The sequence below is a fragment of the Dysidea avara genome, chromosome 6 (genome assembly GCF_963678975.1).
Source record: "Dysidea avara chromosome 6, odDysAvar1.4, whole genome shotgun sequence".
Taxonomy (NCBI): Eukaryota; Metazoa; Porifera; class Demospongiae; order Dictyoceratida; family Dysideidae; genus Dysidea; species Dysidea avara.
This window is the reverse complement of record NC_089277.1, coordinates 26,800,996-26,873,084: the sequence shown is the minus strand read 5'-3', so window position 1 is coordinate 26,873,084 and position 72,089 is coordinate 26,800,996. Positions and strand designations below refer to the sequence as shown.

The window sequence follows — 72,089 nt, the reverse complement described above, 5'->3', positions numbered from 1 at the left end:
ATATCCCGAGTAATTGCGTCTACTCATTTCAATCTTCAACAGGTGCTGTTTCACTATAAATTACCATCTATAATCATTTCATCTACTGGGTGTAGAATATAACAGTTATAACACCTAGACATTCTTGATGGATCAGACGTTTTAAATTCTTTAGCAGTGCCACGCCTATCCACTTGCAATTAGTGAAGGAGACAAGAGTTCATCAAAAATCCTCCTTGCTCAGGTGAATGATTCTACATGCTTGTCAGTATTAGAGACTTGAAATCCTTGATGGATCAGACATTTTATACTTTTTAGCAGTGTCACACCCATGTACTTGCGATTATTGAAGGAGACAGGAGTGAAAAGAGTTAGTGAAGAGACAAGAGTTCATCAAAAATTGCTCAAGTGAATAATTGTTGGTATGTTTAGGTACTTGTTATTAGAGACTTGTTTACCGTTTAAATAAGGATTTTGTGAAATGTGTGAAGTTACACCATATAATAATGGTAAGCGTACCCACAAAGCGTGGTATATCAGTTATATACCACAGAGTGGCGCTTTTGATCTCAACCACAGTTGTAGTATATATATATTACTTGTATTACTCATCATAATCATTTATAAATGCCAAGTTGTTGATGACTGTTATTATGCATTAGTATTTAGTTGTTTGAGGAGGTGGTCTTTTGAAGCTTCTGCATCTGTTCATGTTACATTGTTTACAGTTGCATCATTATTCAGTTGCTTTTATAAATACTTTTCAGCACAAGTGCTGCACTACAAATATGCACCTAGATATGCCATGAACGTGCCCTGCCTTCTACATTATAATGGTACAAAGATCGGAATAGCTACAAATCAATCAATCTCTGTTTGACTCTGATATTAGGATGGTTCTTCTTAAATCTTGAGCCTATTACTTTTGAACAAAAAAGTGCTATGATGTCAGTTGATATAACCATAAATATGCGAAATTGGATTATATGAACTGATGTCAGGCTGAATCTGTCTGTGCGATCACTTCATTACCTTGACAGAGTGAGCAGTTCTTTCATCAAAGTGAGCAAATTTTTTCTCCATGCCAGGCATGCTTTGTTGTAAAGCTGGATATCAAAATTAATGTACAGTGTACTATAAAAAATACTTGCCCTAACATTGGAGTTGTGTCTTAATGGATGGCCTAATAAAGGCACAATAGCTTTGGAAGAAACAACTATTGCCTGATAGTTGATTAAAAACATTAAACGAATGTCTGTCAGTTACAGCCAAGGTGTGATTCTATACTTGAAGCATTATACCAGTATGCATGTGTGTACTATTCAATTAATATGCACACCTTTGTGATATACTTAGACATATCAAGGTGCATATTAATGCACACTCTAGTAGTGATGTGGTAATTATACTGCTGAAATCTGTACAAGCTGATAGCTCCCGGCACAAACCTTTACATATAGTTGCTTATGTAATGGAAATACAAAACTTTCTAACGTATATACACTAGCTAGTCATGCACTAACAATAGTATAGTCCCATGCTAATGGTGTGAGGTTACTTGGTACACACTACACAAGTGAGTTCTTTATCACTACAAGGAATGAAATGGTTGCAATGTGCTTCAACTGTGTAGAAGAATTTCCCATGAGTATTAGATCCACTACCTGGTATCATCTCTAAACTTTTGTTAATGCAGGTAAATTGTGTGGCTGCTTTGTGACCGTGGTATCCAGCCATAAGATACCCATAGTACTCAGTATTCCATCCTGGAGGACACGCATAATGAGAAGGGATCATTATCTTGTTAGTACGTCCATAAGCCTGGCAGAGTGCACAAGGAACATTTTGATCTAAGCTGTAGTCAAGTGCAGGATTGTGTGTCTGATACTCAGTTCCAACTAGTTGCACCCAATTCTGATAACCTGATTAGGACTTCAAATATTGCGGGTTGGGAGGTAAACATAGTGGATCAACTGCAGCCCCATAGTGGTCAAACCATGATCCAGCTGCAACTCCAGAATAGATGGTATCTACTCCATAGGGACAAGTATAATTACCCCATCTAACATAGGTGACTACACCAGGTTGACAGTTACACTGTTTGTTATCAGCAACAACAGGTGGTTTAGTAGGCTTTTGTGTAGTCCGTCTAATGGTCCTGATATTTGATCTAACCATGATCTTTGATTCCAACTGTTGTAGTTTAGCAAGTAGGTAAGAAACTAGTAGAGAATTCATATCTTCATCAGTAACCTCCACAGCATCAGTGAGGAAGATGACAGCAAGTGACATCAGAAGAAAGACTGTAATTCTCATAGTTCACGTAGTTTTGACTATATAAAGAAATGAGTATGATTATTTTGCAAGCATAGATTCAGCTATTTCTATATCTATAACTGTTACATATACATACATACATAGATGTGCCCACTTGTATCAAACTTTTCAAGATACATGCACATACCTTTTTCTCACTCTCTTTAAAGTGCACCTGCTGGTAGCAGAGTCTCTGTCAGTAGAACTGTTTAGTAGTCAACTGTGTATACAAAGCTCACTACCTCCTTTTATATTAGTTTTCAGGTGGTTTAAACACAGTTATGGTTTCTTATCTGATGTGTTGTACAGGTATATGGTTTGAGATCATAACTTGTGACTTCATGATTGACTATAAGTTTGGCTTCATCGTGGTGGTATACTTGTGTAGTGGCCGGTAGTCTACACCACAATCGAAGCCATCTGCACGTTAGTGTCGATACACTTACGTTCAGCCTCTCAGTAGCACCTTGTCATTGCTCTTACGACGTTATCCACAATTGAAATTCACATGGTCTCATATAAATACACTCGCGAAACATTCCTGCAGTTTCCCACACTTGCAGGTGATTTCCCCAAGTGGAATACATTAGTTGTAACATGGGCACTTGTGATTTGCCTGAAATATACGCACTCTCATGGGGGTGCAGCCTGAGTGCGAGTGCATATATTTCAGACAAATCATTTATACCCATGTTACAACTACTACATACGTATAAACAATAATAGTTGGCTTTATAAAGTACACAAGTAGAAGGAAAATTTAGGAATTTTAAGTTGGATTAGGTAAAGTAGTGAAGCAAGGGAATAGCTTAAAAGTAGTGGAACAAAGAAATTACCTGCATGTACCTGCAGATATACTATTTAATCCTAATTCAGTCATAGTTATAGACTCAGTTATCCTTAGTGGCAAGCCGGACGTGTGAGTGGTTTTGATTGAGCTCTGGCTAACCTGCAAATAGCTGGATGGGGCTGTACGGTTCTGTACTGTTGGACAAAGATCTGTACTGTAAGTCCTGGTTCTGAGTGGTGAATAACCCTTAATTCAGCCTAATCGTTTTGTACACATATCTCTTTCCTACGAAAATTCCCTGTTGAGATACAGTACAAATCTCCTAATATCTGATACCAAGAGTAAATAATAAAATTAAGAGAGAGTGTCTAGCTTCAGTACCACAGGTCTTTCTGGATATTATAGTAAATTCACGCTTTAAGTGCTGATTGAGTGAGCTAACACCTTAGGAGGTGGTGACCTAGAATAGCCTCTTGAAAGAAGCCAAAGCATATTAACATCCTTCCTTAGAGGCCTGTGAACTTGTGGCTCTCATTTTTGATGAACCATGCTAGAGTTAGACACTCTCCTCTTTTATCATTCACTCTTGCTGATACCTTTTCTACTTATCTTATTCTATCACTGACTTCTGTTGCCCATGTATTCACTAAGTGCCTCAGTGAATTTAGCAAGGGATTCAATTCATGACATCTCCAGCTTGGTACAAAAATATGGCGACTGATTCATCTCCATGGTTTTGAACAGATTGCCACTACTGTGCTATTTGGTTCAGACTTGCTTTTAGCAATCTGTATGACACTTGAAGCAATTACGTGTATGTGGTCGAGAACAAAAATCTTCAAAGCGAGCAACTAGTAAGATGGAGTATTTGCTCTTCTATCGCTGAAAAATATCATCTTCATTGAGAGTATAGATAAGGCTGTGTAGGTACATATGTAGGCTGTGTAACAGGAAGGACAAGATAAAGACAAAGAAAAGCAACTTGGTTTTTTTGCTTGCAAGAGAATGATGGATATACATGCAAAGGCTAACACCTTGTTTTTCATGCTGCTGTATTGTTGCTGGAAGTATCACTATACTGCATGTATCTTCAAATTCATCACACAGAAATTTTGTACATGTGACTACTTTCAAAAACCTTAGGAATTTATTTATTATTTTATACATTTGTTATTACTGAGCAGTCAGCACAACTATAGTTAACCCAATGTGTTGCTATGTGCCGTGAGTTAGACTTCAGTCATATTTGCTCTTAGGAGCAGCTCTACGCTGTACAGACTCCAGTAAGTTGATATTCTTGCTGATATGTGGGGACCACATGGAGAGTTGTATGTCAATAGCGTCAGTGTAGCCATACATAGCACGACACTAGCATAGTGAGGCTTTCTGAACAATTTTCTCTGACAATGATCTGTCCAGTTTAATTAAGAGTGTGAATGGTGTATTTTACTATCCATCCTTATCAAAGGCGATCTGGCAAGTTTGTTTTGTGTGGTGTATGTATACAGTAATAGTTCATTCTAAAGATTTACTGTACTAGTGCTATTATGTCATCACTAGTTCAACTGCTCATCAACTAAATGTTATTTTACATATTTGGTTATTATACGTATTTATAATGTCATTGTGTATCATGATCGTGTATCATGATGTCATTCCAGCATTTGCTAGTCCCTTCAACTATTCTACTTATGCTACTATTAATTGAAATGCAAGATTTTAAATGACAAATCATTAAAACATTAAAAAAAGAAAAGAAAACTGATCAATGATGATGATACATACATAGTTATAATAATGACTCAATACTACAGTGAGATACACGCTGATATAGTCCCATACTGATGGTGTGAGTTACTTGGTACACACTACACAAGTGAGTTCTTTATCACTACAAGGAATGAAATGGTTGCAATGTGCTTCAACTGTGTAGAAGAGAGAACCATCAGTATTAGCTCCACTACCTGGTATCATCTCTAAACTTTTGTCTATGCAGGTAAATTGTGTAGCTGCTTTGTGGTCATAATATCCAGCCATAAGATAGCCATAGTACTCAGTATTCCATCCTGGAGGACACTCAAAACGAGAAGGGATCATTATCTTGTTAGTACGTCCGTAAGCCTGGCAGAGTGCACAAGGAACATTACGATCATGACCATGGTCAAGCGGTGTGCCTCCTGTTTGATATTCAGCTCCATATAGTTGTACCCAATTCTGATACCCAGACTGTGACTTCAGATATTGTGGATTAGGAGGTAAACACAGTGGATCAACTGCAGCTCCTTCATGTCCATAAGCTGATCCAGCTACAACTCCAGAATAGATGGTATCTGCTCCAAAGGGACAAGTTGAATTACCCCATCTAACATAGGTGACTACACCAGGTTGACAGTTACACTGTTTGTTATCAGCAACAACAGGTGGTTTAGTAGGCTTTTGTGTAGTCTGTCTAGTGGTCCTGATATTTGGTCTAACCATGATCTTTGATTCCAATTGTTGTAGTTTAGCAAGTAGGTAAGAGACTAGTGGAGAATTGATATCTTCATCAGTGACCTCTGCAGCATCAGTGAGGAAGATGACAGCAAGTGACATCAGAAGAAAGACTACAATTCTCATAGTTCACGTAGTTTTGACTGTATAAAGAAACGAGTATGAGTAAGGAACAAGAATAGATTCAGCTAACTATTTCTGTATCTATAACTGTTACATATACATGCATACATAGATGTGTCCACTTGTATCAAACTTTTCAAGATACATACACATACCTTTTTCTTGCTCCCTTTAAACTGCACCTGCTGGCAGCAGAATCTCTGTCAGTAGAACGTAGTCAACTGTGTATACAAGGCTCACTGCCTCCTTTTATACTACTAGAACTGAGGTGGTTTAACACAGTTATGGTTTCTGACTGACATATTGTACACAAGTGAAATTTGCTGAGATAAGGTTTACTGGATAATGACATTACAACTTGTGACTTAATGATTGACTTTGTTGACACAATTGTTTGGCCTCATCATAATGTATGTGGTATACTTGTTTAGTAACTAGTATTACAGTTTTAATTGATACATGTAATTTGAATTCCATGTCTACCTGCATAATGCATGTGTTTGAATTCAAACCGCCAGTGTTCCTTTCTCAGCCAATGCATGTGTAGAGTATGCTTGATACATTATTAATTAACTGAATTGATTCTAAATAGAGTTGTACCGATAATGGGATTGGTGATCGGTAACAGCTGATAAATTGGCTATTTTCCTAGAATTGGTAATCAGTGTTTCTGCACACAAAACAACCGATAGTAATTAATGTGCGCATGTGCATTACAAATTATCCATGTTTGACACATTGTTCAATATGGCCAACAAATTGTCAAGAAAGCGGTCTCCTATTTGGGATTATTTTACCGTAGCAGAGGACACAAAGTTTGTGGTTTGTAACAAATGTGATAAATCTGTGTCTCGTGGTGGAAATTCTACAAAAGTGACACTACATCAAATCTTGTGAACCACCTCAAGTCTCTACATAAAGAATTATACAAGGAATACAAGATAAGCACAAGAAATATCTTGAAGAGGAACGAGCAAAGAAGCCTACTATTTGAGATAGAAGATAAACTGCATCAACGATGTTCGAGCTCAGCGAATTCATCTATTTATTGTTAAGATGATAGCTCCTGACGTGCAACCCTTTTCTGTGGTTGGAGATACAGGATTTATTCGGCTGGTTAAGCACTGGAGCCTAGATGTACTGTCCCTAATAGGAAATACCTCATCGAGAAAGTCTTCCCTACGGTTCATTATGATGTGATGTCTAAAGTGAGGGAAAAATAGAAAATGTGGACTACTTTAGTTTCACAACAGATGCATGTGCTGGTACTGCATCATTGCTTAGTCTTACTGCCCACTGGCTAATGGATGATTTTACTAGAATATCTGCTGTTTTACATGTACAACCATTAGAGGATTCCCACACTGGTGAGTATTTGGGTGGGCTATATAAGAAAATATTAGAAGGGCGGGGCACTAGTGATGAAAAGGTTCATTTAGTGCGTTGAGATAATGCAGCTAATATGGCTAAAGCAATGCGAGAAGCTTCACTTTGTTCTTTTGGGTGCTTTGCACACTCACTGCAATTAGTTGTGGAGAATGGCAATTTATCACAGCAGTCTGTAACTGATTTTCTTGCTATATTACGTATGTAGAAAAATAATTGGACATTTTAAGCACTCAGTAGTCGCTTATGATCGATTGAGGTCCATACAAGAGCGTCTAGGTGTTCCTCAGCACCGTTAACAACAGGATGTACGGACTAGATAGAACTCGTCATTACACATGGTAAAATCTATTTCTGAACAAAAAATGGCTTTGGCAGCATACTAAACTGAATCAGACTTGCCTGCTTTGAATACTTGACAGCTTGAGCTTGCAGAGAAGATGATAGCTGCCCTGTCACCTATTGATCAAATAACTAACTCGATTTCCTCCTCTAGTGCTTCTGTATCTGTTATCATACCATTTGTAAGAATGTTGGACAAAATCCTGAAAAAGCACTGTGATGATTTAGGCATTAGAATAATGAAGAATACAGTGCTGGCATCATTGACCCATAGATTTAAAGATGTAGAGCTGAACATTCCTTTGGTGATAGCATGTTTACTTGACCCTTGTTTTAAAGATAGATATTTCAGCAGCGTAAGTCAACAGGCTGGAGCTAGAAAGATGCTAATAGAAAAGATGGAAGAAGAGAAGGCTAGGTCAGATACTGAAACAATACATGAACCGCCATCAAAGCGTGCAAATAGAGAGACCACCGAACTTTGGCAAAGCTTTAATGAAATATTAGAAGAGAGTGGAGCATCATGCAGCTGTAGGTCTGAGCAATGATAACAGTGTCGTAGAGCAATACTTGTCAGAGCCCTTGCTTGATTTTTGTTCAAACAACTGCCTTACCTGGTGGAGTAGTAATAAATCTAGATTCCCACTACTGGCCAAGATGGCTCGACGCTTCCTAACACCACCACCTACCTCAGTACCATCAGAATGAGTTTTTTCTGGGGCTAGTAACATTTATGATGAAAAACGTAGTCGTCTAAACCCTGAAAAGGCCAAAATATGTTTGTTCATCAAAAACAACTTTAACTTGTAAGCAGTAGGTATTTGTGTATTTTTTGTAATTACTGTTGCTTATTGCTTACAAGTCACAGAGTAACTCTTATCACTTAATCATGACCATGTACAAGAGTTGACACATTTTTTATAACTTTGTACAATGTTAATTATAAACAACTCACTGTCATCATTGTGTGTCTTCAGAGTATCTGTAGAGATTTTATAACTTGACAGTCGGTATCGGCTTGCCATATCGGCTTGTAAGGTGATTAAATACATCGGGTATCAGTAGAAGCCAAAAAGTCTGTATCGGTACAACTCTAGTTTTAAATAGTATACACATCGGTGTGATTATAATAGGCTTAAGGAAATCAGTAATTTTACAAGCTACGCACATATTACTATTAGAATAAGAATCTAAAAAGATTGTCATCACCTGAAGTGCAATTTAATCCTTTCTTTAGCCATTCTGGACCATGTTTATTACTAATTATACAGATTTTTCGGTACTTTTGGTGGCATCTGATCCAGTGGAACTTTCTACTAACTGACAGTCACAAAAAAGATCATCACCATTTAATTCCTACTTTAACAATAGTTATAAAACTTAGGCTTTTTAAATTACACAAATAGAAGGAAAACTTAGTTGGAGTAGGGATCGAAGAAAAAAGTAGTGAGTTGCCTGGACCTGCAGAAATACTAGTAAACATTTAATCCCTAATTTAGTCATGGTTATACATAGACTGATCATGAGCACTAGTGTAGTCGCAGATATAGACAACCTTTCTTGTTTCATTGCTTTTTAGCTATTCCTTGTTTCACTACTGTTTTTTCTTTGATCGCTAATCCAACTCAAAATTCCAATTTTTCCTTCCACTTATTTGTTATATTTACAACATAATTATGACCAATGAACCCAAGCATACCACATCAAAAAAAAAGAATGGCACCAGGTATGCTTAAATTAATTTTGCACCTGAATGGGCACCCCAACAATTAATAAGTGAAATGGTTTGTTTTCAGCTATGTTCTACCCATTACACATTATTGCAAATGAAGAATAGCACGTGAAGTGTCTCTGCAATCAATCCAGTTGCTATGGCATATGGAAAGTACAGGCAGTACCACCCACAGGGAAACGGTGTCATGTAACACAAATCAACACCTTGCATGTCAGTGAAAACTGAAAAGTACTGGGACACAAAGGTGGACAAATCTAGGTATGATGTGTGAATTGTCATACTGTGGTATGCCAAAAGGCACCTGTCAAGCCAAAGCGACATCTATCAGTGAAAAAATCGGACCCGTAGCCTTAGCCATTATCAATTTATGTTTGTCCGAAGGCATTAGTAAGTCAGTCAGTCAGTTAGCAGAAAATTCCACTATATTGTTTTTGTTTTGTAACAACTTATTGGAAGTATTTTGACAATATTATGTAATTATATTATCCCTAAACATGCCTTCAGCGCAATCCAAAAAGTTTCTGATAAGCTGCTATGAATTTTTATTTTTTTGGCTAAGCAAGTCTCATCCTCTTCATAGAATATCCAGGTCTAATCCAGTTTGGATTGCATGTTTTGTATTGATTGTGCTCAATTGTGTTTGACATTGTACGATGGTGTACAAGTGTAATAGGCTCCTTGTAGTCATTTGTTGGAGGTTTGATTTCGAAAAGGATGCAACAAGCCACAATGTAGCCCTTTCCTTGGATGGAACTTATCAGCTATGCTTTGTTGTAAAAGGAAAGCTTATGTGGTCAGCACTAGTCGAAAGAATGTAACTAGAAGACCTAAAGTATACGGGAAGGTTCCTATAATTTCTCGAACAGTGAAAAGTATTTGGCATTGTCTTTTACATGCTGTCTAAAAATGTAGTTTAAAATCTAATGCAACAAATCTTAGTACGTATTTAGTTTCACCTCATAGATGGCCTTTGATATAATGTAGGGCTAACTGCTGCCACCATAATGTTGTGCTTAATGTAAGCCTCTGTTTTATTTTAAATGGGTCACATACAGATCCCATCAGGATTACTACTCTGGGTCACAGTGTTATCAGCGGTTTAGCTCTGGTACGTATTTACCTATGAGGTAAAAATATATAGTTATTCTACCACTGGAACCATTAAAAGTTTTTCAGATAGATGGTATGTCAGTGCGGAGTTAGTATACTGTTAATCGACAATACAGTATGATATGTTTGATGTCAGTAAAACACCTGATGTACTGTATGTATGTAACTGTTGTCCACTTCAAGTTTACAGCTTCCAAATCAGTTGTCAACCCATACAACTAAGAAATAAATACACGTTAAGTTTACACAACTACAGACATGAACATGTGCAAGTGCACATGTACATAGGATATGTCCGAACATTGTTTTGTGCATAACCTTGCACAAGCTTACATCCTTTTCACCATTCATGACATAGTATGTTTGTATGTATATACTGTAGATCTACAGCATATGAATAAGTTGAATATGTAATAAAAAACATGCAGTATATGTACACACTGCAATGATATGAACTACAAGTGTACAGCATGAAAAATGCCTTGTCAAATGTGTACCCTATAGCTATGCTTTGTATGTTATTTAGTACACACTACACATGTTAGTTCTTTATCACTACAAGGATGATAATAATTACAACCAGCTTCAACTGTATAAAACTGATGACCTCCATTATTAGTTGCTCCACTTCCTGGTATCACTCCTAAACTCTTATCTATACAAGTGAATTGTGTAGCACCTTTGAAACTAGTTTGATGTCCAGCCATAAGATAACCGTAGTACTCACGAGTCCAGTTAGGAGGACACTCATAACGAGAAGGGATCATTATCTTGTCAGTACGTCCATAAGCCTGGCAGAGTGCACAAGGAACATTAATTACGATCATTAATGTGGTTGAGTGGGCTACTAGCATGTGTTTTATATTCTGCTCCATATAGTACATGGAAACTCTGATGACCAGCTTGGAATTGTAAGTATTGGGGAGTTGGTGGTAAACACAGTGGATTAACTGCAGCTCCTTGATAGTCATACCATGATCCAGCTACAACCCCAGAGTAGATGGTATCTGCTCCATAGGGACAAGTAGAATTACCCCATCTAACATAGGTGACTACACCAGGTTGACAGTTGCATTGCTTGTTGTTGTCAGCAACAACAGGTGGTTTAGTAGGCTTTTGTGTAGTCTGTCTAGCGGTCCTGATATTTGGTCTAACCATGATATTTGATTCCAATTGTTGTAGTTTAGCAAGTAGGTAAGAGACTAGTGGAGAATTGATATCTTCATCAGTCACCTCCACAGCATTAGTGAAGAAGATGACAGCAAATACGAAAATAACAGGTATTATTCTCATGCTATTATCTGTCAGTAAAACATGTTTATAGTAAGGATGTACTGGTATATTGTCTGAATTTTACATAATATGAACCACATATACATACATATATACAAACTATCAAGCATCTACAAGCTACATATATAGATGAACACCTGCTCTACTAACATACATACATGTACCTTATCAAAACTGAAATATGTATGTATCAATATGTCTAAACTGCAGTATAATATATAGCTAACTCTGACTGCACTGCACAGTACTGGTACATGTACTGCTGTTTTTATACCTAAGATTCAACACAATTGAGGTTTTGAATGATTGTTTTGTTTTGTATGTGGTGTGGGTATCCTAAAACTAGATCAACATACTCTGACCATTAATGTGATCAAAAGTTTTTGGTTGCAACAATAGTAATATAATTTGATGTGGCTGTGGTGTGCATATGGTCTTTAATTTTATTGTGTAGTATGAATATGTAAATGTAATTACTAAGGGGAATACCAGACTGTATGATGGACTTATATGCTACAACAATAGTATAGAATTGTTTGACTTTATTACATTGCCATTTTTTTCTTGAGCTAAAGAGAGACTTTATACTGTATAGCCAGAAATTTTTAAGGGAAAAAAACTTGTGTGAATTTTGCGAGTAATGACAGCTTTGTGGAAATATAATTGTGAAATGTTTGAGGATGTATGTACACATAGCTATTACCTAAGACATTTTCTAGGCTTTCATAAATTTAAAAAAATACCAAAATAATATTTTACATAATTTCGCAAAAGTTTCATCCCTTGAAAATTTCCGACTATAGAGTACTAAAACATATCTATGCACAAATCTATGAGCTACCAATCTTGTGGTGGTCAACTATCATGATCATAGAAAGAAGCTTTCTGGTTATTAAGTCATCCCCCAACAATGTTATACACACATGTATGTGTATGGTAGATGTTTACAGTAATATTGAATCAGATGCAAGACATGGCAGATGTCAACCACTCATGGTTTTATTTAGTTATCTATGTACAATAAAGTCTTTCCAGGCCATCCTGAATGTTTTTCTTTTGTCATTTGGACACTTTTTCAGAGAAAATACATGCTGGCCTGCTATATATGTATGCTGACATAGACTTTTTTAGTGTAATTAATTTCAAATACAGCACCTGTAACACATCATTAGGAAATAAAGGGTGCACTTCTTTCTTGGAGTGTTGCTATAGTAACGGTGATTTACCTACTGTTACATATTGTGATGTAACCACATTGGATAATACTGGATGTCAATGTTACATTTGTGCCAAGCAGTCTTTTATCTGGCTTCTGTATGGGTAACTATGCTATTGTAAGTAGCTAGTGTCTTCTCATGTATTCCCAATCAATGCAACTGAAAAAAATTCTAATAAACATATGTTGTTTTCACACGTGACGACAGTGAACGTAGGAATACAGTACTTAGAAAGTGTGAACTGCAGAAAATATACCGCTTGCAAGAACTTCTCCAGAGCATTACCTGTATAGCAGAGTAACTGGAAAGAGGAGCCCCATCTGATAGTTCAGGTGGCGAGTTATATCCAAGCTACATTTTCTACCCGTACTTTTGTATGGGATTTTACAATAGTCTCATTCACCATCACAAATTCTCAGACACGCTGCTAATCCACCTACATTGATCATTTTTTGTTCAGATAATAAAATGCACATATCCTCTATTCCTCTATGTGTGTTCTGGGGTATTATTACATGTTCTGTGAGCATAAGACTGTATAGTATATGTGTAGTTCACACTTTCTCTGCTATGTTTCTTAATCACTGTATGGTAATGAATGCTCATTATGACTTTAATATTCTATTCACCTAAGCAATTATTGAACTACCTCCAAACCAACACTATGAGTTTATTACAGAATACCTTCTCTTATGTACCCACCTGCCTTCATGACCACTACTGTGTATAAACAAGTACACGAAAAAATTTGGAATTTTCAACTAGAGTAGGGACCATAGCACATCGATAAAAAGTACTGAAACAAGTCCATGATATTAAATCACAGTAAAACAATAAGAAGTGTTATATCCCTAATGTGCTCAAGATACCATAACAGAAATGCACAGTAGGGATATAATACTTCTTATTGTTTTACTGTGATTTAATATCATGGACTACTCCAACTTGTTTCAGTACTTTCTATCGATGTGCTATGGTCCCTACTCTAGTTGAAAATTCCAAATTTTTTTGTGTACTTGTTTGTTAACTTTTTTTGTAAATAATTTTATCCACGCATACCGCATCTGAAATGGCGCCACGCGCCCCAGCTATATCAATTATCGTCTGAAAAGTGAAGTATCCATTACGCTTCGCTGTTGGCTATGTTCAGCCCATTACACAGCAATACGAATCAAGAACTGCTTGAAAAGTGCCTTTGCAATCAAAATAGCCAGTATGAAAAATACGGACGATTTCTGTTTTGAAGGGAAGCCATCACGTGCTCGTGCCAAATCGACACCTTTCCCTGTCAGCAAAGATGAATGGAACGCAAAGGAGGACACTGGTAAGTCCATGAAGAATGCGTTGTACGTACTGCGGTATGCCAAAAGGCACCTGTCGGGCCGAAGCAACGTCGAACAGTGAAAAAATCTAGCCCGTAGCCTTACCCGTTATCGAGTTACGCTTGTCTGAAGGCATCAGTCAGTTACTTACTTACTTACTCAGTCGGTAGAAAATTCCGTCGAATAAAATTTTTTTTTTAATTCCGTAGCAACTTGTTGAAAGCAGTTCGAGTCAATCTGAAAGCTTGTTTGGGCTTAATTTTACCTCACCAATACTGCCTCATCGTCGTCAGGGAAAACTAAGGCTGGTTTTTGGGTGATTTTATTTCGTGGGCCACGCCTACTACTTTGTGGTCCCTACTATACAGTTACTATCGTACTGTATGATAATAGTTTCACTTTACACAGTAATAATTTACACACACAATGGGTTATCTGCCTAATTTTCTGGAATTAAATTTACAATTCAAGTAACACTTTTTAATAAAATATACATACATCTGTAGTATAGTGATGATTAAAGTTGCTTTGTACTGTGTTTAGTGTATACACATAATATGATAATGTGCATTATCACAATGACACAATGACAATGATTGTAGCACAAGTAGCTACAGTACAATGCTTGTTTACTGTTAGAAGTACTGTTGAACAATATTCATAGCTATTTGGGAAATGGTTTTGATTTGTCCTTGTTGGTCACGTTGTTGGTGAGAAAGCTAACTCAGTTAGCTTGTGTACTCTATTTGTAACAGCTGGCACTGGCCATAAATACCTCCTCTGAATATCCCCAGCTTTGTTCAAAACAGATGTGTGTCTCATTTCTTCATACTTCTATGTATTCCACACCATTGGAACAATACAGCTTGTATGTGACTGATGTCTCTTTACAGATATTGATCCTAAAATAAAGGACACTACACTGGAACATGTTCACATTGGTAAGTAGCAGCATTCACACTAGAGGTACGTAAGTATGTGAATATTTCTTGGAAATGAGTACACATTATTTCATAATGTTGTCAAAGGCTCACCTATGAACTAGTGTATTTAAGACACACAGCTTTTACAATATCTATTACTATTGTTTGTACACTACACTGTAGATGCTGTACCAGTACAGCTGGCTAAACAGCCAACCAATGGGATTACCTACTTCAGAGCCGTAGCAAGTATCACTTCACTACCTGATGAACTGAAGATTTATGTGCCGCTTTTCTGTAATGTCTTAACACAGTAAGTCTAGATATGTAGTAACACCAGATTATTATAGTTCTTAGCATTGACAGTTAAGACCATTGAAAGTGTTTGTGTTTAGTAATATCTCTATCTTCAGGGCACAATAATTATATGTAATGGAATGCTGTTGAGGTTAAGCACACAACTGACCTGATCATCAAGGTGTCCATTTTTCAAAAGTACCCTGTTTTAGTTCTGAAAGTAGTAGCCTTCAACTAGAGTCTTTATGATCAATGGTCTATACAGATGATTATGTTTATCATTTCAACACTTGGGGGATTTTAACTTGATTATTACAGAGACAGCCTCTGTACATGTGTCTGTGTAAACATCATACAGACTTCACAGAGTGGCATGATTTAGACACTTGTGTGGTATCACATGTTTACCAGTATGTGTACACTATAGGATGGGAGCAGGTGATCTAGATCACAGGCAGTTTGCCCAGCAGGTTGATCTGTACACTGGAGGTCTCAACCTGTCCCCACACATTTGTTCCCACCACTCCAATGAACTGGGCTATGAACAGGTATTACTAATGTACAATATCTGTTGGATTTTCTGTTGTTTGTGTCACACCAAAATACTATCACCTCTTAACTATCAGTCATAGAGTAAAGAGCCTGTATTTTGAGATCTGTTACATTTTGTGACCAACAAGTTTAGTACAATGAAAACTTTACAAGCTACAGTGTACATATTTTATACCATTGTATGCAGTGGAATCCCTTTCATGGCTCTAAGGTCTTCTCAATAGAAAAGTGTTCTGATTTCAGGTGTTAAATGTAGATTATGTACATATGCTAATATTAATGAACCATAGTGAAGTGCCCTGGTGATCAAAATGTCCACCTTTCCAAGGTGTCATCCACTGTTTTAAAACAAGCTACATGGCTGAATTAGGAGTACCAAATGTCTGAACAATCAAGTACCAATGCTATTAGTGTTGCATAGCTAGTTGCATCATACAAGGTTTCACTACGCATGTTTTGTTACAGGGTATTATATTCAGCTCTTACTGTCTGGACAGACACATTTCTCACATGTTCTCACTGTGGCATGATGTGTTTCTGAAGTATGTATAGTAGTATTCAGCCTATACATGAGTGTATTTGAATGTTGCTGTGTTTGTATATCCACACAGAAACAGCCAAGCTGTGAAAATAAATGGTGCGAAAGCCTGAGTGAAAAAATCAAAGGTGGCGGCCAAGAAACAGCTGCGATGATGGAAGTTGTGAAATCAAATTATCTTTGATTTCACAACTTTTTTCACCCAGGCTCACATCATGTTGCATAGCTTAGCTGTTTTTGTGTGTATTTCACTTCCTTTTTGTACTTTATAAGGCCCCAAAGCCAGCCTGTGACTGACTTTGAGGTTTGGTTTTACTCACATTTCTTCTTATCTATACAGACACAATGATGATTAGTAAAGGCAGAATTAAATGTGTTTTGGTGCAAATTTTAGTGCAATGTTAATATTATTGTAATACTCTAATAGAGTTCACATGTTTAAAGGACTTCTAGTAGAATATACATAGAACGTTTTAGTACTATTGGTAGATCTATGAAGTTATTATTTAAATTAGAATTTTCATTTATAAAGCAGAACAATTAAGTGAGGTAATCAGCCAAAATATAAGCGGTTCAGTGGTCACGGATGTGGGTGTTAGGTATGGAGGTCCCTCCCTGGTTCAAATCAATGTATGCAAAAATATAACAAAGCTCCCCCTGCCCACTCTCCATGACTTAGAAAAGCAAAGAAATTAAATCGAAACTTTGAACACCCACATCTCACAAATAGCTGGTGCAAATTTAATCAAATATGCTGTGTGGCCTACCAAACAGCTATAATACAAAAAAAAAAATGATGTGCTTTGATAAAGGGACCATGGAGCTATTCATACATGAAAATGCTGTTGTCTTTGTTCCTGTTGTTATACTCACAGTGTTGCACGCCGGCTTTCTTGGCTGCATAACACACTACTGTGTGCCTTTGTGTATTCTGTTTCATAGTGTTAATTTAAGAACAATAGTAGTATTGTAAACTCTTGGTGTTCACACACACACGCACGCACGCACGCACGCACACACACACACACGTCCACACTCACGCGCATGCATGCACGCACACGCACACACGGACGCACATACATTTAACAAATCACATATGCACCAACTACTTATCTATGTTATAGTCCAGACCTACAAGACTTGGAGAGACTACAAACACTTGTTAAGATGACAGCCAACAACATGGCTCTTAGTGTGGCTGATAATGGTCACAGATTTGCAATAAGTTCATCATCTAGTCCCCTAACACCTACCAGTGTGTTGGGTGAAATGTTCAGTGGAATGCAACAGGTATCATATAGTAACACTTTGAGTGTAAGATTAATTTACAGATTGTAAATACATACATTCAGTGCATACATTGATTGCAGGGCTCGCCTAATGCACAACATTTTATAGAATGTGTGTTTTTGTTCTCATTAGTATAAAGGATAAATTTAATTGTATTCTCCTCCATTTGGCTTGTACCATACATCACATCTACATGTATACATCTTAACAATTGTGATAGACACTCTCCTGGCACTCACACAAACAATACATTTGTAACACAGGCTAGCACTAAAGGATTAATACAGTTATATCTGTTTTCAGTGGTCCAGTTGAGTGCATGTAATTTAGTGGTACATTACTGACAGTATAGCATGTGTTTAACTTGATGTACTCTTTCGTGTAAATGACTGTCTGTTCAGGTGAAATTTTTGAAAGATCTTTCAGAGAAAGAAGACTGGAGTGATGTCTGTGCTAAAATGACATCAATTGCAGCTCATGTACTTGTGGACACTCAGTTCAGGTACTAATACTGTACTAAAGGGAATTTCTTTTATGTAAAGAAATTTGTATGTTATATGGCTGTTGCCTTACTCAGTAGGCCATAGCCATTGTCTAGAACAAGCAAAATTTACTTACATCCATCCACTTTATAAAATATTTTTATTCGGTATTCTTCATGAGCTACACACATCTGTTGTAAACATTTAGTTAGTATGACAAAATTCACAAACACAACTGTCATTCTTCTAGATGTGCTCTCAATGCTACTGCTGATGGTATTGAGGTAGCCACAAATGCAATGGATGGCTTCCTGTCCTCTGTCACTGGTGGGATGGACTGTCTACCATCTTATGTTGAGGTGAATGATTGTTCTATTAGAGTGTTATTGGATGTTATATCAGAATATGTGACCGAATTTGACAAAATAATGCTTCCACACACAACACACTTTACTCCTACATTGCTTCAAAATCATAATAGTGGATGTGTGTGGAAGTCTTGTTTTCTCAAATTCAGTCACATATCTATTGTTGTTTTTTACATGTTAACAAGTCACTCTATTGAAATGTATTGTACTGAATGTTCTGTTAGGTGTTTTAACTTTCTAATGATAAACCATATTAAAATGCCATATATCTAATAATCAAGACATGTGAATTTTTCTTATTAGAATGAGAACTTCATCCCTACCAGTCACAAGTGTCACTATCAACTTCCATTCCCAGTAAACTATTGTAGTTCTTCAGTAAAAAGTGTTCACTACACACATCATGATCATGCCAGGTAGTTACACATCATTTATGGTCAGTAGATCAACATATCACACTACTGAATGGTAGGAAACTTTGGCAATAAGGAACTTTGGCAAAATCTGATTGGCGAAAAAATTTTGGTGAATGGTCATACTTCATCACTTGTCACTACACATTGCATATAGACGACGATAACTGGACATGTACTTTGGAGGGGAATGTTTGATGAATTAGGGGACAATTTGCCAAATTCTTCAATGTTTTGTACTTCCAAAGTGTTCTACTATACAGTACACACACTATATAAGATTTCACTTTTAGTTCATTGCTTTTTCTTTGTGTTGTTAGTACAGAGTAACACTGTCTTCCATATCTAATTACATAAGTACATATTTGTTGTATTTAATGCTCACTGATATCTTTCATTTTATAGTTTGAGTATTTTAGCAAGACTGATGACAAACAAATATCTCATCAAAGAAATCAGGTACAGTGTGTAGTGTAAGAACCTTAGAAGAGGTGAAATGGTGAACACATCTGTAATTTAATTGTGTTATAGCAGACAATAGTTAAAACTACAGTACCTATTATATTTTTGAGCAATACTCCTATTCCCTACAAGTACTAGTATATTAAAAATTATAAATTTAAAAATAAAGTAGGAATCCAAACGATAAAAAGTAGTGAAACAAGAGAAGAACAATGGTAGCTATTACAGCATAGCTCGGTGGGAAATCCCTACTTTGGCATGACATAAATTTGTGTTCAATGCCAAAGTATGAATTTCCCACCGAGCTATGCTGTAATAGCTAACATCGTTCTTCTCTTGTTTCACTACTTTTTATCGTTTGGATTCCTACTTTATTTTTAAATTTATAATTTTTAATATTCTGGTTTGTTTAGTTTTTTGTTAAGGCATACAGCTAGCTATAGCATGTGACTGTTCTATTAGGGTGACTGCTGTATTAGAGTATCTCGAGACAGCTTGCAAAATGTGCGCTTGCCAAAAAAGGGGGCGTGGTTTTGATCGATTATAGAGTATGACGAGTCAGCCTTCCAAATTGAAGGTGTGTGGTCACTGAAATACAGCTAGTGTAAAAAAGGTGTGTCATCGTGGTTTCAATTGATAGATCAATAATGCGCAGAATGAAGAATGGGCATGATCTTGTGACCTATCGTGAAGCTATCTAGTACCAGTACCTCTGTACAGTACCCGCCGTCGTAGATTATATCAGTAAGGAATATAATCTATTCCTCCGTACAGTACAGTAGCGTAGTCTAAGTGTCTTATATAATCTTGTGGTGTCTATTATGCTGTTTAAAGAAAGTGTTGATACGGAAAATTAACGCCTTGATATGGTTTCATTGGATGAAGAAGAAGACAAGCAGCCTGATTGAAGATAAAAGAAAAGACAAGGCGCAGAGGGCACACACTCGTCGGAACCCCAAAAAGCACATCCCACTGGTGAGTTTGTTATTGTTGCGTAAAATGGTGGCCGTGCGCTGCTTTTGTTTGGACTCTAGGCTTGCTACTGTGGTCAGTGAGTGAGGCAGTGAGGCTAAAATTCGAGTTTTGGCGATTTTTTTTTTTATTTATATCCGGCCACCTGTAAGCGTTTTGTTGTATTTAATGCAGTTTTATGTACTATATGGACTAGTACTATTCCGTAAAGGTCATAAGATATCTGTAGAATGATTTTTAAAGGTGGAATTTTTGGCGGCGCGCGAAAATTTTACCTGGATTCCTATTTAAACGGTACGACCGTACCGTTTGGTAAGGAAAATTAGGAATTTTAAGTTTGATTAGGGATCATAGAAAAAAAAGGTTGGGAAACAAGGAGGTCACCTATACCTACAAATATACTAGTAATCATTTAATCTCTAATTCGGTGTATACCCAAGACTGAATTAGGGATTAAATGTTCACTAGTATATCTGCAGGTGTGGGCAACCTCCCTTGTTTCCCTACTTTTTTCTGTGATCCCTAAAATTGCTACTTTTTCGTTATACTTGTTTTGAGTTGTTTGTTTACCTTTTTTGTAAAATTGTTATGACTGGTAAACCTATGCATCCACATCAAGAATATATAGATGGTACCAGAGTCAAAGTTTTCATCTGAACACGCGCCCCAGTATTAAATTACTGACTTGACAGTAGTGCTGTGAACCTGCAGAATTTACTAAAACTGGTTACCGTATAATGGAAATTTTTTGATGGATAATTTTTTTTTGCGAAATGTTGCAAAATCCAATTTAAATTCACGAAAGTATAGAAAACAGATTTGGTAATGTGTATAAACCTGAAACATTTCACGATTATATTTTCACAAAAGCATCATTACTCGTGAAATTCACAACAGTTTCGTCCCTCAAAAATTTCTGATATGGCATTGGAAGTTGAATAATTGGATATTGATTTATTGTCTATATAAGCAGACACAACAGTGCTCAACATACCTGTTGGAAGCCTTTGGGTGATACCAAAGTGACCACCAACATCCTGCCTTACAATAACAGTTATTACAATCACATGCTTTGAGGTTATGTTATAATGTTAACACTTGTCAGGGTTAATTTATGGTTTACCAAGAGGGTGGGCAAAACCAGTTTAAAGGCTCCTTAACCAATAATCGGCTTGACCTATATAGACGATACCAGTTAATAACCAGTTTTTCCATACCAGTTCACAACACTACTCAAAAGTGTAGTGGTCATTACGCTTCACTTTCACCTATGTTCAGCCTGTTACACAGAGCTATAAACAAAGAACAGTAGGAGAAGCACCTCTGCAATCAATCCAGTCACCATGAAAAATACAGACGATTCGGGTGCCTCAACTATCAATTACTAACTCAAAAGTGAAGTGTTCAATACGCTTTGTTTTCAATCCATTAAACAGCATTAATCCTTTAATTACCACAGTATTACAAACAATAAACAGCATCAAAAGTGCCTCTGCAATCATTCCAGTCACCACGGAAAGTATGGACGATTCCCATTTACAAACGTAGGGAAGCCATGCATTGTGCCACTATGAATCGGCTAGTGCTGAGCAATAGTAGAAAATTAACACCATTATAGATTACTGTTTTCTTCCAAGTGCATTAATTAGGTAATTACTTTTGGGACAGCCAATATTTCTTCAAGTTTTATTACACCCTTGCAGCCAAACTTGTCCATGATAAAGCAAGCCAAGTAGTTGTAAAACAGCTAAGCCAGCTTCTCAAGCAGCCTTTTTAGTGGAATTCTGGACTCTTTCAAAGCAATTGACTAATTGCGTGGGCAGGCGGTAAATCTACACAGCTTGTTCGAGGATCCAACACTTCATGAAATTTCGTACGCTCCCAGCAGCAGAAATCAGAAATCAAGCCTCTAACCTCCGTGTTTCTCTGTAAATTTTCTGTAAACTATAAATCAGCCTAGAAATCAGAAATCACAGTAGAAATCTGGAAATCTTGTACGCTCTTTCTGAAGTGTTGGTTCCCTCAAGCTTGTCATAGCCTTGCAACTAAACATTTCATGAATAAGCAAGCCTAAAGAGTTACAAAACTGTTAAATAAACTTGGCAACAATGTTCTAGTAATCTTACAGCAATGTCGCGATAGTAAACTGCGATTATCGTAACACAATAATGATTTTTTGATCGTGAGTACTGAAATATCGCTCAGCTCTAGAATCAGCACCTTGGGTTGTCAGCTAGAGGAAATGGGACACAAAGGAGGACATAAGTAAGTCCATGATGCATGTATTTTATGTACTGCAGTATGCCAAAAGGCACATCTCAGGAAGAAGTGATGTCAAATAGTAAAAAAATCAAGCCCGTAACCTTAGCTGTTATCAAATTATGCTTGTCTGAAGACAATAGGGAGGGAAGCAGGCAGGCAGGCAGGCAGGCAGTAGAAAATTCCATTGAATTATTTTTTTTTTAAATTTTGTAACAATCTATTGGGTATGCCTGTTAGGATCACAGAGGTTTGGGTCTTTTTGGCCAAAAAATCACCAAAAACCAGCTTCACAATACCATCCTGGTGCCTTGGCAGTATTGGTTAGGTATAACCAAGTCCAGTACTACCATTCTGTATGATTATGCTCCAACAGCGCTCTTAAGAAAGTGTAGATTCTGACTGTTTTATTAGAATCTTAATACACCTTTGAACATTCTATTAGAATACCGTATATCAATTAAATTTGGCGGTGAACTAAATTTGGCGAATTGGCGATTCGTCACTAATCCGCCAAATTTAAATTTCGTCAATATATATATATATATTTTTTTTAAACTCGTTGATGATTTTTTTTTCACATAAACAAACACATTAAACAAACCTTGGGCCAAGCAGTTGTTGAAGTAGGTCTTTTTACAAACCTTCGTGGATACTGCTGAAACTGGTAAATTAACGTGTTTCCACGCATGCAAATGGGTGTGGCTTACTGACTAGACTAAAAATCATACTCGATTAGTGGGCGTGGCCCCATGTAAGCTTGCAGACAGCAGCAGACATGAATTCGTGTGCATCCATTGATAAATGGGCGAGTATGCCTACAGACAGCAAATAATCCTGCAAGTGGGTGCGGCTACGAAAGAAATTGGAGCAGTACAACATGGCGTCAAAACGAGCCAGTACAGCATCGTACTTACGTCATTCGCCAATTTTTCAGTGAGAGCATTTCGCCAAATTAAAATTTCGCCAACTACAATTTTATAGCAAATCGCCAAATATTAGCTTCGCCAATATTTGTTGTCATACGGTATTTCATTATACGGTGATTGTTCTATTAGAGTATCTTGATCTTCAGTGGCTTTTTTGGTTGGTACTAACCACCACTTAAATATAATAGCTACCACTACCACTCAACAGCTATAACTCCGTGTATGCAATGTGTGTATAGTAGTATTTCTGACTCTTTACTATGTAAACACGTACAGTACATGCTTACAAGTGTATTTGTATGTTATCCTGTTTATTTTATTTTACTTGTTTCCTCTTCTTTTAGGGAAAAAGGTGGTGCATATGGTGCAGGAGCTAAAAGTTCAGCTGGCGTGTTTTCATTCTTCTCTTATCGGTATGACTTCAAGCTAAAATTGATTTGACTTGCTACAAGTAATTGTGTTTCTAGGGACCCTAATTCTGTGGAAACATTCAAGTCATTTGAGAACTGTATAGACTGGGCCATCAATGGTAACTTCAGTGATCAAGATGTTGATGAAGCTAAGCTGGGAGTCTTCTCTCAGGTGTGTGTCCTGACATTGCTATTTTTTTTAAAGAAAACATATCGTATTAACTTGGTTAGATACCACACCTTCAATAGTAGCACATTTGAGTGATGCCACAAACAATTTTGAAAGTAAAGGCTTAAACGTTTTCAAACAATGAAAAGTGTCAAGTTTGAATAGTCGCTGCGTCAATGTTTTGAACTAAGATAATAAAAGCAACCAAGTAAATATGGTAGTTTAGCTATAGGCGTAATAAAATTTCCACAAAAATATTTTGAAAGCTACGTAAGGGTCAGTGCATGAAGTTTGCTTATTAAGGACTAATTTTTGTGAATCTGGTAAAAAATTATTCTTTCAAAATTTTACATAGTTTGCTATAAATTTAATTTAATATTTGTACCTACCGCTTGCACCTTTACTTACAAAGTTTGCCCCTTCCTAATGTTACTATTTATCTTTTTGACAGTACTATAGTAGTCAAAGCTTCAACTGGTGCATACTGTATGTATATACATACCGTATATGACCGTATAGAAGCCCGGACGTTTATTTCCTATAAATCATTTTTGACCCGGCGTTTAAACAAGACCGGCGTTAATTTGGACCCGGGCGTTTATTTCTTACTAGCCACTCGTTGAGAATGACAGGTGCCAGTACAAGTACCTACGGAATACAAAATCCATAGCCCATCACGTCCATAAACCCATTTGGACTCCTCTGCTGGGTGAAACATTGGAAGTCGGGCGGAAAGATGACAATGACCACGATAAATACGCTATGGCCATCACCAGAAGAGAACGCATAGTCGAACAAGACAAGACATCATAACACTGGTGACGAGACATCACTGTATAGTTAGCAGCTGACACGAGTTTAGAACCCCTTTCAGTGCATATCATTAGCACCCTGGCATTTAAATGAGCCCCGGCGTTTATTATGACAGTCCCCTAGCTGTACCCGGCGTATATTTGAGCCCCTGCGTGTATTTGAGCCCGGCTTAATACGGTCATATACGGTACATAGAGAACTATTCTATGTATTGACATAAAGGTGAAATGATGGAGTACATATTTATCATTAATACGTGTTTCTGTTTAAGTCGTACTGTTTGTTAAATACCAGGTTGATTCCCCAGTCAGTCCTGGTAACAAGGGTTTAACATTGTTTTTACAAGGAATATCAGATGAACTACGACAACAGCACCGTGATCAAATGTTTGCTGTAACCAAAAAATCTGTGATGGAAGTTGCAGCAAGGTCGGTTGTCATGCTTCTTTATAATATATGTACAATCCACACAAAAACAGCCAAGCTGTGAAAAAATGGGGCCTTTAAATACTTGGGTGAAAAAAAGTTGTGAAATCAAAGGTGGCGGCCAAGAAATGGTTGCAATGATGTTAATGCTAATAAATTCTAACAATACACACACAACTGTTATTAAATTTTTTTAGCATTAACATCATTGCAGCCATTTCATGGCTGCCACCTTTGATTTCAAAACTTTTTTCACCCAAGCTTTTAAAGGCCACACCATTTTTTCACAGCTTGGCTGTTTTTGTGTGGACTTCACTTTTTTTTGTACTTTATGTACAATTTGTTATGTGTGCATCTAATCATTATGTGATATGTATATAAAATGTTGTACATGACAAAATACTGGTACCATTTTATACTAGTTGTGTGTGCTATGTAGATACCTCGGTGATAGTAAAGATTCAATGTCTTCAGCAATAATTGGTCCAGAGAACAACAACCTCATCACTGAAAATGGATGGACTATTCACAATAGTAACTAGGAGTGATAGTGTTTCTTTACCAGCTTTGTGGTGTATTAATAATTATGATGCAATTTATACTTACAAGTGTAAATGTACTGCATAGCTCTGTTTAGTTAAAATAACATGCCTTGGACCACTGTAGCAGGTGTACAGTCAGCAAATTTGCTGTACTAAGAACTTCAGGAATCCATAATATCAAGAGTTAATAATAGTGGAGGGAGAGTGTCTAACACTGCATAGGCCTGTAAAAAATGATCCTGAGAAATTCAAAGGGATTCCTTCAGATGTGTAAAATGTTCACACAGGCAGAACAAGGTAATGTGATGATTGCACACTGAGAGAACAAAGAAATGTGATGATTGAAACAATCTTCACCTATGGAGAATACTACAAATTACAGAGTTTTACAGAAAGAATCCCTTTGAATTTCTCAGGATCATTTTTTACAGGCCTATGCAGTGTTAGACACTCTCCCTCCACTATTATTAACTCTTGATAATATGCTGTGTATATAATGATATTGACAAGAGTAATACTCACGTCAATGTCACTTTGTTTTATTACATAGCGGGGGTGGATCCAAGGAAGGGTGTACCATGACAAGGGTAGCTATATCATTCAGGGAGTCTGAAGGCACATCCCCAGACACTAAAGATATTTTTAAATCTGTTTCAGGACTTTTTAATGAAAAGTATGCATGTAGGGATTAGTGACAGTCATGAATTCAGTTCTAGCCTAAAATCAATTGTCATATTATTTTATAGCTACTGTAACAATCACATCAGAGGACCAAAGTGCATTTTTTAAATTTGTTAAATATAAAGTAATAAAATTCCTAGCAGGACATATATATATATATACCACTTTGACACAGGGTTATATATCACATATCACCCTGTGACGGGGTAGGGCAATATCATGATACCATAATTCGCTTTATTTTCATTTCATGTAAAAATATTTACATAATATGATTTACATAATGACTGCACTATTAGAGTAGGTTGATATTTTATAAAAATTTCTGTGCAAGAAATTTTCATACAAATTTTGCATGTGAAAACGAAAAAAGCAAATTACGGTATAACCCTGACCACAACTGCTGAGGCAGCTACAAAGAATCAGTTCCCTTGATTATTAATATAAAGCTTCTTAAAGTTTTGCATTGTGAGTTTGAATTAGAGCTGCTTAAAATTTTGCATTGTGGGTTTGAGTTAAACATGTGTTGGTTTAGTTAGGGGCATTGTTGTGAAGCAAAAGGAATTGAGTGAGTCAGCATTGCATAGTTCAGTTACTAAGCTTCACTAAATAGTCATTTTTGAAATGTAAGGATTGCTTTTCTACAGAGTACATTTCAACTGCACAAAAAGATGCCTCAAACATTCCCAACCTATATGCTATATGTCTAAGTGTTTATTTAGCACCTTAGGTTACTTTATTCCTCCACAGTGTTTATTTGGTTTAAAATGGTATTACTACAACCAGTGAAACCCACAATCATTTCATTTTTGTGCCTACAATTTAAATCCACAATCGATGTTTGCAAACCTCTGTATAAAAGTAACGTGGTTAATTCTGGTATATCTTCCTTCACCTATTAGGTGAGTATACTAGAGTGATGTATTACAATGGCGGATCCAGGATGGGGCATTTGGGGCAAATGCCCCCCCCCCCCCCCCTTCAAGAAATTACATACAAGATCGAGATACTCTAATAGAGCAGTCAATTATTCTAATAAAGCAGTCACAATAATCATGAGGCAGTGTAGCTTACCTATGAAGCTATAAATAAGCATTTTATTTTACATAACATACGTGATAGAATATATTTGGTAAAGGATAACTAGCTATTATTGTTGTGCCCTTTTTTTTTTTTTTTTTTTTTTTTGCTCTTCAACTTTTTTCAGCAAGGTGCCCCCCCTCTTCCCAAACTCTGGATCCGCCCCTGTATTACTTATACCACAGTATACTATTAAATAATAATACTACAGGGGTAGATCCAAGAGCTGGCGAGGGGAGGGGCACAAACAGGCTAAGTTGGGAAGAGCTGAATCTCTTGTAATTTGCTGTATTTTTAAAACAACAATGATCACTCTGTATACGTGACAGGATTTGCAAAAAGATACCTTTTTCGCACACAAAATTTGACCTATTTTTCTGAACTTTACAACTTCGTAACTTTTTGATCATTACATAATTATAGTCACCCATACGTAAAGCTGCAGTATTTGGCTGTCTTTTGATTAAAAGAGCAAGCCAATCAATATAAGGAGTGTGGCTCTTCCACAGAGGAAAAGCAATGTAAGGTTGGGGAGGGGGGCATTTGCCCCATCCTGGATCTGCCATTGAGCCCCATGGAATGGTGCTGGAGATGTAACCCCATCCCCCCTGATCTGCCACTGAATATATGAGGGGACATAAGAAATAGCACTTAATTAGATATTGAATTTTAGTTATGCTAATCAAAGAATTCCACAACTTCCCAGCTATTCATTTAAAGTCAATACTCGATTGTTTCACAAAGTTATAAAAAAATTAAACAAGTCTAATTTCTTAATGTATGTAATTTATTATACAGTGGAACCTCAATTATCCAAACACCGATTAACCAAACTCTTGATTAGCAGAACACAAATTGACTGCTCAATTAGGGTATTTTGTCAACAAGTGTATGCTTTATTAGTGTAGTTGAGCAAAGCTCTGTATATAAAATGTATGGGTGTTCAATTTTACATCTATTCGATTATATTAACACTCTTTCCCACAATTAGTTTGGATAATCGAGGTTCCACTGTAATTACCTATGGAATTCTACTGACTTTTACTGAAAAGTTAAAAAAATTTAGACTCTATTTAGCTAGGCTGTTTTGGGTGGGTAATAAATCTCATATACTCCACCTTGTTTTCTAAGATACTCCACGTCTTCAGGTACAATATAACATATGCTCAAAATCTAGGTTTATCCAATCGCCATGCATTGTTCACGAGCAGTGATTTAACGAGCGCTATTATTTTGTCACGTGAGAACGCATAGTTGCCATGGCGCTAGTATTATCGCAAGAAAACCAGCCGCTTTTGCCGAGCCTACAGCAGAAACAACCGTGGATGAGGTAAGTAATCTGAGTCTAATGTAAAATAGTCTAATAGAGTCTAAAACAGTTATACGGGCACAATGAAATGTGGAGTCTATAAAATTTATAAACCCTCAGGCTAGGCTCCGGCCTATTATGCCCAAAATTTTACCTATTATGCTTTAGAGCATTGCTCAAAATTAAGCCTATTATGCTCAAAATTATGCTTTCAAAATCAAGATTATGCTCTAGAATTGCATGACTGTTTTATTAGAGTATATCAGCCTTTCCTGACTGCTGTATTAGAGTAAGTGACTGCTGTATTAGAGTAAGTGACTGCTCTATTAGAGTATCTCGATCTTATTTCTGCAAAGTGTGAATAACCAACAAAGAAATGGTTTAATAAGTTATATTACGTATTTTTAAATATGAAATGCACTAATAAGACTATCGGCAGTGAATATTTGCTTGCGCATTTTAATAAAATTTTCGAATATCGTCCTATTATGCTCATGCAGGGGTGGATCCAGAGTCTGGAAAGAGGGGGGGAGGGGGGGCACCTTGCTGAAAAAAATTGAAGAGCAAAAAAAAAAGAAAAAAAAAGGTCACAACAATAATAGCTAGCTATCCTTTACCGAATATGTATGTTATGTAAAATAACATCCTATTTATTATTATTATTATTATTATTATTATTATTATTATTAATGCTTTACAGAACTGTACAGATCAATAAACAAAATTAAACAATATTTAAGAGCTTATAACAATTAAATTACAGAACTGAAGGTCTACCAGTGTCTTGCACTGGTAGCCATAATTAATTACTTACAAATTACAATAAGCTATATAACTACAAATAATAATTACAAGGGGTAGCTATAAAGAGTACAAGTTAAAGAATAAAATAGTTTGTAGGAGCTGGAATGTTTAAACATTTGGAACAGGGGCAACGGAAATAAAAAGTACATAGGTTATTACTGTCAAAATTGTTAACAAAATGATTCCAAAAATAATTCTTGAGTTTGAATTTGATAGTTAGGAGGGTTTGGGATAAGTCAATTAATGGTAAGCTGTTCCACAATCTGGGTATACGGTAGAAGTAGGAATTCATTACACTGTTTTTAGATGCTATCATGTGTCTAAGTTTGTAACCTGCTGATCTTGTGGGTCCAGAGATAAATTCTACAAAGTTTAATATGTAACCGGATTTGCGAAAAGGTACCTTTTCCACACATTTGACATACCAGCAAACAAAATGATGTAACACTTGACTCCTTATACTGATTAACTTGCTATTAGTATCAAAATGTAGTCAGATACTGTAGCTACATGTATTGAAAAGTTCAAGCAATTATATGCCATGATGAAAAAGTTATGAAGCTTTAAAGTGCACAAAATGGGTCAACTTTTGTGTGTGAAAAAGGTACCTTTTCACAAATCCGGTCACATATGTTGAACTTTTCAGATGGAAATTTTACTGATTTTATAAAAAACATGATGTCAGCTAAATCGTAAATATACATCAGTGGAAGAAGTTTCAGTCTCAAAAGCCTTTCTTTGTAGTTACTGGTGTAGTCATTAAAAATATATTTGGTTGCCCTCCTTTGTACTCTTTCTAACAGTTCAATATCAGATAGTAAATATGGCTTCCACAAGCAAGAACAATACATTAAAGTAGATCTAATCATTGAGACATACAGATTCTTCCTAGTCTCCAAACAGTAACTTTCCTTAAATATGCGGCGAAGTAATCCAAAAGATTTATAAGCTTTAGAAGTAATGTCTCGATAGTGTAATCTCCATGATAAACTATCAGAGAAATAGATACCAAGATCTTTACAGCTATCAGAGCAAGGAATGGTATTTCCATTGATGGTATAAAATGAATTAAATATGTTGTGATAACGTAAAAATATAAATTTTGGAACACTGAAGGCAAGGTTATTGTTATTACTCCAATGAGAAACTGATGACAAATCTTCTTGAAATCTATGGATGTCCAACTCAGACTTTATTTTCATAAAGCACTTTGTATCATCAGCAAAGACAAATTTATAGCTTCATAAGTAAGCTGCACTGCCTCGTGAACATTGTGACTGCTTTATTAGAGTAATTGACTGCTCTATTAGAGTATCTCGATCTTGTATGCAATTTCTTGAAGGGGAGGGGGGGGAGGGAATTTGCCCCAAATGCCCCATCCTGGATCCGCCATCGATGCTGGCATTATGCTTGATGGTTTTGGTCACCTATTATGCTTTAAATTCTAGATATTCCAGCGTCACTGAAATGTTATCTAACCTTAATTGGCCTACCTTAGCCAGATGCAGGAATGAACAGAAGGCTACAATGTTATTTAAAATTATATCCCACCAAATCGATATTAATGCTGATGATTTCCTTTTTTCTAATCCTAACCTACATCACACCAGAGGCCATGATAAGAGATTTTTAACCCCAATGACTAGAATTGACTGTTATAAATTTTCTTTTTTCCCCTCTGCAATCAATATTTGGAATTCCTTACCCCAACACGTGATTGATTTAACAGAGATTGACCAATTCAAGCACAGCCTAGCTGGACTAGTAACTGTTTAATAATTTATCAATGTGTATATATGGTCTTGTGTATAGTAAATATTGTATAATTATATAAGTTTGTTTTTCCTTTGTAATTGACAGTAGCAATTGTACCCTTTTTTGCGCACCATACTCTTTTGAGGTCTGCACAACAATCAATAATAATAATAATAAATTATTCCGGCATAATCGGCTGGTGCCTACCTCAGGCCCTTAGTAGCGACCTTGCTTCGCTCGTGCGCTACAGCCCGGGCCTTCGGGTTTATAAATTTCATAGACTCCACATTGTGCCCGTATAACTATTATTTCTATAGGTCTTTTTTCCTATAATCTAGAAAAGTGGTTGTAAACCAGTCAGCAAATTTTCTAGAACTGTACATGTAATATAATAATTATGCTAACTTGTTATGTGTGTACCAGGTAGCTAACTCACATGCACCATTACTGTATACATGTTTTTCTGTGTACTTTAATAAAGCATACACTTGAGAACAAAATACTCTAATAGAATAGTTATTTTGACATTTACATATTATAGTAATTATAATAATCGTAATTTGACTCTCCACTGTTACAGTACATTGTGTATGGATATTATAGATTATAGTATGCTGTGCTGTTTTGTATGTATATACTTGAAAGAATTCCACAAGAACTACCACCATTCATCTAATACTTGACACTATTGGTGTTGTTGATGGTGATTTTAAGTCAAAGAAATTTTCTTCTTAAATTAAATGTTGTATTGATTTTAGAAGCCCAATTACTTGCAGTGAAACTTCTTTATAATTAGCAGTGCCTTTTATATACATGGTTGTAATGTTGTTGCCAGCTGTCCATGTATATATGCAGCTGAATAAAGCCAAAAGTGATGGAAATTGAGCAACACAACTATGATAATATTTTATGCTTTGAGTATTTCCTGGCCCACCATAATAATAATAGTAATTATTTAATTGGTGCTGTGTTTGTTACAGTACTTGCTAATTTGTGTAGTCTGTGTTGCAGTGTTCCCATTGTTTGCTGTATATTACTATAATAAAACAGTCAGTAGACACTGATCATGCAGCCATACAGGTTAAATGAAGACTCTACTAAATAATCTACATTCTTTGCAGTCTTCTGATCAAAGCATAGAATTGTCACAATAAAAACCTACTGGACTATAGAAACTTTTCAGACCATTAACGGTTGCATAATCATTTTCTTAATTGATACTCTCCAATTAAGTTTCCTTATTATATAGAAAAGTCCCTGTGATATGTATTGTATTGTATGGTTTGGTGTTCAAAAGATTTTTTTGTATCTATATACCTATCTATGTTTGTCCGTACGCACCCACGTGAGCAAAATCGTTTAATAACGGTAAAGGCAGCTTTAATTTTACGTAAGAAGTAACAGTGAAATGAAGTCTGTATTAAACTTCTGCACATGTGAACTTTGCTCTGAGGTGGTTTCTTTTCGGCGGACTGAAATACGGGTGTGGTGACTTTCCTCAGACTACCTTCCCCTTGAGGTTTTCAGGCATTTAGCAACTGAACAACAACGGTGCAGGCCTCGTACACTACCAGGAATAGCCTATCGCTTCGAGTTGAAAGGGGGCGTAGAGTAAAGTATCAATTATCGGACAATATGATGTTCGGACAGCTGCCATTCACTTCCTGGAAATCCTGCAGCTTTGGTTATTGTATCAAAAGGTAGGCTACAATAAGCAATAATTATCCTCCAATAATCAGCTTTGCATGATTAAAAGTTTAAGAGTTACAGCCAATAGTATGCTTAGTCCAATAAAATCTATGCTCAGATAAAACTATCAGATGTCGGACTTTGATTTTTACTACCAGTAAACAATGTCCAATTTATTTCAAATTTGTATGCAATATACCTGTACTCATTAGCTATTAATGACCAAAAAATGGTTTCGTTATCTTTAGCATAGAGGGAGTACGAGCCTCCCAATTTTTAGCGGTATTGTCGGACGCCCTCCGCTTTAATTTAGCCATGCCCACCAACAGAGTTCATGCTTTTTGCAACAAATGCACCAGTGCTAAACCACAGAAGAAGGTAAATAAATATCTTTCAAGAGTAGAGGTGTGTTTTAAAGTTGATATTCAGGATATTTCTATTGGAACGCAGTATTTTTGGCTCATAAATGAAGGAGATGCACACTAGGTGGAAAAATGAAATTACGAGGCACAACTTTCTGACTTACCACATTTGTTAGTCTTGGTGCCTCAATCGCGAATACCACCTAGAAATGAAAAGATGTTCCATTTTCTACCTTCTATGGATGCACAAAGCAACATTTTCGTCCTTTTTGTTTCACCCATATAAGGTAGAGAAAGAAAAGCCTTTCAATTTCCGTGACAGTATTTGTGATAGGACACAAAGACTAGCATATGTAGGTGGTCGGAAGGTGGTTTTGCATAACTTCATTTTTCCACCTTGCGCGCATCTCCTTCATTTAGGAGTCAAAAAATACTGCGTTCCAATGGAAATATCCTGAATATAAACTTTAAAGCACACCTCTACTCCTGAGAGATATTTATTTACCTTCTTCTGTGGTTTAGCACTGGTGCATTTGTTGCAAAAGCATACAAACTCTGTTGGTGGGCATGGCTAAATTAAAGCGGAGGGCGTCCGACAATACCGCTAAAAATTGGGAGACTCGTACTCCCTCTATGCTAAAGATAACGAAACCATTTTTTGGCCATTAATAGCTAATGAGTACAGGTATATTGCATACAAATTTGAAATAAATTGGACATTGTTTACTGGTAGTAAAAATCAAAGTCCGACAACTGATAGTTTTATCCGAACATAGATTTTATCGGACTAAGCATACTATTGGCTGTAACTCTTAAGCTTTTAATCACACAAAGTTGATTGTTGGAGGATAATTATTGCTTATTGTAGCCTACCTTTTGGCACAATAACCTAAGCTGCAGGATTTCCAGGAAGTGGGTGGCAGCTGTCCGAACATCATATTGTCCGATAATTGATACTTTACTCTATCCCTTACATACGCGAACGAAAATGAAGAGCAGCTTTGAGGCTTTGTCGAGAGAATTTGTGGGAAAAACATGTTAGTCACACTATAAAACAGTTTAGAAGATAGTTCTGTACGTAATATGTTGGTAAAAGCGGTTTGTTTAACAAACGCTTCCTTAGCAGTGCATAGCAATGTAATTGAACGAATTACGAATATTTCATGAACTACAAAATACGAGAATTAGCTAATACTATTATTGCACAACCCAAAACTACCCTATTGTAACGTAGTACTACATAGTTGGTTAATTCATAATAGCATATACTGTCTATAGTTAATTCCAGATGAGTTAGCTAGCTAGCTGCATGGCGCCTGGTTTTTAGAAGTAGCTAGCACAACATCAACTTGTTTCAGAGGACCAAGGATCAGAGCTTATATTATATAGACAGACATGAATTGCTATAGTTCTCCTTACCATAAACTTCCGAAATTTTGTCACGATTCTTAAAAATCATAACTCAGCAATGGAAAATGATATTACCATTCAATTTGAAACTATGACACAAAATTAGATATTTATTTTGAGAACCTATTTGCAAAGTGTTTGCAAGGAGACATTGATATTTGAGCTTGAAAATCTCTGATTTTCATGAAAAATGTAACAGTTCAAATGAAAATTGTAACATTCTACATTTACAAGATTTAATGTGCTCACCTATGGTAAAGTAAAGAAAATACAGAGCATTTTTTTGATTGCTACTTTTAAATGATTTATGTGAACAGTTATGTGACAAACCCAAAAAGCGTATGTACTACCATATACTTATAGGGACTAAAATTCTTTTGTGTGGAGCAGAATCCATACTGCAATGTAGAAAACATTACAGAGCAATTTTAGCATAGCGTATTTGCTTGTACATATATTACTCAACCTCTGCAGGCATGCAGAAATTCTTGCTTCAAAATTTTATGAAATTAATTTAAAATATGTGATAATCTAAGCTAATTGGCTTGATTTTTGTTTAATAATTCATATAAAGCAACATAAAAGTTTATGAGGTGGTTAGGATTTGCTATTGTAAAGTTGAAAAAATTTTTTTTAAAAATATTTCGGAAGTTTATGATAAGGAGAACTGTAGCTATTAGCAGCAAAGCATTTATTTACTTCAGCAGATGAGAAGCCAGCATATAAGAAGTGGACTGATTTAATGATAGTGCACCAATAATTCCAGCACCTGATGCAAAATGGTTAAGTATAGAGGATGAAGTGGATCAAAGCAAGTGGGCAACATTTACCAGTATGAGGATAATGACATAATGTATAATTCTTTGAAAACAACATACATTGTGTGACTGTAAAATTAATTTTGCACAAGCAATTGTAAAACCCAGTTCCCATGATGTGATGGATCATAGAAACACTCCATTGACACTTTCTGTAGCCAGCAAGATTGCATAAAATTAATTTTGCAAACCTATAGTAATCACTAGTATACAATTGCAATGTGCTCAGGATCTATGTATACATTTTAAACTGTATATTATGTATCAAGACATACGTATATGTATTGCACAGTACAAATATGCATCTTTGTTCATATACCACAAACATGCAGAAATTATTGCCTGATGAATTGTATGCTAATTACTGTTCCTATAATGGTGTGAGCTACTTGGTACACACTACACAAGTGAGTTCTTTATCACTACAAGGAATGAAATGACCACAATATGCTTCAATATTGTAGAAGAGCTTCCCATTAATATCACTTCCACTACCTGGTATCATCTCTAAGTCCTTATCTATGCAGGTATATTGAGTAGCTGCTTTGTGGCCCCACCCTCCAGCCATAAGGTAGCCGTAGTACTCAGTATTCCATCCTGGAGGACACTCATAACGAGAAGGGATCATTATGTTGTTAGTACGACCGTAAGCCTGGCAGAGTGCACAAGGAATATTACGATCAATGGCATGATTAATTGGGCTACCTCTGTCTATCTGATATTCAGCTCCATACAATCTTGAATGTCCTTGATAACCTAATTGATACTTCAAATATTGAGGATTAGGAGGTAAACACAGTGGATCAGCTGCACCTCCTTCATGTTGATAATCAGAGCCAGCTACAACTCCAGAGTAGACGGTATCTGCTCCATAGGGACAAGTTGAATTACCCCATCTAACATAGGTGACTACACCAGGTTGACAGTTACACTGTTTGTTATCAGCAACAACAGGTGGTTTAGTAGGCTTTTGTGTAGTCTGTCTAGTGGTCCTGATGTTTGGTCTAACCATGATCTTTGATTCCAATTGTTGTAGTTTAGCAAGTAGGAAAGAGACCAGTGGAGAATTGATATCTTCATCAGTGACTTCCACAGCATCAATTAGGTAGATGACAGCAAAAGATGTCAGAAATAAAACTGTAATTTTCATAGTTCATGTAGTTTTGTCTGCTAAAGGTAGTGGGTATGATCATGAATGTGAGTAAACAGCAAGCATTTCAGCAATAAAACATTCACCCAACATTATACTTTGTAACTGTAACTACTGAATATATGTACGCACACGCACACAGATTTGTCATACATTTTCCATAATGCGAATTACACATTAGTGACATTATAGTACATACCTTTTTTTGCTTTCTTCAAACTGTTAGCAGTGATATCTCTGTCAGCAGAACCACACGTTGTTATCCGTCAACAGTGTACATTGACTTACCTCCTTTTATACTACATACAGCTCATAGGTGGTGTTGACACTGTTTTGGTTTCTGTATTGAGTATCCATGCAACATTTGCTGAGTGAGGTTTACTAATTAACGACAGTGACCATCATAATCAGCTATTATGGAAGATTGTTTAATGAGGCTGAAAATGTAACAGCTGTTTGTGGCTTCATGTCCATGGCATACTGAGTCTTGTTTAGTATCCAATATTTTCATTTATATTTTAATACATGTAAATTTAAGCTATACAAAACAGCCAAGCTGTGAAAAGAATGCTGCCCCAAAAAGGCCAGGATGAAAAAGATGTGAAATCAAAGGTGGCAGCCAAGAAATGACTGTTATGGTAGGTCAATGGCAAAAATTTAATAATGACAATTCAGGTGAATTTGTGTTGCCTTCTCCAAGGATTCGGAACTAAATCCATCTGAATTGTCATCATTAAATTTTTTTGCCATTAACCTACCATCATAGTCATTTCTTGTCCACCACCTTTGATTTCACATTTTTCTTCACCCTGGATTTTTTGGGGACACATCCTTTTTTCACAGCTTGGCTGTTTTTGTATATATAGATATCATTCTTTTTGTATTTGAATACTGTACTCCAAAGCCAGCCTGTGGCCAGCTTTGGAGTTACTTTTTTTACTGCAGAAAGGAAGAAGACATCAAGAGCTGAACTGACTCTCTGGATATTTTTAATGATACATTTTTTTACAAAAATTAATACTGTATGAATATTATTACATGTCCTAGATAGACTAGCTTGTAGCAGATATCTCTGAAAGGTATAACATAACTTGTTTGTAGTTGAACTTGCTACAGAACTGACTTTCAATGTAGCTGGACTCTCTTTAGAAGGACTTCTTAAAGCTGAACTATCTACAAGGTGACTTTTTTGTAGGGCTGGGCGGTATTGGAGTTTCGCTTCACGATATATCGTGCAGAAATATATCACGATATTACTATTTATCGTGGTTATTAAAGATGACTGCTATAATAGAGTAGCTGACTGCTTTATTAGGATATCTCGATCCTAGCTGACTGTTCTATTAGAGTATCTCGATCTTTGTAAAAAAATTGACTAGCTAGTACTAGGTCCTTGTTTGCAGTAGTATCACGTGATTATTTGAGGTGCATCAAGACACACGGTAGTGTGTCGTGCGGCCCAAGAAGCCGGCGCGTAACACCCGTGAGTATATTGACAGGAAGAAAGAAAATGCAATTTTCGCACCTCCGTAGCTCTGTGCTTCCTTGATGAAACAAGACGAGTTTTGCTGTGGACATGCCCCCCAACTGCAGCACTCCACATTCCAAATTTGAGCGAAATCGCTTCGCGCGTTCCCGAGATATGCGACTTCAAAAATTTGCTCAGTTTCTTGGTTTTTTTTCTTCTTTTTCTTTTTCTTGTCGTACACTTACAAAAACTGCTATAAAACTCGCACGCCATATCCGATTGCCTTGAAATTTGGCACACAGAAGGGGGATATAAAGGCGCATCTCGGTACCAATTTTGGCTGGAATACGATAAACAGGCAAAGAGTTATGAGCGATTATTCACGAAAAATAACACCAATATGTTGTCACGCCTACAGGGTAAACCGCGTATGGGAAGAAGCTGAAAATCGGTGGGTGAATAGGTTAACTATTGAACCTCAAACCTTTTGTGGTTTGAAAGAAATCGAGCTAAAAAACAGGAAGATACAACGAAAAAACCAACAGTGTGTAACAATTACGCAATCGAGATTAGCTAATAAAAAACGACTGCTTGCCACGCCTACCAGGTAAACCGCTTGGGGTAATGCTTTGAAAATCGTTGTACAGATGGAGTTATCGTCTTAGAAAGGCTCTTCAATGGTGTAGAAGAATCAGACTTAAAACCACGGAGTTATAACACGAAATCCAACTTAGTGTAGCAAGTGCGAGATCGAGATACTCTAATAGAGCAGTCATCCTAATAGAGCAGTCACCCGAAGAGAATTCAAGAGATCAGCTAGAAACAAGTAACCTGTATAGAGATCAGCTACAAACAAGTCACCATGTAGAGAGATCAGCCACAAACAATTCACCCTGTAGAGAGATCAGGTAGAAGAAGTTACCTTGTAGGGAATTCATGCAACTATAGAAAGAGATAATTCAGCTAGAAGAAATCACCTTGTAGAGTTCAGCTACAAAGAAACCACAATGTAGAGAGTTCAGCTACAAAGAAACAACCATGTAGAGAATTCGTTTACAAACAAGTCACCCTATAGAAAGATCAGCTAGAAGAAGTTACCTCGTAGAGAGTTCAGTTACAAAGAAACCACCATGTAGAGAATTCATTTACAAACTAGTGACCCTGTAGAGACATCAGCTAGAAGAAGTTGCCTTGTAAAGAGTTCAGCTACATAGAAACCATTCTGTAAAGAGCTCAGCTGCAAACAAATCACCTGTACAGAATTCAGCTACAAACAAATCACCCTGTAGAGAGATCAGCTAGAAGAAGTTACCTTGTTGATAGTTCAGCTACAAAGAAACCATCATGTAGAGAGTTCAGCTTCAAACAAATCACCCTGTAGAAAGATCAGCTACAAACAAATCTCCCTGTAGAGAGATTAGCTAGAAGAAGTTACCTTGTAGAGAGTTCAGCTACAAAGAAACCATCATGTAGAGAGTTCAGCTACAAACAAATCTCCCTGTAGAGAGATCAGCTAGAAGAAGTTACCTTGTAGAGAGTTCAGCTTCAAACAAATCACCCTGTAGAAAGATCAGCTAGAAGAGGTCACCTTGTAGAGAGTTCAGTTACAAAAAAAACCACTATGTAGAGAGCTCAGCTACAAACTAGTGACCTTGTAGAGACATCAGCTAGAAGAAGTTACCTTGTAGATAGTTCAGCTACAAAGAAACCATTCTTTAAAGGGCTCAGCTGCAAACAAATCACCTGTAAAGAATTGAGCTACAAATAAATCACCCTGTAGAAAGATGAGCTAGAAAAGGTTACCTTGTAGAGAGTTCAGTTACAAAGAAACCACCATGTAGAGAATTCAGCTACAAACTAGTGACCCTGTAAAGACATCAGCTAGAAGTAGTTACCTTGAGAGAGTTCAGCTACAAAGAAACCATTATTTAAAGAGCTCAGCTGCAAACAAATCACCTATATAGAATTCAGCTACAAACAAATCACCATGTAGAGAGATCAGCTAGAAGAAGTTAACTTGTAGAGAGTTCAGCTACTAACAAATCACCCTGTAGAGAGATCAGCTAGAAGAAGTTACCTTGTAGAGAGTTCAGCTACAAAGAAACCACCATGTAGAGAGTTCAGCTGCAAAGAAATCACCCTGTAGAAAATTCTGCCACAAACAAATTGCCCTGTAGAAAGATCAGTTAGAAGAAGTTACCTTTTAGAGAGTTCAGCTACAAAGAAACCATTCTGTAAAGAGCTCAGCTGCAAACAAATCACCTGTACAGAATTCAGCTACAAACAAATCACCCTGTAGAGAGATCAGCTAGAAGAAATTACCTTGTAGATAGTTCAGCTACAAACAAATCACCCTGTAGAAAGATCAGTTAGAAGAAGTTACTTTGTAGAGAGTTCAGCTACAAAGAAACCATTCTGTAAAGAGCTCAGCTGCAAACAAATCACCTTTACAGAATTCAGCTACAAACAAATCACCCTGTAGAGAGATCAGCTAGAAGAAATTACATTGTAGATAGTTCAGCTACAAACAAATCACCCTGTAGAAAGATCAGTTAGAAGAAGTTACTTTGTAGAGAGATCAGCTACAAAGAAACCATTTTGTAAAGAGCTCAGCTGCAAACAAATCACCTGTACAGAATTCAGCTACGAACAAATCACCCTGTAGAGAAATCAGCTAGAAGAAGTTACCTTGTAGATAGTTCAGCTACAAACAAATCTCCCTGTAGAGAGATCAGCTAGAAGAAATTACCTTGTAGAGAGTTCAGCTACAAAGAAATCATCATGTGGAGAGTTCAGCTGCAAAGAAATCACCACTGCCCAAATTTCAAGGCAATAGCTCTTTCCAATCTGAAGTTATCAATTGCCAAAGTTGGCAAATTGGATGTGTGTGGAAGGCCCCTTTTCGCAAATCCGGTCCCATAAGTATTATATATATAATTTGTACATGTACTGATAAAATATTTAAAGTACATCTACTTCATCTTTTCTTCTTCCTGTAGTAAAGAAAAAAAACATAGGTTAAAAAATTCCCAAAGCTGGCCATAGGCCGGCTTTGGGGTATACAAATACAAAATGAAATGAAATCTAATCCAAAACAGCCAAGCTGTAAAAAAAGTGTGCGGCCCTCAGAAAGGCTATGGTGAAAAAAGATGTGAAATCCAAGGTGGCGGCCAAGAAATGGCTGTGATGGTAGGTTAATGGTAAAAATTTTAATAACGACAATTCAGGTGAATTTTTGTGCCGCTTCACAAAATTTACCTGAATTGTCATTATTAAAATTTTTACCACTAACCTACCATCACAGCCATTTCTTGGCCGCCACCTTGGATTTCACATCTTTTTTCACCATAGCCTTTCTGAGGGCCGCACACTTTTTTTACAGCTTGGCTGTTTTGGATTAGATAATAGTTTCAGTTACAGTTAGAAATATTCCATTTACAATTGCAACTAACAGATTAATTACAACAATATTAATACCAATGAAAAATTACATGCATACAATAAATGACTTACCGTAACCTGTGTTGATATTCCCTATTACAAAAAAATTAATCAGTACTGCTTTTGGAATATCTGAGTCTTCCAAGGTCTGCAGTGTCAGACAGGCTCAAGAGACTACAGTCTTGTGTAGCTAGTATACATTCCCACATTTTTGGGTAAAAAGTTGTACTGACTGAGATAAAGAGAATTGACAACAATTTAAAAGTATTGCATGATACAATTAGTCAATTATTATACACATACAATATGACCGTATTTTGGAAAATCACCCTGATGAGTGCATTTGAATTTGATACAGAGTTTTTAGTTTCTGAAACACAGTATTAAGTTAATTCCTACCCATTTAAGAATAGAATAAACCATAGGTATAATAATAGCAGACATTATTTTAATCCCTGGGCATATGCTCAATTAGGGATTAAATGTTCACTGGTATATCTGTAGTTGTACAGGTGATCATGACCTCCCTTGTTTCCCTACTTGTTCTATGATCCCTATTACTTGCATGCTGTAGGAATTGCAGACCAAATTAAATTTATATATATAAAATAGTTTTGAATGATTAAAGTTTGCCCCCATGCACCCTTCTCTTTTTCCTCATTATCAAAACACACCTACACTTGTACTTTATTACATAGTTCAAATAAAAAACAACAACCTTTTGTTAACTATATAACAATAATGATGCTGTGTGTGTGTATAATAGAAATATTACGAGTACAGAAATGTATTGTTTTATTATGTGTACAAGATGTGTATATGTGTGATTTACAAAAAAATTATTCTTTAAAAATATTGTTAACTCTTATACAACAGTTGATTGATACAAGTTAGTAGTTACAGTGCTAGTAGATATTACAATGGTATAGCTATAGTCAAGTACAAAAATTAATAAAGTGTGTGTATACACATGTCACAATAATGTGTGTACAGTAATAGTGTATAGAATTAGTAGTCAGTTGTGTGAAATAATAAAAGTGTTAGATGTCAGTAGTTGGAAAAGATTTGAACCCTTTTGTTACTAGAGTCACTAACATAGATGCTACCATTAGGACTAAGAGCTATACCCCAAGGATAACTAAACTGGCCAGCATTAGATCCATTGGAACCAAAGCAATCGATGTAGTTTCCAGACTTGTCAAAGATTGATACTCGATAATTTCTATATTCAGTTACTAAGATAAACCCATTAATATCAATGGCGAGAGCACATGGACTACTAAGTTGACCCCTACCAGATCCTTGCGTACCAAATTTGCCTACATAATGACCATCAAGAGTAAAAGTGGCTACACAGTGTTTACTCCAATCAACAACAAGCAACTGATTATTTGTGTTAACTGCTACATCATAGGGACCCCACAAGTGTTCAGAACCAAAAGAGGTGCAGAATTGACCATTAGTTTGGAACACTGCAATATGTTTCTTACCATAATCAGCAACATATACTTTGTTGTTGTGTGTTGTGATACCACATGGCCCACTGAGCTTACCATCACCATCGTTACCAAACTGTAGTAGGTAATTACCATTGATACTGAACTTCTGTACTCTCTTGTTCCCACCATCAACGATGTAAAAGCGATTGTCACTATCAAAAGCAACACCACGAGGACTACTGAACTGGCCACTGCTGCTACCATTATTGCCAAACTTTTTCACTAATTCATCCTGACCATTAAATATGTACACACAATGGTTGGAGTCATCAGCCACTACCCACATGCCATCCTTACCAAATGCAATGTAACGGGGCGACCTCATGCTACCATTATCATTTACTATGGCATCAGGCATATTGATTCCTTGGTAATTCCTACCCACAACGATGCTGTATGGACTTCCCCTAATTTGCTGCCCATTTATGGACACAGACAATTTAGCATCTCCAACTTCTCCAGCTACAAAAGAAGCCACATAACTACCATCCTTGTTATCCTTCACCTCCCCAATGGTGACATTGCCTGTAACTGATTTTAACTCTACCGATATGTGATGACCTCCCTTTGTGCACTTTTCACCCTTACAATTGCGTGTTTGGATGGTGAAATCTACCTTGGTGTTATAACCTATGCTATGAGGAAGATCAACCACTTCTGAAGTATGTGGATGTGCAGAAGTAAACAGCTGACCTAGCAGTATATTAGGATTGGCGACAGGTACAAATTTAATTGAGTCAGTTTCAACAGGTAGAGTGTTCAGTGTTTTGTACTTGTCACTAACCTCCTTCATGCTTTTCTCTATATCTTCTTTCTTTTTGGATAACACCTTGAGGTCAGGAATCTTCTCAAGAGCTTCACGTTGTTTCTTCATCTTTGCCAGTTGAACTTGTACTGATTTTATGCCTTCCAGTTGTGTGGTCACTGCTTCCTCCTTCTGTGACAATTCATCTTGTAGTTGTTTTTTGAGTTGTAGATGATGTTTATTTAACTTAGTAAGTTGCTCAGCATAATGTTCGTCAATGATTTTGTCAATTTGTTTGACTTGTCTTTGTATGTTGTCCTTCATACTGATTATGTTCTTCTCAGCTTTGGACAGATTTTCACACATCTCCTCAACTGAATCAATTACTTTAACCAGTGAATTTCGGTGTTTGGTGGCTGCTATCTTCACAATATCATGTGCGTGTTCAACATGTTCCTTTACTGAACAAGACAGGCAGATTAAATTTTGACAATTTTGACAATAGTATTCTAGTTCATTTTTAGGATGTTTGGTACAGTTAGGAACCTTCTCTTTAGGCTGGACACCTGCACCACCAGTTGCCATAGGGAGACATGCTTCATTCAGCTGAACAACATCATGTGTCTTGTTCTTCTTCCTGTGACACTTGTTGCAGTCTTCACACAGACATAAGGTACAGTTGATACACAGAGCCACAACTGGGTCATCACTACCACAATCATCACACTTCACTTCTGTTTCATCATCAGTGTCATCATCTGATTTGTGTCTCAGGATCTTAACAAATTTAGCACAAAGAGAACAGCTCAGGTTGTTAGCAGTGTTCTTGTTAGTCTCCTGTTTATCAGCCATTGTAGTCAGTGATTGTTGTACCTACATTACAAGTAAAGGATGTAATAACACTGTGTAGTGTAGTCATTGAAATACATCAAGTAGCAGTCCCGAAGTTTAAAGCAACAAATAGCTATGGTAAATTATGTATTTTAAACAGTAACTGATATGCTCACTAGATGCACAGTTAGTGTACAGAAGTTATATACTGAATTGTATAAATACCAGACAACCGTTTCTCATCCCCCACCTGCATCACTTTTTATTCTTCCACTTCAACATAACTCACTGTTATCAACATGTTTTGATGCTGGTAAGACTGGCTATCATTTTACAGTACAGAAAACATTTTTTGCACCTCGATAGGCAGTAAAACACAATGTATTAAGTGTCTAGATGGAACTAGTGCTTTCAATGTCACGTGGGTGTGACTATACGTAGGGTTGGCAATGAAAAAATCGACCCTCTTTGCGATTAACTTGTAACTCAGGGGATGGAGTCTACCAATGGTCTAGTTTTAAATAGTGGGTTTGATAGCGACCAAATGCCTTCCATTTGGGATTTAGCCGTGTCGTAAATTTTGACGGATTCCGGCTCATTTTCATAAAAATGGGCAGGAACATCTTGAATGTTGTCCATTACTATTTTAGGTTATTGGGTGAGGTGCTCTATAAAATACACTTGTTTAAAAAGTGATTCGCTGTACTTCAATTTTTGCTAAAACGGCGCTTGACAGGTCTGCAATGAAAAATAAACCAACTGAAACTCACTTAATGAAGTCCAAGGTTGGTTTACTAACTCCCAGGAACCTTTTTGGACCTTATTAAGTGGAGATTCACAGTGTTTGCGTGCCAACGCAAACTGATAGCCCTCTCTCACGCTATGATTTAGAAACTCGCAGCATCTGTTTCACCAAGAATACACATCTGTTTTCTATAGCATAGTGACCACCATGTAATGTACCATTCATGGAAACATTCAAGCGTTCTAAGCAGCTTCGCTGATGCCCATTTTTATTTAAAAACCTGAAAAATCGCGAAAAATTAAATGCGCGCTACAGACAAAGCAAGAGGAATCACCGTATTATTACCCTATGATTTTGATGTATACTTGGGTAGGATTGATCACCCAGAGATGGAGGAGAAACTATAGAAGTTGATTTTTTCCATTGCCAACCTTACTATACGGAACATTCTGTGACGAGTTCTGAAAGTGCAATTAAAATTACTGAAGTAGGATTCCAGCATTAAAATAAGAAATATCTCAATTGTAATGTGAATAACGTGCCACACCCCTTGGAACACGAGTCAACAAAAGAAATTGAAAAACTTCAACTTACACCACACAAGATACATTCAGGCATAGATTTATAAACCCCAGGGGTTTATAAATCTATGCATTCAGCTTAGCACAAAAACGCTATCACACACTACAAAATGCTTACTAGCTTGTGACTCAAACAAGTCTGAACCGGTTTTTGCTCAAAAGTCGCTTGGAAACTGCAAATATTTGTAAGGAAATACCACAATCATTGCTAAACAAACACACCCTCACTCTAAACAAAGCCCATCAATTTTCATTGCGTTGTGCAGTAGAGCTGGGGTGGAATCTTCAATAGGTAATTTTAAAATAGTAGCTAGATATATTGTACGAAGAGCAACAAAATAATTACGTAAGTTACATGTTCAGTTTACTTTTGAATATTTCCAGGCTGGAGAATGCTGGGATGTCACTACTTCAGTCCAGTAGCTAGCTGTTTCAAAATTTGATGTTGGATAAAAAGAATACTTACAACAAAAGTGAGTGCATGGTATAATGAACAGCCAGGGGTTAGGGCATCGGCCTGGGTTGCAGGTTCAATGCTCAGCCTGGGTGTTATTTCCTTGAGTAAGACAGCTGTGAAACCAGGACAATGTTGTTGTCGTATATCATTATATGTGTGTATTGCCTTTGGTTACAGTGAAATCTTACCACCTCTTAATTAGTAGCCATGTTCTATACCATATGCGTATTTTGTACCATATGCGTATACGCGTACGGTACAACCATACACGTATGGTACGGAAAATCGTACCATCTGAGTATAGCTAACCTGGTATGCGTATAATATCAAGCAGAAGGTTTTTGCACTGCCGTACCTATTGACTACGCCTGATGGCACTCTGCTGTTCGGGAAAGAGGGAGGGGGGAGGAGCTAGTCTTTCTATTCAGTGAAGATCGAGATACTCTAATAGAGCAATCATATATTATTTTATTATTATTATATAATTGCAAGACCTCGCACAGCGAGTATAAATGCAATATTCAAATCAAAATATATAGCTACAGCTAACTAATTACAATTTTACAGTTCATTTATAAGAAGGTTGTTAAACACGGTGATAGATGAAGCTTCAAAAGTCTCTGGTTGCAAGTTGTTCCACATAGCAGTGGAAGGAAAGAAGCTGAATTTATATGTGTCAATTCTAGTGAATGGCAGGGTAAGTTGATCTGATTACTGCGATTAAGATATAATTTACTTTACCGCATGATGCAAACCTATTTAAAATAAAGCATTCCTTAAAATAAAAGAATAACATGATATCTCGCATGACTATATATAAGTGATGAAACTGACATGACATCTTAATTTAGGACAATATATGATAAAACCAATCATGAATTCATCACAGTGTTGGCAGATCCAGTCTTGAATTGTGTTAAGTCCTGCTGATCTGGTAGGATCTGATGAAATTCTACATTGTCAAAACTAATAAAGGTCAATCATCTGGGTTGGAAGCTTTACAAAAAACATGATAACACCTAGCTGCATACAGTATAAGTCTGAAAAGTATAATCAAAGGAAGGGGATTAAATATAATATGTCTTGATTTATACGTAGTCATTGGTGTATATCTAGCTATAACAATGTATCTCGTTGTTTGTTTAACATTTCATTTCATCAAAGCATCTGACAGTTCCACAAAATACATGCAATAGAGCCATCACCCATATAATTATGATGGTTTATGTAAGCACCTGTGGATTATTTTCTTGATGTCTACTGACTTTTGTACATATTGATTTATTGCCTCGTCCTGCTGTCTACTGCCTTATTTGTCATGGATTTCCATCTTGCATTTCTATAATAAATGACTTCATTTATCCACAGTGTAATTGATTTGAAAGTACACAAGCTGGTATACTGTATATGTTCTTTAGAATAGTTGAGTTAGAATGACCAGATTTGTGAAAAGGTACCTTTTCCACACATTTTACATACCAGCAAACAAAATGGCGTAACACTTGACTCCTTACACTGATAAACTTGCTCTTAGTATCAAAATGCAGATAGATACTAGTAGCTACTGTACACTCATGGATAATTACATACAGGCAATTATAAGGTATATGTTCAAAAACTTACGAAACCCTGAAGTTCAAAATATACATGGGTCAAATTTTGTCTGTGAAAAAGGTACCTTTTTGCAAATCCGGTCACAAATTATCTAGCTGTTGCATAGCAACTGCACACACTGTATGGTAAATTTTAATTTTTGTTTCTTCTTCCACACAGTACATTGTGGCTGCAATTGCTACTCATATATTGCTTCTTATTGGATTCATGATCCATTGTTGATACAATGAAAATTCAAAAACTAGGCCATTATTACAAATGCTACTCCTCCTTCATATCTGTAAAAGAGTTAATGATGTAATGTAATGATGTGACATGATGTAATATAATGTAATTTATGCATACCTGTAATATTGATATTGTGTACTGTAGTTGTAAGAGTTAGTTGTTATTGTGTACTTTCAGTTATTGATTAATAATATTATATACAGTAGTCTGTTTTGCCTATAAATGGTCTGCCTACACTTCCCTACAATTAGAACAATACCCACACATAATATTTATGTGTTTACAAATACTCCTGAAGATAGTCAAAGATTAGTACAATAATTAAAAGCTATATAGAGCGATATTACCCAAAACTCTACTAGGGGTTTCTCTATACTTGTATATATGAACTTTGTAAAAATGTGTTTGGGTTTAAAGGTGCCCAATTATCCCTTCAACATAAAACAAGAGCGGTATGCTCCTTGTCTTACTCAGAAACTGAAATTTGAAGTTTGATCTCTAAAGCATTATTTAGGACAAAAGACATTGATTTCTTTTAGGCTGTAGAATTGTGCCAGCATATTGATATTCACAATTTTTCAATGAATATAACTGGAATGCATAGTGATATAAACGCTAAGCCAGTAGAGGTAGCATTGTAGCTAAATATAAACATAAGATTTTGATATAATTATCCATATATTACATTCTGATTGGTTACAACATAGCAACCATATTAAATAATTTGCATCCATTGGCAAATGGAGCCAATTTTTTCAGGCATATATTATATTATTTCATTAAATATTTTATTCTATTGTTGCTACATATAATCTATTGTTTACTTTTAATTTGTTAGTACACTATAGCTTCCACTTAAAAATGGATATTTATGCCTGGTGGCACTAAAGGTGTGTCACAGTTGAGCAGACAATTTTAATCAGATGAGCTCGAGAAGTACAATGTATAATGATTGCTCAAACAGAGGAAGACCTGGAGAATGCTGATACAATAACATTGAGGGAGGTAGCAAAGAGATATAACTGTAGAGAAAGTAATGTTTTTAGTTTGCTAATTAATGTAAATCTGCATGGCTGTAGCTTATAGCAATATTAGACATGCTATACTCTAAGACTGATGCGCATAGTAATTAATTGTGCAATAAATTTTTTTAAACTGTAGTTCGCTGAATCTTTGCTATTGAATGAGGCATGTGCATTGCCTGCTGAGATGAAGTAGGAAAACATAACATGGCAGAGATTTTATGGTGAGTTTATGAGTTCTAATGTATAGTTCAGTAATGAATGTATATTAAGTAGCATTGTTTAATTGTTAAGTGCGTTGTATAGCTACTCGCTACTTACTGCATGGGAAGACAATGTGTTTAGCTATTCTTATCTGAATGTACTCTTTAAAGTTAACAACATCCACATTAATTTGTGCTGTAGGTCCAGTGTGATGAATATACTATTTACAGTATGCATAAACAAGAAAAGTACGTAAACAAGAAATTGGATCCTCAAAAGAAGAAGAGTGTACATAGTATATAAAAATGCAAATACAGTGAGGAGCCATGTTGCACAACTGATGACATTTACGAAGTTCATTTTTCCAGTCAGTTATTAGCTTTGCACAAGCAGTATAATTATGTATAATTCAGTTAGAACTTACTAGCTACCATGCATGTTGTAATTGCTCTCCTTGCTTATTTACCCAATTCTGTTGTAAATTGTCAGTTATCCACACTTATAATTGAGTATATTATAAGACCATCTGTATGCTTCTGACAGCTACTGTATAAAGTGGCATACATGCACAGTACCATTTATGTAAAGTTCTGCAGACAAAGTGACATAAGATTTAAGTACATTAGTATAGGACTATAGTGGGTATTGCATGGGCACGGCAAGGATAAAATGCATGTGTGCATGTGCTGATGAATAAATTTATAGTCACAGCTCAGTAGTAAGCAGATTATTGTGTTGAGTTCTAAGTTTGCTCAGCTAGAACTGAATGCTTGTAAGGACAGCCCATTGTAGCTAGGTGATGGCAAGGCTAGAGAAAAGGCATAATACGCATATGGTATGTACCATACGCGTATGTCTATACCGTACGCGTATGGTACGGAAAATCGTACTGTACGCGTATGGTACGTACCATACGCGTATGGTACATACCATACGCGTACGGTACAAAATACGCATATGGTATAGAACAGCCATATCACAAACATGGTGAATGTGTACTTTAAATAAAGGCCACACGAAAGGCCTGCTGTTGTTATCTAGTTAATACAACTCCCTAATTTTGCTCACTGGAGTAGACCAGCAAGTAGTTGGTGGTAGAGTCTGTGTATGTTAGTGGTTGTGAGTTGTAACATCCTGCATACATTGTATGATTTGACATGTAGGCAAAAACTATTGTCTAGGACTTGTATCATACATATGTACCTGTGTTAACCCGTTTCTTTTTAACACCAATGTAAGTTCTTTATTAGAACTAGTGGGGTCAGCCTCATTGGCAGGTTTTTTTTAGGGATGGGGGGTACTGGAATTGACTTTGTCCCTCCTTAAAAAACTGTTTTACCTCTTGCTAAAGTTGTTCATAATATACACACTAACAGATGGATAAATTCTAAAACAGTGTACATGTAGTGCCTATTGTAGGTAAATATATATTCAGTATCTGTAGTGATGCAAGTACACTCACCAATAATGTAAAGTAAAATCTTTAGCTTTTATTGTATCCACATATGTGAATCAGACTGTCAACTATAAAGCCTGCTGAAATGTATTTGCTTGCCAAGTTTCTCAAAGCTTCAATACACTGGTGGATCAGTATACATGCCAACTTCTACTGTAATTTAGATGAAGTTACCATCAGTCTTTGATGTTGTTATTGTTTTCTCACTTGTTAGAACTTATTGATGTATGTAGCACCCTGGAGAAGTATGTTTAAATAGTTGTGCACGATCTACTTTCTTATCAAAACTTTAGTGTTCCCTCAGACTTCATGTTTAAATGGTTATACATGCTCAACCTATACTACTGAAACTTTAGAGTTTTAGATTTAGTCAAAATTGCTTTCAGATTCTATGGTGTGCATGTCTATTTTCCAAAAAATTCCTGGGGGAGCATTCCCCCAGACTCCCTTCAGAAATAGCATGCTATACATGCTGGCTAATGCCCCCCTCCCCCCTGCTTGATTTGTCCCCTTTGCCTTTAGATAAATAACTGCTTCTTGGTATTTGGTTTGTTGAAAGCATTGGTAATGAATTAAGCTTTAGGGCATAGGGCCACCAAATGTTTCTGTAGATATATGATTCTTCATAGTGATTTGTAATGTCGTCATGTGTCCAGTATACTACCTGTACATTTAACGTCACTTGTCAGATATGATGAGTGTTTTGCTTGCTACCGCTTTGAATAGCATGAAAGACTAACATTTATTCTTACTATAGACTATTATTGTTACAGTAGGTTTTGTATAATATGAAAGTTCTGTATGGTTGAATGATACAAGCTGCTTTGGTGGAAGCCACTGAGTGGCCTTTCCCACAGAAATAATTGTTACATTGTATCGTTTTGGTATCACTTCTACACCAAGGTGTGTTTCTGTTCCTGTAGCCTCTGCACACACTTCCTGATATCAGCGATATATGGCTTTTAGAACAACCTTGATCATTAGAATTGAACATAATGGTTTGTAAGTCACACCCGTGGTTAGACATTGCATATTTCCTTAGTTACAACTTTACTCAGTGCTGTAATACTCTTGTAGCTCTGTACGGTTGTCTAGTGAAATTATTTTTCTTTCAAGCATTAATCTGATGCCTAAGCAGTTGAAAAAAAGTTAGTAGTACAGTGACACACTTTGCTAACCAGTTCCAACCCCTCTCGCAAAATCTGCAAAACTCCCATCCATGGCCAATAAATTTAGTATGCAGTGCAAATTACGGGAACCACATGCCCATTCAAATTACGGCTATTTTAGGTGCGTGATGTCATTTCCAGTCCTTATTAAGAGTCGTATATCTATAGTTGTAATATCTAATCCAAAACAGCCAAGCTGTAAAAAAAGAGTGCTGCCCTTGAAAAGGCTATGGTGAAAAAAGATGTGAAATCCAAGGTGGCGGCCAAGAAATGGCTGTGATGGTAGGTTAATGGTAAAAAATTTAATAACGACAATTCAGGTGAATTTGGTGCCGCTTGGTCAATTGGCACAAAATTCACCTGAATTGTCGTTATTAAAATTTTTACCATTAACCTACCATCACAGCCATTTCTTGGCCGCCACCTTGGATTTCACATCCTTTTTCACCATAGCCTTTTCAAGGGCCGCACTCCTTTTTTTACAGCTTGGCTGTTTTTGATTAGATTATAACAACCTTAAGGGCTTAATAAGCTGTCACAAACACTAAAAATCGTAATAATATCGATATCGTGATATTATCGTTTCACCGAAATCTACGCGATACAGATATCGTTTCATTGCAATACCGCGGTATTACTATAATACCGAGAAACCGCCCAGCCCTACTTTTTTGTAGCTGAATGCTCCACAGAGTGTTTGCTTGCAGCTGAACTCTCTACAGGAGGACTTTTTTGTATCTGTTGGGTGGTTTTTTGTAGCTGAAATCTACAAGTGACTTGTTTGTAGCTAAACACTCTGCAGGTCTACGGGTGACTTGTTTGTAGCTGAATTCTCTGAAGTGTGTCATTTTTGTAGTTGAAATTTCTTCAGTGTGACTTGTTCAGTACTGAATTGGTGATTAGTATGTAACTGAAATTTCTACAGGGTGACTTGTTAGTAGCTAAATAATTTACTGAGTGGCTTTTTGGGGATGAACTCTCCACAGGGTGATTTGTTTGTAGTTGTTTTTAGGCAACTTGTTTGCGGCTGAACCTTTCAAATAGGAAATTGTTTGCAGCTGAACTCTCTACAGGATGGCCTAAACTCTCTACATGGTGATTTGCATGTAGCTGAACTCTGTACCAGGTGACTTGTTTGTAGCTGAATACTCTACCAGGTGACTCGTTTGGAGCTGAACTATCTAGGGTGATTTGTTTGTAGCTGAAGTCCCTACACAATAACTTGTTTGTAACTGAACACTCTGCTGGTACTACATACTTTTTTGTAACTGAACTCTCTGCACGGTGACTTGTTTATTACTGAAATATCCACAGGGTGATTTATTTGTAGCTGAACTCTCTAAAGGGTGAGGGTGACTTGATTGTAGCTGAACTCTCTACTGGGGGAGTTTTGAGACCTCCAGTGTACAGATCATCCTGCTGGGCAAACTGCCAGTGATCTAAATCACCTGCTCATATCCTATAGTGTACATACACTGGTACAGGTCTAATACCACACATGTGTCACATCACATCACTTTGTGAAGTCTTCACGATGTTTAATTTTAAGAACTGTTACATTTTGTGACCAACAAAATTACAAAAAAAGATTACAAACTCTGTACATATTATACCGTTGTATGCAGTAGAACCCCTATATATGGCTCTAAAGTCATCTCAACAGAAAGGTTTTCTCATTTCAGGTGTCTAAATGTAGACTATGTATGCTAAAACAAATGGGACTATGAGGCCAAGTGTCCTGATTATCAAATTTTCTACCCTTCAAGGTATCATCCACTGTCACACAGACACACAGACACACAGACACGCACACACACACACACACACACACACACACACACACACACACACACACACACACACACACACACACACCAGCTCACTACACACCATACAGGGCCGGAGCCCATGGCCTGGTTGGTCCGGCATTTGCTGAACCACTTTTCAGCTACTTGAATTTGTAAAAAGATCGAGAAATGCTTTAATAAAGCAGTCATCATAATATACTCTAATAGAACAGTCATTGCAATACACTAATAGAGCATTCGGTACAGAATTATAGCCACTGTTCTACTTAGTCTAAGCTATGTTAATTGTCCTCAAAAGTTTCAGTACGTCATCTGCATGGCTGCATTGAGCTAATTAATCATGCATGCATTAGCAATTACAATCCTGTTGTCCTGCATTTCCTATGCCTTTCATGTACACATGTGATTAACTGATTATCAATGTAAATACGCATGTATGTAATAGATGTAACACGGACATGAGGGCTTTGCCTGATATATATGTCCGACTGTCCAAGAGCAGAGGGCATACATATCAGGCAAAGCCCTCATTCCCTGTGGCTGTGCTACAGCTAATATGTAACACTTATTATGCTGATAGCCTGTACGGGGAGATCAATCACCCAAACAAGTACGAATGCAGCCACTGGATGTATTAAATATGCATACCTAAAATTTTCGATTATGGGTCATGATCAGCAGCTATAGTAGTATGTTCTTGTTGCGTTCGGTTATGAAATACCATGGAGAATTTCCGTTAGGCGAGTTAAATGTTTTGATCAGTGCTATTGAATCGTTTATGGAAAAACTACGCAGTTCACTAAAGGCCTAGACAGGTAAGCTTGCTTGTAGAGTGGTTATTCTGTGCAGAGTGGTAGCTTCGTGATGGGGGCGTGTCCGTATTCGAAAACGTGCGTAAACAATCGATGAATAAGCTATAGCACTAGTTTTCACCTTACCCCAACGTTTTTCAACTCAAAGGATGGCGAGGATAACAAAATGCTGTCTGTCTGAGAGGTTTTCAGATCGAAATGCAAGTCGTGCATGCTAATCACGTGAGTGTTGATCGATCCCACAATCGATTTCAGCATAAACGTCTATTCCAGTTGTAGACCGGCTACATTTCGTATGTAGCCCGGTTAGCTGGGCTACATACGCCCAGTTGGCCCCTTTGATTTGAGGTGTGAAAGTGTTACGTTTGTGCGTGTGTGTGTAGATGCGTGCGTGCGTGTGTGTGTAGATGCGTGCGTGCGTGTGTGTGTAGATGCATGCACGCATGCATAGACGGTGGAGACAGGGGGGCCATGCCCCCCCCCCCCCCCACTTTTTGGGACACTGCAAGAAAAGATCGAGATACTCTAATAGAACAGTCAGGATCTGGATACTCTAATAGAGCAGTCACAGTATTCAGAGAAGCAGTGTAGCAAATTCCCTAGCTACGTATGTGTAGTTATAAATAAGGAGATATAATTGGTGGGGAGCAGCTATTGTCAGCAGGTTGTGACCTTTTTTTTTTTTGGTCTTCAACTTACAGCTGTCCTGGCCCCCTCACTCTTTGGCCTACTCCACCGCCCCTGCATGCATGTATGTATGTATGTATGTATGTATGTATGTAAGCAGTGTTGGGCAAGTTACTTTTGGGCAAGTTACTTTGTAAAAGTAACTAGGTACATATTACATATTACTTGCAACTGAACTATTTAGTTACAGTTACATATTACCCATAAAATAAAGTAACTATAATAATATTACATATTATATTACTTTGTGTCCACAGTCTTAAGCTGTCACGTGTGAAACTACCACTTTATCACATGACATGATTGTGTTGTTGGGCAATGTGCAAATCTTGGTTATAAGTAAGAAGCTGGTGAATAAGCTTCATTCAGTAGGCTTCGTTACTTCATTGTGGCTAGGCATTACTCAGAGGATAACTAACGAGATTAGTAACTTCGTTACTTGTAGTAATAATATTATGTAATATTATACTCGTTACAGTAACTATATTACTTAGGTAATGCGTTACATTTGTAAGAAAATATATTACCCGTTTTTATAGCATATTTCGTTATATTACTTCGTTACCACAAAAGTAATAATATTACATAACGCGTTACTTACAACACTGTATGTAATGCATTACATAACGCGTTACTCCCAACACTGTATGTAAGTATGTATACATAGTGAGACAACATACTGGTTTTTTTGTTGTCAGACATAATAGAATGTACTGTATATACACGTATTGCTGACACATATTGTTAGATCAAAGTACAAGAGCTTTATGTCTGTGGTATGCTGTTTTGGCTGCATTAGTACTACCTTGATTCGTTCAGCAACAGTGGTTCCTTGCTTATTCAAACATAGACTCCTTGAATATCCAAGAACAAAAAGTGACTGTTCTATTAGAATATTTTTGTTGTTAGTATGTGTTCTATTCTATAACTCTGCATGTACAAATCGATGGGCTTCACTTATCTGAACACTTTTGTGTTACTCTAAGTAAAAAGGTGTTCAGAGGGCCCACTGTAGAAATTTTCAACAGATTGATTGATTTATTGTCATTATCTGAAAACAAAGTTTCTAAATTTTGGGAGATTTGTAAATTACTGTGCTCATATAGAGAGGCCGTGCTCTCTGAGGAAAATAGTGTAATTTGTTGGCAATGCATGTAAAGTAAGTGTTTACATTTAGACCTTATTTTTATATGTACATAAGAACCACCAGCTAGTAAACTATAGAGTACATGTATGTATTCCTGTATATTTTAGTGTCTAATTTTTTGTCACATGATATTATAGACAAGAGGGATGGAGACTGGAAGATGTACATGACAACAGTTCACAGATTATCTACAAAGGAGTTGTGTTCAACGAGATGAAAGGAGTTTTTGTGTGTTTGATATTATTTGTGTGTACACAAATTTATTGGTTAACATCAACTGTAGTTCTAGACAAATGTGAATATGAGTGTCCCTCATATGCTTTACCCTCAAAGTTGATAGTGACTGCTCAATTAGAGTATTTTGTTTCTTGTGTATATAGTGGGACCTCTCTATCATGGATAATTTTGGACTGAAAACTTAGGCCAACATTTGTTGTAATATGGCTCTCTTAGAGGTGAAAATGTATTAGACCTGTTGGGACCAAAATTGTTCTCCTTATTATGGAGGTTTTCTATTGTGTCCTTAATTTGGGAAGTTTGTTAAGAGACGTTCCTCTTTATGATATAGTAATCAGGACTAGACTATTGTGTAAAAATTACTTTTCCAAGTGCTTTACCTGTTTGTAGTTATTGTCTGAGTGTGTTCACTTGACATTAGGGTCCACCATAATAGGTATGCCAATTAGTATTTTACCCTCCCATTTTGATACATAGCCACTGATCAGAATCTGTGTACGATCGTTTTTACAGTACACACACTCATGCATGATACACAAATAAAATGCTTTAACAGAACAAATTGCACCTTGCAATTATTTTCTGTGGGTACTTCTGTCATAACCTAACAACTGGATAAGTAAGGATCAATAATATACTGTAACTATAAACTGTGTCAGTGTAATAATATGCTATGCTTATCTCTCACATAAATTACTAGTGATTTATTTCCCTTCACTGCAGGCTAATCCAGAGAACATTTATGTGACAGAGTTGCAGTGGAAGTTGTTACCAAGCCACACTTACTCTCATGTTAGTGGAGGTACTCCACAAGGCATCACAGACTTAACAGTGAATGCCACACACAATGTTGTCTGAACTGTTAGTTAGTGAGTGCACAAGAACTGCTTATGAACACCTCAAAGGTTTTGGTTAACATTGTCATTTACTGTAGCTTGTACGACTCCATAGATGTAGTTTGTGTGCACTAGTACTTCTTATTTTATACAGTCCAGTATTGTGAACTATCCAAATTACAGATGCTATTGTTCTATTAGAGTACAGCAAGTGTGTTCTACATGTAGCCCTGAATGGAATCACATACTAATTCTGTTAATTCAATAACCTGTACAGTTGTTAAATGAGTGGATTAGAAAAGATACACTGTAGAGTACTTCATATTGCAAACCTTGTCATGTACATTTGGATGATGATGTGCAAAGAATAGTTTGATATTCAGGGTGTTTGTTTTAGTTAAACACCTTGCCTTAAACTTGATATACTGCTAACAACCCACCACTTTCCAGTACACGGTCCAGTTATTACCAGCATTCTTTTTTTTCAAGAGCAGTCAAAGATTGGAACAGTTTGCCAGTATCTGTCATTGAATCAGAAAATGTATATACATTTATTAAGTATTTATTGTCTATCTAATCTAATCCAAAACAGCCCAGCTGTAAAAAAAGTGTGCGGCCCTCAGAAAGGCTATGGTGAAAAAAGATGTGAAATCCAAGGTGGCGGCCAAGAAATGGCTGTGATGGTAGGTTAATGGTAAATATTTTAATAACGACAATTCAGGTGAATTTTTGTGCCGCTTCACAAAATTTACCTAAATTGTCATTATTAAAATTTTTACCATTAACCTACCATCACAGCCATTTCTTGGCTGCCACCTTGGATTTCACATCTTTTTTCACCATAGCCTTTCTGAGGGCCGCACACTTTTTTTACAGCTTGGCTGTTTTGGATTAGATTTCATTTCTTTTTGTATTTGTATACCCCAAAGCCGGCCTATGGCCAGCTTTGGGACTTTTTTAACCTATGTTTTTTTTCTTTACCACAGGAAGAAGAAAAGATGAAGTAGATGTACTTTAAATATTTTATCAGTAAATGTACAAATTATATATATAATACATATGTGACCGGATTTGCGAAAAGGGGTCTTCCACACACATCCAATTTGCCAACTTTGACAATTGATAACTTCAGATTGGAAAGAGCTATTGCCTTGAAATTTGGACAGTGGTGAGCACCACTATAGCTGAATACATGGTGAAATTTTCAGGTTAATATGTTACTTGAACACTGAGTTATGGTCTCCAACGTTTACGGAATTGGATGTGTGCGGAAGACCCCTTTTCGCAAATCCGGTCACATATATTGATTACAGAAATCTCCATGGTGGTTTCTTTGTAACTGAACACTCTACAAGGTGACTTCTTCTAATTGCTCTCTCTACAGGGTGAATAGTTTGTAGCTGAACGATCTACAAGGTAACTTCTTCTAGCTGACCTCTCTACAGGGTGATGTGTTTGTAGCTGAATTCTGTATAGGTGATTTGTTTGCAGCTGAGCTCTTTACAGAATGGTTTCTTTGTAGCTGAACTCTCTAAAAGGTAACTTCTTCTAACTGATCTTTCTACAGGGCAATTTGTTTCTGGCAGAATTTTCTACAGGGTGATTTCTTTGCAGCTGAACTCTCTACATGGTGGTTTCTTTGTAGCTGAACTCTCTACAAGGTAATTTCTTCTAGCTGATCTCTCTACAGGGAGATTTGTTTGTAGCTGAACTATCTACAAGGTAGCTTCTTATAGCTGATCTCTCTACAGGGTGATTTGTTCGTAGCTGAATTCTGTACAGGTGATTTGTTTGCAGCTGAGCTCTTTACAAAATGGTTTCTTTGTAGCTAAACTTTCTCCAAGGTAACTTCTTCTAACTGATCTTTCTACAGGGTGATTTGTTTGTAGCTGAACTATCTACAAGGTAATTTCTTCTAGCTGATCTCTCTACAGAGTGATTTGTTTGTAGCTGAATTCTGTACAGGTGATTTGTTTGCAGCTGAGCTCTTTACAGAATGGTTTCTTTGTAGCTGAACTCTCTACAGGGTGATTTGTTTGTAGCTGAAATCCCTACAAGGTAACTTCTTCTAGCTGATCTTTCTGCAGGGCGATTTGTTTGTAGCTGAGTTCTCTACAAGGTGATTTATTTGCAGCTGAACTCTCTACATGGTGGTTTCTTTATAGCCGAACTCTCTACAAGGTGACTTCTTCTAGCTGATCTCTCTACAGGGTGATTTGTTTGTAGCTGAACTTTCTACAGGTGATTTGTTTGTAGCTGAACTCTCTACAAGGCGATACTTCTAGGTGATCTCTCTACAGGATTCCTTGTTTCTAACTGAACTTTCAACAGGGTGATCTGTTCATAGCTGAACTTTCTACTGGGTGATTTGTTTGCAGCTGAACTCTCTAAATGGTGGTTTCTTTGTAGCTGAACTCTCTACAATGTGACTTCTTCTAGCTGAATTCTCTACAAGGTGACTTGTTTCTAGCTGATCTCTCTACAGGGTGACTTGTTTCTAGCTGAACTCTCTACAGGTGATTTGTTTGTAGCTCAACTCTCTACATGGTGGTTTCGTTGTAGCTGAACTCTTTACAAGGTAACTTCTTCTAGCTGATCTTTTTACACTGCATATTTGTTTGTAGCTGAGTTCTCTACAGGGTGATTTGTTTGCAGCTGAACTCTCTACATGGGAGTTTCATTGTAGCTGAACTCTCTACAAGGTAACTTCTTCTAGCTGATCTTTCTACAGGGTGATTGAGTTTTTTGCAGCTGAACTCTTTACATGGTGGTTGCTTTGTAGCTGAACTCTCTAAAAGGTGACTTCTTCTAGCTGAACTCTCTACAGGATGATTTGTTTGCAGCTGAACTCTCTACATGATGATTTCTTTGTAGCTGAACTCTCTACAGGGTGATTTGTTTGTAGCTGAAATCCCTACAAGGTAACTTCTTCTAGCTGATCTTTCTACAGGGCGATTTGTTTGTAGCTGAGTTCTCTACAGGGTGATTTTTTTGCAGCTGAACTCTCTACGTGGTAGTTTCTTTGTAGCTGAACTCTCTACAATGTGACTTCTTCTAGCTGAACTCTCTACAGGGTGACTTGTTTTTAGCTGAACTCTCTACAGGTGATTTGTTTGCAGCTGAACTCTCTACATGGTGGTTTCTTTGTAGCTGAACTCTCTACAAGGTAACTTCTTCTAGCTGATCTTTCTACAGGGTGATTTGTTTGTAGCTGAATTCTCTACAGCGTGATTTATTTGCAGCTGAACTCTCTACAAGGTGACTTCTTCTAGCTGAACTCTCTGCAGAGTGATTGATTTTTTTTGCAGCTGAACTCTCTATATGGTGGTTTCTTTGTAACTGAACTCTCTACAGGGTGATTTGTTTGTAGCTGAACTCTCTACGGGGTGATCTGTTCGTAGCTGAACTCCCTATAAGGTAACTTCTTCTAGCTAATCTTTCTACAGGGCGATTTGTTTGTAGCTGAGTTCTCTACAGGGTGATTTGTTTGCAGCTGAACTCTCTACATGGTAGTTTCTTTGTAGCTGAACTCTCTACAATGTGACTTCTTCTAGCTGAACTCTCTGCAAGGTGACTTGTATCTAGCTGATCTCTCTACAGGGTGACTTGTTTCTAGCTGAACTCTCTACAGGTGATTTGTTTGCAGCTTAACTCTCTACATGGTTTATTTCTTTGTAACTGAACTCCCTGCAAGGTGACTTCTTCTAGCTGATCTCTCTACAGGGAGATTTGCTTGTAGCTTAACTCTCTACAGGTGATTTGTTTGCAGCTGAACTCTCTACATGATGGTTTCTTTGTAGCTGAACTCTCTACAAGGTAATTTCTTCTAGCTGATCTCTCTACAGGCCGATTTGTTTGTAGCTGAACTCTCTACAGGATGGTTTCTTTGTAGCTGAACTCTCTACAAGGTGATTTCTTCTATAGCTGATCTTTCTACAGGGTGATTTGTTTGTAGTTGAACTCTCTACATGATAGTTTCTTTGTAGCTGAACTCTCTACAAGGTGATTTCTTCTATAGCTGATCTTTCTACAGGGTGATTTGTTTGTACCTGAACTATCTACATGATGGTTTCTTTGTAGCTGAACTCTCTACAAGGTAACTTCTTCTAGCTGATCTCTCTACAGGACAATTTGTTTGTACCTGAACTGTCACATGATTGTTTCTTTGAAGCTGAACTGTCTACAAGGTGATTTCTTCTAGCTGATCTTTCTACAGGGTGATTTGTTTGTAGCAGAACTCTCTACAAGGAAACTTCTTCTAGCTGATCTCTCTACAGGGAGATTTGTTTGTAGCTGAACTCTCTACACGTGATTTGTTTGCAGCTGAATTCTCTACATGATGGTTTCTTTGTAGCTGAACTCTCTACAAGGTAACTTCTTCTAGCTGATCTCTTTACAGGGTGAATTGTTTGTAGCTGAACGATCTACAAAGGTAACTTCTTCTAACTGATCTCTCTACAGGGTGATTTGTTTGTAGCTGAACTCTCTACAAGGAAACCTCTTTTAACTGAGCTCTGTACAGGGTGAATTGTTTGTAGCTGAACTATCTACAAGGTAACTTCTTCTAGCTGATCTCTCTACAGGATGATTTGTTTGTAGTTGAACTATCTACAAGGTAACTTCTTCTAGCTGATCTCTCTACAGGGTGATTTGTTTGTAGCTGAATTCTGTATAGGTGATTTGTTTGCAGCTGAGCTCTTTACAGAATGGTTTCTTTGTAGCTGAACTCTCTACAAGGTAACTTCTTCTAGCTGATGTATCTACAGGGTCACTAGTTTGTAGCTGAATTCTCTACATGGTGGTTTCTTTGAACTATCTGCAGGGTGACATCTTCTAGCTGATCTTTCAACAGGGTGATTTGCTTGTAACTGAACTCTCTACAAGAAAACTTCTTCTAACTGATGTCTGAACAGGGTGAATTGTTTGTAGCTGAACTCTCTACAGGGTGACTTGTTTGTAGCTGATCTCTAGAGATACAGGTTACTTATTTCTAACTGATCTCTTGAATTCTGTTCAGGGTGACTGCTCTACTAGGATGACTGCTCTATTAGAGTATCTCGATCTCGCACTTGCTACACCAAGTTGGATTTCGTGTTATAACTCCGTGGCTTTAAGTCTGATTCTTCTACACCATTGAAGAGCCTTTCTAAGATGATAACTCCATCTGTACAGCGATTTTCAAAGCATTACCCCAAGCGGTTTATCTGGTAGGCGTGGCAAGCAGTCGTTTTTTATTAGCTAATCTCGATTGCGTAATTGTTACACACTGTTGATTTTTTCGCTGTATCTTCCTGGTTTTTAGCTCGATTTCTTTCAAACCACAAAAGGTTTGAGGTTCAATAGTTAACCTATTCACCCACCGATTTTCAGCTTCTTCCCATACGCGGTTTACCCTGTAGGCGTGACAACATATTGGTGTTATTTTTCGTGCATAATCGCTCATAACTCTTTGCTTGTTTATGGTATTCCAGCCAAAGTTGGTACCGAGATGCGCCCTTTATACCCCCCTTCTGTGTGCCAAATTTCAAGGCAATCAGATAACGCGTTCGCGTTTTATAGCAGTTTTTGTAAGTGTGTGAAAAGAGGAAGAAAAATAAGAAGAAAAAAAAAACGAAGAAACTAAGCCAATTTTTGAAGTCGCATATCTCAGGAATGCCTGAAGCGATTTCGCTCACATTTGGAATGTGGAGTACTGAAGTTGGAGGGAATGTACACAGCAAAATTCGTCTTGTTTCATCAAGGCAGCACAGAGCTACGGAGGTGCGAAAATTGCGTTTTCTTTCTTCCTGTCAATATACTCACGGGGTTGCGCGCCGGCTTCTTGGGCCGCACGACACACTACCGTGTGTCTTGATTGTTTGCTGTATATTTTATGTGTATGTGTGATTTCTTTGGGATGTTGATCGCCCCCTGGGCGTATCAGCAATTGCCGTCTGTCCAGTAACATAAAATAAATAAATAAAACAAAATTTCAGTCACACATGCCATGGTCTAAACAACTAAGACATGCATTACTATGTAGTTATGCAGCAATACCACTTTTTCAGTACTGGTCCAATACCAGTAACTGTTTTGCTGAATGGATATTACTCACAAGAAACAACTAGTTATTCTAATAATAGTCAATAAACCAACTTATTAAACACATCAGCTAATGTCATCAACTGCAGTTAGCTGATTTTGTGGCCATCAATCACGAGGATAACAGTCATACAAAGTATCGGTGTGGTATTGGGCAGTTATAGGTTTACTGATATAAGTCTGATACTGCCAATAAAAGTCAATACCGATTCTAGTGCATCACTATAAGCCTTATCTGCAATTACATCATAATGCAAAAATGGCAAAAAGAGTGGGGGTACTTTTTGCACAGAGCCATTGGAAGGGATAACATTTCAAGATATTCCCTGTGAAGAAAACTTTATTTATAATCTGCCAATGTAAGAGCATGCATTTTCGTGCTTTTCGAGAATTGCTAGTCTGGTTTTGTTTTAAAAAGCAGACCTAGGACTTTTCAAGAAGTGCAAAAATGCGTGCCCCTACATAGGAATATAGTGAATAAGTCTTACCAGAGTTTTCACCTACTTTCTTCACAAAGAAATTCTTCACAAAGAAAAAGCTTAAATGTTATCCCTTCCAATGGCACTGTATACAAAGTACCCCCACTCTTTTTGCCATTTTTGCTTTATGACGTAATTGCAGATAAGGCTTATAATAAGGCTTATTACTATACATACAATTGTTCAGTAGATAGGAATGGTGTAATAATCACCTCAACTATAAAATTAGTACATCATTGCTTTGGGTTGATTCTCCACTGAAGAACTACTCAGCTCAGCTACATGTCTATCCTGGAATTCTAGTAGTTATCCAAACCCTTGGGGACCACAGAAAGCTGAAAAGTCCATAACCCTGAAGCTGTTTGGAAAATCACCTTGTACATGTATTTACAAAGTTTTATGAAATTTTCAATTATTCTAATAGGTCAGTCATTACTCTAATAGAATAATTTTTGGAGTTCGGTTACCTGAAAGCACATATAACTGAAATTCAGATAACTGAGGTTCTTCATACATTGTATGAACATTGGTAATTTAACTACTCAATAATTTACTCTGTGTGTGTTCTATTGGGCACTGAAGTGTACCATATGATACATACACTGTATTTCCTGTGACTACTATTACGTACATCCATCCATGTATGTGCTTTTCCTTAGTGGGAGAACTTGAAAGAATTCCACAAGAACCACTACCATCCATCTAATGCCAGGTATAGAAGTTATTGTCCATTGTTGTGTTTATTGTGTTACTATACGGTTGCTTGATTTCCAAAAGAATTTGTGATAAATAGTTGTAAAATACATGTAAATTACAGTTGTTGTGAACGGCCCACTTGCTTTTTGTATGTATTGTATATACCTGTTAGTTGATCTACGTAGAATGGCCATTGTTAGAATTGATGCCATCTTCAGCTGATTTAGAGGTAAATGCTATTGAGCCTGTGGATTTGCTCCCCCCCCCCCCCCCCCCCCCCATTCTTGTCTCCAAGACATGCATATGTAAGGGGTGGGGTTATTCCATCAATGAGGCAAGCATGCATTTACTGCATCTCTGTAATGAAACAATTGAAATCAATCTGGACTTTAATTATATATAACTTATGGATGATTCACACCCTTTGAAATCCAGATACATATTTCCCTTTCTGCAAAATTTACTATTTCGAAAGTAACCCGAATATACAGTAGTAGAATTGATGGGCATGATCCATTTCTTGCAGGTTCTTTACATATAGGGATTTCCCTCTGGCCACCAACTTAGAACAGATTAATACAGACATATTACAACACTTCACAAGATCTTCTCCCAGCCTCAGTGTACCACTGGAACCAAGATGGAGTGAACCTGTAAGCCAACATAATGTGTGAACTGTGCATACTATAATGTGTATGATCTTAGTTTACATGTGGTTCAGTTCCATCTACGTACTATGATTTCCTGTAAGTGAACTGTATCAATTTGTAGTACAGTATCAATGTCCTGTTAACCACAAAATACTGGTGTATGTATTATCTAATCCAAAACAGCCAAGCTGTAAAGAAAGTGTGCGGCCCTCAGAAAGGCTATGGTGAAAAAAGATGTGAAATCCAAGGTGGCGGCCAAGAAATAGCTGTGATGGTAGGTTAATGGTAAAAATTTTAATAACGACAATTTAGGTAAATTTTGTGAAGCGGCACAAAAATTCACCTGAATTGTCGTTATTAAAATTTTTACCATTAACCTACCATCACAGCCATTTCTTGGCCGCCACCTTGGATTTCACATCTTTTTTCACCATAGCCTTTCTGAGGGCCGCACACTTTTTTTACAGCTTGGCTGTTTTGGATTAGATTTCATTTCTTTTTGTATTTGTATACCCCAAAGCCGGCCTATGGCCAACTTTGGGACTTTTTTAACCTATGTTTTTTTCTTTACTACAGGAAGAAGCAAAGATGAAGTAGATGTACTTTAAATATTTTATCAGTAAATGTACAAATTATATATACTGTATAATACATATGTGACCGGATTTGCGAAAAGGGGTCTTCCACACACATCCAATTTGCCAACTTTGACAATTGATAACTTCAGATTGGAAAGAGCTATTGCCTTGATATTTGGGCAGTGGTGAGCACCACTATAGCTGAATACATGGTGAAATGTTCAGGTTAATATGTTACTTGAACACTGAGTTATGGTCTCCACCGTTTACGGAATTGGATGTGTGTGGAAGACCCCTTTTCGCAAATCCGGTCACATATATTGATTACAGAAATCTCCATGGTGGTTTCTTTGTAACTGAACACTCTACAAGGTGACTTCTTCTAATTGCTCTCTCTACAGGGTGAATAGTTTGTAGCTGAACGATCTACAAGGTAACTTCTTCTAGCTGATCTCTCTACAGGGTGATGTGTTTGTAGCTGAATTCTGTACAGGTGATTTGTTTGCAGCTGAGCTCTTTACAGAATGGTTTCTTTGTAGCTGAACTCTCTAAAAGGTAACTTCTTCTAACTGATCTTTCTACAGGGCAATTTGTTTCTGGCAGAATTTTCTACAGGGTGATTTCTTTGCAGCTGAACTCTCTACATGGTGGTTTCTTTGTAGCTGAACTCTCTACAAGGTAATTTCTTCTAGCTGATCTCTCTACAGGGAGATTTGTTTGTAGCTGAACTATCTACAAGGTAACTTCTTATAGCTGATCTCTCTACAGGGTGATTTGTTCATAGTTGAATTCTGTACAGGTGATTTGTTTGCAGCTGAGCTCTTTACAAAATGGTTTCTTTGTAGCTGAACTTTCTCCAAGGTAACTTCTTCTAACTGATCTTTCTACAGGGTGATTTGTTTGTAGCTGAACTATCTACAAGGTAATTTCTTCTAGCTGATCTCTCTACAGGGTGATTTGTTTGTAGCTGAACTCTCTACAGGGTGACTTGTTTGTAGCTGAAATCCCTACAAGGTAACTTCTTCTAGCTGATCTCTCTACAGGGTGATTTGTTTGTAGCTGAACTCTCTGCAGGTGATTTGTTTGTAGCTGAACTCTCTACAAGGCGATACTTCTAGGTGATCTCTCTACAGGATTCCTTGTTTCTAACTGAACTCTCAACAGGGTGATCTGTTCATAGCTGAACTTTCTACTGGGTGATTTGTTTGCAGCTGAACTCTCTAAATGGTGGTTTCTTTGTAGCTGAATTCTCTACAATGTGACTTCTTCTAGCTGAATTCTCTACAAGGTGACTTGTTTCTAGCTGATCTCTCTACAGGGTGACTTGTTTCTAGCTGAACTCTCTACAGGTGATTTGTTTGCAGCTGAACTGTCTACATGGTTTATTTCTTTGTAACTGAACTCCCTGCAAGGTGACTTCTTCTAGCTGATCTCTCTACAGGGAGATTTGTTTGTAGCTTAACTCTCTGCAGGTGATTTGTTTGCAGCTGAACTCTCTACATGATGGTTTCTTTGTAGCTGAACTCTCTACAAGGTAATTTCTTCTAGCTGATCTCTCTACAGGCCGATTTGTTTGTAGCTGAACTCTCTACAGGATGGTTTCTTTGTAGCTGAACTCTCTACAAGGTGATTTCTTCTATAGCTGATCTTTCTACAGGGTGATTTGTTTGTAGTTGAACTCTCTACATGATAGATTCTTTGTAGCTGAACTCTCTACAAGGTGATTTCTTCTATAGCTGATCTTTCTACAGGGTGATTTGTTTGTAGCTGAATTATCTACATGATAGTTTCTTTGTAGCTGAACTGTCTACAAGGTGATTTCTTCTAGCTGATCTTTCTACAGGGTGATTTGTTTGTAGCAGAACTCTCTACAAGGAAACTTCTTCTAGCTGATCTCTCTACAGGGAGAGTTGTTTGTAGCTGAACTCTCTATACATGGTTTGTTTGCGGCTGAATTCTCTACATGATGGTTTCTTTGTAGCTGAACTCTCTACAAGGTAACTTCTTCTAGCTGATCTCTTTACAGGGTGAATTGTTTGTAGCTGAACGATCTACAAGGTAACTTCTTCTTACTTATCTCTCTACATGGTGATTTGTTTGTAGCTGAACTTTCTACAAGGAAACCTCTTTTAACTGAGCTCTGTACAGGGTGAATTGTTTGTAGCTGAACTATCTACAAGGTAACTTCTTCTAGCTGATCTCTCTACTGGATGATTTGTTTGTAGCTGAACTATCTACAAGGTAACTTCTTCTAGCTGATCTCTCTACAGGGTGATTTGTTTGTAGCTGAATTCTGTATAGGTGATTTGTTTGCAGCTGAGCTCTTTACAGAATGGTTTCTTTGTAGCTGAACTCTCTACAAGGTAACTTCTTCTAGCTGATGTATCTACAGGGTCACTAGTTTGTAGCTGAATTCTCTACATGGTGGTTCTTTGTAACTGAACTATCTACAAGGTGACATCTTCTAGCTGATCTTTCAACAGGGTGATTTGTTTGTAACTGAACTGTCTACAAGAAAACTTCTTCTAACTGATGTCTGAACAGGGTGAATTGTTTGTAGCTGAACTCTCTACAGGGTGATTTGTTTGTAGCTGATCTCTAAACAGGTTACTTATTTCTAACTGATCTCTTGAATTCTGTTCAGGGTGACTGCTCTATTAGGATGACTGCTCTATTAGGATGACTGCTCTATTAGAGTATCTCGATCTCGCACTTGCTACACCAAGTTGGATTTCGTGTTATAACTCCGTGGCTTTAAGTCTGATTCTTCTACACCATTGAAGAGCCTTTCTAAGATGATAACTCCATCTGTACAGCGATTTTCAAAGCATTACCCCAAGTGGTTTATCTGGTAGGCGTGGCAAGCATAATAATAATAATAATAAAAAAATTAAAAATTAGCTAATCTCGATTGCGTAATTGTTACACACTGTTGATTTTTTCGCTGTATCTTCCTGGTTTTTAGCTCGATTTCTTTCAAACCACAAAAGGTTTGAGGTTCAATAGTTAACCTATTCACCCACCGATTTTCAGCTTCTTCCCATACGCGGTTTACCCTGTAGGCGTGACAACATATTGGTGTTATTTTTCGTGCATAATCGCTCATAACTCTGCCTGTTTATGGTATTCCAGCCAAAGTTGGTACCGAGATGCGCCCTTTATACCCCCCTTCTGTGTGCCAAATTTCAAGGCAATCGGATAACGTGTTCGCGTTTTATAGCAGTTTTTGTAAGTGTGCGAAAAGAGGAAGAAAAATAAGAAGAAAAAAAACGAAGAAACTAAGCCAATTTTTGAAGTCGCATATCTCAGGAATGCCTGAAGCGATTTCGCTCAAATTTGGAATGTGGAGTACTGAAGTTTGAGGGAATGTACACAGCAAAATTCGTCTTGTTTCATCAAGGCAGCATGCACAGAGCTACGGAGGTGCGAAAATTGCGTTTTCTTTCTTCCTGTCAATATACTCACGGGGTTGCGCGCCGGCTTCTTGGGCCGCACGACACACTACCGTGTGTCTTGATTCATTGGCCAAAAATATGTAAAGTATCACCTCAGATCAAAGGAGCCGCCTGGTGGGCCAAGGTTGAGAACTGGTGCTATAGCAAGCATTTTTATACATTTTTGAATATGGACCACACCCACATTACACAAAATTACCCCTCTACACGAAATAACCACTCTACAAGCATACTATCCCATCCAGGCCTTTAGTACGTAAACTTGGTAATTGTGCCATAAATGATTCAACAGCACTGATTAAAGCATTAGTCTTGCATAACCAAAACTCTCTGTGATATCTCTAGGATTTCTCCATTCATCGTTACATAGCTAAATGTAGTGAGAACGTATCAAGAGTTTGCACACGTATTGGCTAGGGTGATTAATTGCCCAGTGTAGGTTATTAGTCTGCTACAGATTGGCAGTGTTACATATTAGCTGTAACATGGGGCATTCAAGATTTTGCCTGATATGCATGCTCTCAGGCCTGCAGCCAGGCATACATATCAGGCAACATCCTCATGCATATGTTACAACTATTACATGTAGCACGGTGCTAGGGGTAGGCAATATTTCAATAATATTGAGAAATTCAAGATATAGATGATTCGATATGCAAAAATGAAATTGTGATACACTGAGGTGCTGTTACCTTGGTAAGTATGATGCAACATCTTGTAGAAAAAAAAAGCATGGGTATAGCTCAGGCATACAATCCTAGGTAGTGACAATCAACTACTATATGCAATGAATCAGTGTTCTTGGAATTTGAAAACAAATTGGACAGGCAAGTCAGTTGATATGGACTAGTTGTGAGTTATTCAAGAGATATATTGCAATATTAGTAGTTATCGAGATAATGTGCCTGATATTTGTTTTTAAAGATATTGCCCACCCCTATATAATGCTATCAAGACACACGGTAGTGTGTCGTGTAGCCCAAGAAGCCGGCGCGCCACATCGTGAGTATATTGACAGGAAGAACGAAAACGTCATTTTCACACCTTTGTATCTCGGTGATCACTTATCTGATTGGAACCAAATTTGCTACACAGTTGCCCGCTAGCCAAGGGAGTCTACATTCCAAATTTGAAGGAAATCGCTCAAGCCATTTCCGAGATACGAGCTGCCAAAGTTTCGTTTTTTTTTCTTCGTTTTTTTTTTTTTTTCTTCTTCGTCTTTTCGCACACTTGCAAAAATTGCTATAACAAGCAAACGCGTATTCCGATCGCCTTGAAATTTGGCACACAGAAAGGGAGTCCAACGGCGAATCCTAGCATCAAATTCGGTACAAATCCGATGAATGGTTCAGGAGTTATGACCGATTATTCGCGTACAACAAGATCGATTTGTTGTCACGCCTACAGGGTAAACCGCTTCATGGAATGAGTTGAAAATTGCTATGTAGATGGAGTAACCATCGTAGGAGTGCCTTTTGGTGGTTTGAAAGGAATCGAGATAAAGACCACGGAGATATGACACAAAACCCAACCTGTGTCACAATTACGCGATCGATTTTTATGAATAAAAAAGTATTAGTTTTCACGCCTACTAGGCAAACCGCTTAGAGCAATGAGCTGAAAATCGGTGTATAGCTGGAATAATCTTCATAGAAAGTCCTTGCAGTAGTACAGAAGAATCGGATTACAAACCACTGAGTTATGATTCGAAAGCCAACTCCGTGTAGCAAATGCGAGATCGAGATACTCTAATAGAACAGTCACCCTAATAGAGCATTCGGCTAATTTATTTATTCCATTATAGAATTTTATTACATCACAAGTTATTCTGTAGGGAGTTCAGCTGCAAACAGTTAATCTTATAGACAGTTCAGCAAGAAGACAGTCACCATGTGGAGAGTTAAGCAAATATATCACTATAGAGATTCAGAACATTACAAGTCACACTGAAGAAAGTTCAGCTATAAACAAGTCATGCACTGTGTAGAGAATTCAGCTACAATTAAGTCACTCTCTAGAGAATTCAGTTACACAGAATTCAGTTACACACAAGTCACTGTGGAGAGAGTTCAGCTTTAGAGTGATCGGCTACAAACAAAACACTTTGCAGGGTATTCAGCTGCAACAAATCAACCTTTAGAGTGATCAGCAATGAACA

The 72,089-nt window shown here is 37.1% G+C and overlaps 4 protein-coding genes and 1 long non-coding RNA gene across 8 annotated transcripts in view; 2 read left to right on the top strand and 3 right to left on the bottom strand.

Moving 5' to 3' along the window:
- The window catches only part of LOC136257513 (presequence protease, mitochondrial-like), a 129,047-nt gene extending 103,043 nt beyond the window's left edge, over positions 1-26,004 (top strand). Inside the window, exons 19-31 of one of the 3 annotated variants that reach the window (XM_066050732.1) lie at positions 14,997-15,044; positions 15,210-15,339; positions 15,751-15,871; positions 16,341-16,417; positions 17,538-17,703; positions 18,105-18,205; positions 18,436-18,544; positions 18,857-18,969; positions 19,372-19,425; positions 23,933-24,001; positions 24,056-24,170; positions 25,275-25,408; positions 25,845-26,004. In XM_066050732.1, coding sequence (XP_065906804.1) covers positions 14,997-15,044; positions 15,210-15,339; positions 15,751-15,871; positions 16,341-16,417; positions 17,538-17,703; positions 18,105-18,205; positions 18,436-18,544; positions 18,857-18,969; positions 19,372-19,425; positions 23,933-24,001; positions 24,056-24,170; positions 25,275-25,408; positions 25,845-25,947 — 1,340 coding nt within the window. In that variant the 3' untranslated portion in view covers positions 25,948-26,004. The remainder of the gene's footprint in view (positions 1-14,996; positions 15,045-15,209; positions 15,340-15,750; positions 15,872-16,340; positions 16,418-17,537; positions 17,704-18,104; positions 18,206-18,435; positions 18,545-18,856; positions 18,970-19,371; positions 19,426-23,932; positions 24,002-24,055; positions 24,171-25,274; positions 25,409-25,844) is intronic. The other 2 variants (XM_066050734.1, XM_066050733.1) reach the window with 2 other exon arrangements.
- LOC136258519 (uncharacterized) lies at positions 4,831-5,915 on the bottom strand. The gene is made up of 2 exons (XM_066051835.1): positions 5,854-5,915; positions 4,831-5,718 (listed from the first exon to the last, which is right to left on the bottom strand). Exon 2 carries the CDS (start codon positions 5,699-5,701, stop codon positions 4,940-4,942), a length of 762 nt encoding a protein of 253 aa, XP_065907907.1. The 5' UTR covers positions 5,702-5,718; positions 5,854-5,915; the 3' UTR covers positions 4,831-4,939.
- A 10,202-nt stretch (positions 26,005-36,206) lies between the features above and the next one.
- LOC136259077 (short-chain collagen C4-like) lies at positions 36,207-37,293 on the bottom strand. Its single transcript, XM_066052498.1, has 2 exons — positions 37,205-37,293; positions 36,207-37,025 (listed from the first exon to the last, which is right to left on the bottom strand). Exon 2 carries the CDS (start codon positions 37,003-37,005, stop codon positions 36,241-36,243), a length of 765 nt encoding a protein of 254 aa, XP_065908570.1. The 5' UTR covers positions 37,006-37,025; positions 37,205-37,293; the 3' UTR covers positions 36,207-36,240.
- A 5,325-nt stretch (positions 37,294-42,618) lies between these two features.
- On the bottom strand, positions 42,619-46,537 carry LOC136258696 (tripartite motif-containing protein 2-like). Its single transcript, XM_066052041.1, has 2 exons — positions 46,434-46,537; positions 42,619-45,031 (listed from the first exon to the last, which is right to left on the bottom strand). Exon 2 carries the CDS (start codon positions 45,008-45,010, stop codon positions 42,962-42,964), a length of 2,049 nt encoding a protein of 682 aa, XP_065908113.1. The 5' UTR covers positions 45,011-45,031; positions 46,434-46,537; the 3' UTR covers positions 42,619-42,961.
- Positions 46,529-50,349, top strand: LOC136258697 (uncharacterized). Of its 2 annotated transcripts, none has more exons than XR_010702925.1 (5): positions 46,529-46,607; positions 46,700-46,788; positions 49,453-49,619; positions 49,776-49,860; positions 50,042-50,349. It is a non-coding gene; the product is annotated as an uncharacterized lncRNA (long non-coding RNA). The 2 variants fall into 2 exon arrangements; XR_010702924.1 differs by having other exon boundaries at positions 49,453-49,647.
- Positions 50,350-72,089: the final 21,740 nt, after the last annotated feature.

What these genes read in the sequence shown, in the direction of transcription:
- LOC136258519 (XM_066051835.1), bottom strand. Translation starts at nt 5,701, where the DNA reads ATGAGAATTGTAGTCTTTCTTCTGATGTCACTTGCTGTCATCTTCCTC.
- LOC136259077 (XM_066052498.1), bottom strand. Translation starts at nt 37,005, where the DNA reads ATGAAAATTACAGTTTTATTTCTGACATCTTTTGCTGTCATCTACCTA.
- LOC136258696 (XM_066052041.1), bottom strand. Translation starts at nt 45,010, where the DNA reads ATGGCTGATAAACAGGAGACTAACAAGAACACTGCTAACAACCTGAGC.